This window comes from Urocampus carinirostris, chromosome 3 (assembly GCF_059441175.1).
Source record: "Urocampus carinirostris isolate Australia breed hairy pipefish chromosome 3, RoL_Ucar_1.0, whole genome shotgun sequence".
NCBI lineage: Eukaryota > Metazoa > Chordata > Actinopteri > Syngnathiformes > Syngnathidae > Urocampus > Urocampus carinirostris.
The window spans coordinates 8,396,480-8,451,277 of NC_142351.1; the positions used below are offsets into that span (position 1 = coordinate 8,396,480).

A 54,798-nucleotide genomic window follows, 5' to 3' on the forward strand; every position below is an offset into this window, starting at 1 on the left:
TCAAACCTTCCGACCCAAACCCCTATCCCTAACTATAAATCTAACCCTAACTTATAAGCCTAACTTAAACACCAGGCCTACCCTAATTCTTATGTCAAATGATAAATCTAACCCTATTTCCAATTTTCCAAGCCTAACCCCTCTAACCCTAACCCTGTAACGATAACCCTCAACTATAAACCCAGCCCTAATGATTACTCTAAACCCTTTCCAGCCCTAACCTAACCCTAACAATAAACCCAACCCTTACAATAAATAACCCTAAGTTTCTTTCCTGAACTTCTGACCCTAATGACAAACCTAATGCTAGCCCGTGACTATAACTCAAACTTTCCGATCCTAACCATAACAATAAATCAAATCCCAAGTCTCTAGGGTAGGCTTATATGTTGGGGTTAAACACTAAGCATAGCCCAACCCTTACCCCAAATGATAAACTTAACCCTATAATCTAACTCCAATTTTCCAAGCCTAACCCCTCTAACCCTGTAACGATAAACCTCAACTACAAACCCAACCCTAATGATTACTCTAAACCCTTTCCAGCCCTAACCTAACCCTCACAATAAACCCAACCCTTACAATAAATAACCCTAAGTGTCTTTCCTGAACCTCTAACCCTAATGACAAACATAATGCTAGACCGTGACTATAACTCAAACTTTCCGATCCTAACCCTAACGATAAATCTAATCCCAAGTCTCTAACCCTAACATATAAGCTTACCCTAAACACTAAACCTACCCTAACCCTTACCCCAAACCTAACCCTATAATCTAACCCTAACTCCACTTCCCAAGCCTATCCCTCTAACCTCTAATCCTGTAACAATAACCCCCAACTATAACCCTAACCCTCATGACAAACCTAATCCTACATCCTAACAAAAACTAAACCCTTGGCTTTGTTTTCAGCCTACTCCGTCTATCTTTGTGCAAATATGTTGGTGTTTTCTTTTGTTAATTCATGGTTGGTGTCGTTTTTATGTGCCGTGTCTCCAGGGTTGGGTAGGGTTACTTGAACTGGATTACTTTCAATGACTTTTGGATTACTCCGATACCAAATATGCTCATAAAAGACAAAATAAACTCAATATGAATCAAATGACTACATTTTGTGCAGGTTTGGGGAGTAACGGAATACATGGAACGGCAAAAATGATGTTGGCAGGCTGTTTGGATTTATTTTCATTTTGTTTCTGTCGCATTTGATGTTTGTTAGATCAAAGCCAGGAGAGAAAGCTTACCACGTGTCGTGAGTCCTCATTTGATTCATATTTACCGTAAATTCCGGACTATAAGCCGCTACTTTTTTCCCAAATGTGCTCCAAGAAAGACTGCAACCTCTAAGTTTAAGCATACATTGTCTGTTACGTAAAGGTACGTTCCGATAATGAGGAAGGCGCCCTTGATGGCTATAGTTATGAAGAGCAAGTTGAGGACGATCTACCGTGAATTTCACAATCACGGGATGCTTTCTTTTAACAGGCACGTTTGACGCATTGCGAGCGTGTTCCTACTAGCGTGTTGGTACCTTTCAAAGGATCGGTTTGGGATGAAAGTTATATTATTATTATTAAAGCTTGGAAAACTCTCTCGGTGTCCCGTCTTTTTTCATAAATATGTGTAACCATGTATAATATGTATTTGCAACTGTATATTTTTGTCATGTATTCATTTTAAAGATTTATTCTGTTATGTGTTCTACGAGCGAATCAAAAAGAAGGGGCGGAGCAAACGCGGGCTGATGGGAAGTGGGGTAAAGCCGAGTTACCGGTAGATCTGTCTGTTGTCGCAGCGGACAATAGTGGATATATATTTTTCCCACCCTTAACTTTGGAAATATATATTTTGTTTCCTTGGATTACTTTCGACGGGACCCGGACTTTACAAGTCTGCATCATACGTTAATTACGGGTATCATTTGCCATTCATGATGCCGATTGTGATTCTAAGATTGTCTACTATGTATTTAGTTAAAATCGTGGAACTTACAGCCTGGTCTGGGTTAAACTTGTGATTGAGTTTTAGTGCGCGCGCATGCGGCTTGTACAGAGGTGCGGCTTTTGTAAGTACAAAAGTGGCAAATCGCTTAAAAAAGTGGTGGGTGCGGCTTATAAGTAGGTGCGCTCTGTAGTCTGGATTTTACAGTAGTTTCTTTTGTCTTTTCTTTGCATATTTGGTAATGGAGTAATCCAAAAGTCATTGAAAGTAATCAAGTTCAAGTAACCCTACCCAACCCTGTGTGTCTCAATTAAAGAGACACTAATAAAAAAAGTTTTTAACCCCACCTGAAACCCTTAAACCCTAACATATACATATAAACCTAGCCCTAAACCGTAACTCGCAGTTTCCAACTCAAAAAATGACTCCAACATACACGGTAACTTGTACAACACTGGCTAACAACACGATTACAAGTTTGGTCTTTGATACTAACGGTGGGTTTTACAACAGACTGTCCAGGTTCTTCTCGGCCTTGTCGCCGCCAGGCGGGGTCTCGGGGGGACTGTAGAGGTTGTGGTAGTCGCGCAGGATGGTGACCACGTCGTGGTGGCCGAAGTGGACCGCCTCGTCCATCGGGGTGTTGCCCCACCTGAGACGCGTGGAAAAGGGACAAGGAGAAGCCTAAAATATACAAGTTCTGACAGTACAGTGGAACCTCGGTTTTCGAACGACTCACAGTTCGAACAAATCGGAGTTCGAACGCCGGTACGACAGCTATGGCTAATTGTAGTGCGAGATTTGAATTTTGAAATTGGGTTTCTGCTCCTGGTAACTAAACTGTAAAGTAGGCTTAAACGTATTTGCTAGGGGTGGATGTTTCACATCACATTTTTTTTTAACTCCTTTTAACAGGGATGTGATTGAGGTGAGAAGAAAAAGTCTGAAACCTAGCCGGGGGTTTGGGGGCCCAGGGCAGAGCAATGCCCCCCCCCGAAGCTCCTGGGTTTTAAGCAATTTACTTGTCCAAAACCATGCTTAAATTAATAATTTAACATCTTTAGAAGATTTAAATAACAAAATAATTTGCCCACATATCTGATTTTTTTTGTAAATACTGCAAGGTCAGTTCAAAGGCAGTTCAGACCCTGCAGCTTGTGCAACGATGTGGCCAATTTATGCAATTTTTCTAACGGCCACCAGGGTGCGCCAGAGCAATAAAGGAAAGAGTGAGACAGTCGGATTTGTTTGCTACGCAAGTGAAAAAGTCGGAATTCCGACTATAGTCGGAAAAATCACATCCCTGTTTTAATTTTCTCAGGTGCAATTGCACCTCCACTACACTAGGGGGCGTCCGAGATGAAACAAGTGTGTAGCAAATGGGCCGAGTTACAAAATTTCGTCGAACTCCGCCGCCCCGATGAAGCTGCGGCCACCAGAGTCATCAATGACTTTAACGATACATGAACCACTTCCGAAAAGTGCTAAAAAGAAGGCAGAAGCAAGTGTCATTGGATAGAGATTTTAAGAACATCCTGTAGCCGAGTCATCCGTAGCAAAGAGATTTGAAGGTGTGAGCAGCCCCTCAGACAGAAGAGCTCCCCGAAGTTTTTATGGAAGGGGACTCTCCTTCCAAACAATCATTTTTCTTCCTCCTCCATCCCTCTCCACCGTCCACCTGTCCCTTCTGCTGACCACCACAAAGGTAAAAAATCCTATTCATAATCCTTTTTTTTACCCTTTTTTTGTATTTTTACACGTTCATGTTAGCGTAATCTTTTGTACGGAAGATTACGATAGCGTGAACGTACGATTAGCCTGGGTTAGCTTTATGTTTACAGGTAAACATTCAGGGTGTTGGAACGGATTAAAACGATTTACATTATTTGTAACGGGAAAATTGATTTCGGTGTTCGAACAAATCGCTTTTCGAACAGGGTTCTGGAACGGATTTTGGTCGAGAACCCAGGTTCCACTGTATAACCTTTCGAGGGAATTCCACTCTCGTCAACAACACCAAATTGGGACAAAGTGGTTGTTCAAAACTTCAGGGCAGTTTTATACCACATCCTTTCCAAATGATTTCCGTGAAGTTGAGCTATTTCTCCACAATATTCCCACCTTTGATGATTTTTAATCATCAGCCTTTAGTTTGTGACATCAACAAGTCTTTCTCAAGTGTCGCCAAGAATGCTTTCAAACAGCCTGATTCACTGGTCAAATATTTATTCTAAATATTTCTTTAACAAGACATACGATGAGGTTGTCAGCTTGACTTTATGTGGGGTCTAAGAAGCAGACCACTGACGTGTGGGAGAGCTTTAAATTGGCTAACGGTACAAAAAATATCAGGCAAAGACTTGTTAAGTTTTTTTAACCAGCTGCAACAGGGAGAGTAGCGGGAGGACAAGCAACTGGCTCCTTCACACTCACTCTCTCTGGGTCACCCCCCATCTGCCTCTGTGTCTTTTTGAAACCACAAGACAGGAAAAGTACTGCTATGTTTAAACAAAGACAAAAGACCACCCCCTTGGAAAACACAGACACCTTTAAACAAAGACAAAAAGACTAAGAGACGGCCAAAAGGAACATCAACTGAATAGAAATACACACCTTGAGCAAATACGTTTAAGCCTACTTTACACTTTAGTTACCAGTAGGAGCAGAAACCCAATTTCAAAGTTCGAATCTCGCAAACAACACCAAATTTGGACAAGCTGCTTGTCTGAAAGTTTCAGTGACGTAAGCTTCCTCAAGACAGTTATACAATAAGAAGCGTCATGCAAAGTCGACTTGTGTTCTCTGCAATATACCCCCCTTTTTACCATTTTAAAGGTCTTTCAGGCCTCCTTTTCATTTGTGTCATCAAAACGTCTTTCCTAAGTGTCCCCGTCCAATCGCCCGAGTTTCCACACATGATTTCAAATCATCCGTTTCACGAGTTCAATATTGAGAATATTTTATCTTAAATATTGCTAAAAAGAGACTCAGAAGGATATTGCTAGGTTTACTGCAATTACTAGGAAAGGAATACAAGTTTCATCACGAGGAAATTCTCACTCATGAATGAGTTTAATGCTACCCTGGCTAGTGTCCTGGATTCAGTAGCGCCCCTACGGCTTAAATCACGACCTAAAAGACAAACGCCTTGGTTTACTGATGAAACTAGATCGCTTAAACAAGACTGCAGGAAATCTGAAAGAAAATGGCGCGCTACCAAGCTTGAGGTTTTCCGTCAAACCTGGTGTGACAACTTGTCAAAGTATAAAGCAGCCCTTGCCTCCGCAAAAGCAGCCTATTTTTCGAAGGTGATTGCGGCACAAAAGAATAACCCCAAAATCATTTTCTACACTCTAGCATCGCTAACGAGGCAACAGATTATCCCAGATAGTTCTACCCATTCAGCCCATGACTTTATGGTCTTCTTTAATAAGAAGATTCAACACATACGGGAAGAAATTTCTAAAGACAGTGTTAATACATCACATATTAAAGGGCTGAAATCTCTAGCTTTACTTGACTTGTCTTATCGACACCAAATTTGCTAAATGCGATTGTCCGGCATCTCCAGTTACGCTTCCTCGAGACAACACGACATCCTGTAATATGTGCAGAGTTGACTTTGTTTTTCCACAATAGTCCCCCTTTGACGATTCCAAGGTCTCAAAGTCTTTCTCAAACGGCCCTGTCCAATCCCCTGAGTTTTCATGGATGCTTTCAAACCACCTGTATCACGTGTCTAATATTGTCCAATAATTGATCTTGATTGGGGGTTAGGATTCAATTTGAACTCGTATGACGGGAACCTTTTTACCAATATAGAATTCGAACGGTGTAATACGCATGTTGTGTGTGTGTGAGGGTTTTTAGGACGAGAACGGTGAATCCTATCAGATTTTTATGAGAATTTTGTTTTAAGGATTACCTGTCTTTAGGAACCGGGTTGACCTTACAGGCCTCCAGCAAAAACCGGACCACTTCAGCATGGCCTGAAAGACAAAAACACATAAGTCATCATCACAATGCAATCGGCTAACCAAACCCTAATCAACTTATGACCCAAACCCTAAATTCTCTGGCGACACACACAGTAGTCCTAACCATAACCCACCCAAACTCTAAATGCTAACCCCCCCTAACCCTACGAACAAAAGACCCTTTAAATTGACACAAACCCTGCCCGAAACCCCAAACCCTAACCTACCCAAAACCTTAATCCTTACCTCGAGACTAAACCCCAAGCCTCAATCCTTACCCTCACCCACCCAATCCCTTAATCTTTTCTCTTACTCTAACACTACTCGCCCAAATCAACTTTTCAAAGAAGTACTCTGAAACCGTGAACCAGGGGTTGACAACCCCTAAGGTTGAAATAGAACAAAAAGCCTTAGATAAGCCTTATAGGGAAGGCGACACATACTGTATACGTCAATATTCATTGAAAAACGTTAAGAACGTTTGTGCCTCCTACAGAAACCATATATTTTTCCGTTATCAAACATATTTCAAAAGGTGCCAGGGAGCCACTAGGGAGCGCCAAAAAGCTGCATGTGGCTGAGAATAACAAAGAAACCCCAATGTATTTCTAAACTGTACAACCTTAACCTATTTGGAAGCACTATTTTAAAACCCTAATTTGTAACCCTCCTCTGACTTTTGACTGAGACCCCCAACCCCAGATTTATTGGATTCCATATTGTCACAAACCCTTACCCGCCCTAAACCCCAACCATAAACCGTTACTCACACATAACTCTTAACACTAACCAACCTAAACCTTTAGCCTAACCTCTTCCTCTATAACACTAAACATCATTTTTAAATGAGAATGACATTGAAACCTTAATCAAACGTTAAAACCCCAATTGACTTCTAAACGTGAAAACCCTAACCCTATTTGAAACCCTCAATCGACTTTTGACCGAGGCCCCTGGCCTTGGATTCATTGGATTCCACATCATCTCTCTCCCTAACCCACCCATCCAAACCCTTAAACTCAAAGTATGAGACTAACACCTTACCCTAAACACTAACCCACCCAAACCCTTACCATAACCTCTTACCCTATAACACTCACCCTAATCCCTAACCCTATTTGGGAGCACTACATCAAACCCTAAATTCGTAACCCGAAATCAACTTTTGACTAAGACCCCAACTCTAGACTCAAACCCTAAGCCACCCTAAACCCTTAACCTAACCTCTAACCCAAAACCCTACGCTGAACCTCTTACCCTAAACCTATTCAAACCTTACTCTAACACTAACTCCCTAAATCAACCTTTTTAAAAAACCACTCAAAACCCTTTAAAAAAAAACGCGAACAACATTAAAAACCCTAATTACACTTTAAAACCCCAATGCACTATTAAAAACCCTAACCCTATTTTGAAGCACTACTCTAGATTTAGAGTTGACCCTAGCCCCTAAACCTAACCACTAACCTTAGTTGTAAACCGAAATCAACTTTTGACCCAGACCCCAACTCTAGACTCACAAACCCTAAGCCAGTCTAAACCCTTAACCTAACCTCTAACCCAAAACCCTAAGCTTAACCCCACAACCTATTCAAACACTAACTCCCTAAATCAACCTTTTTACAAAACCCCTTTTGTTTTTGAAAACCGCAACATTAAAAACCCTAATCACACTTTGACACCCCAATGTACTTTTAAAAACCCTCACCCTATTTTGAAGCACTACTCTAGATTTAGGGTTGACCCCAAGCCCTAAACCTAACCACAAACCTTAGTTGTAAACCGAAATCAACTTTTGACCAAGACCCTAACTCTAGACTTTCAAACCCAAAGCCAGCCTAAACCCTTACCCTAGCCTCTAACCCACAACCCTAAGCTTAACCCCATAACCTATTCAAACCTTACTCTAACACTAACTCCCTAAATCAACCTTTTTACAAAACCAACCAAAACCCCTTTTGTTTTTGAAAACTGCCACAACATTAAAAACCCTAATCACACCTTGAAACCCCAATGTACTTTTAAAAACCCTCACCCTATTTTGAAGCACTACTCTAGATTTAGGGTTGACCCCAAGCCCTAAACCTAACCACAAACCTTAGTTGTAAACCGAAATCAACTTTTGACCAAGACCCTAACTCTAGACTCTCAAACCCAAAGCCAGCCTAAACCCTTACCCTAACCTCTAACCCAAAACCCTAAGCTTAACCCCATAACCTATTCAAACCTTACTCTAACACTAACTCCCTAAATCAACCTTTTTACAAAACCAACCAAAACCCCTTTAGTTTTTGAAAACCGCCACAACATTAAAAACCCTAATCACACCTTGAAACCCCAATGTACTTTTAAAAACTCTCACCCTATTTTGAAGCACTACTCTAGATTTAGAGTTGACCCTAGCCCCTAAACCTAACCACTAACCTTAGTTGTAAACCGAAATCAACTTTTGACCCAGACCCCAACTCTAGACTCTCAAACCCAAAGCCAGCCTAAACCCTTACCCTAACCTCTAGCCCAAAACCCTAAGGTTAACCTCTTACCCTAAACATATTCAAACCTTACTCTAACACTAACTCCCTAAATCAACCTTTTTACAAAACCACCCAAAACCCGAACAACATTAAAAACCCTAATCATACTTTGAAACCCCAATGTACTTTTAAAAACCTTTACCCTATTTTGAATCACTACTCTAGATTTAGAGTTGACCCTAAGCCCTAAACCTAACCACTAACCTAAGTTGTAAACCGAATTAGACTTTTGACCAAGACCCTAATCCTAGCTTCTTGGGGTTCCACATAACTATCCCTAACTCACCCTAAACCCTAACTAAAGACTATAACTTACCCCAAAAACCCTAACTGTAAACCCTAACCCTTCCACCTTACCTTCAGCTGCAGCTACATGAAGGGCCGTCCTGGAGTCGTAGTCCCTCTGCTCCATGTCCATGGAGGACAACGCAAACCTGCAGAAACCCCAATAAAACAGGCCCAACATGGAGCATCTTGATTATCCTCAAGACTTTTGAAAGATCTGAAGTACAATCCAGAAAACTGCTCTGGAAAATTTGGATTATAAAGGCCTTACCTCCTCAGTGCAGACACGTCTCCGGTATAGGCCGCAAACAACAAATTGATGACAGATTTCACCTGAATTGGACGAACAAAAACAGAAATGTTATGACCACCAATCAGATGCAGGGTTCTTACACCAATTTCAAGCACTTTTTAAGGACTTTCAAATGCACCAATTTCTCTGGTACCATTAAAAGTAGAAATCCGGTGAGAATCTCGTTCAGTGTTGTGAAAAAGTCTTGGCCCCCTCCCCAATTTCTGTTTTTTTTTTGCATATTTGTCACTCCCAAAGGTTTCAGATCACCAAACCAAATTTACTATCACTCAGAGACAACCCAAGGAAATAGAATTAACTATTCAAAACTGCATTTTCTATTTATTAAGGCACCCTAAAAAAAATCAAAACCTATTTGGCTCTATTGGAAAAAGAAGCTAATAGCAAGTTGGGCCACCTTTTGGCAGCGATAATTCGTCTTAACATTGCTGTAGACTAATTTTGACCCACTCTTCTTTGCAAAATTGGTTCAAATCTGCCATATTGAAGGGTTTCCTAGCATGAACTGCCCCTTTAAGGTCACACCACAGCATCTCAATTGGATTAAAATTTAAACATGATCAAAGAACGTTTGAGTTTGAAGGCACCAACTGATGGCCAGACAGTCTCTTTAGGGGTCTTCTGTGAACACCAGAATTCCTCAAGCAAGATGTCCTGGTCCTGAGGCAGCAAAGCAGCCCCAGTTCAGGTCAATGTTCATGACTCCACTATAAGGTCGGTGGTTCGCGCCCCGGCCGAGTCATTCCTAAGACTTAAAAAGTGGTCGGCAGCGCCCTCTGTTGGCTGCGGCTGCATCGGCTCGCTACAACGGGTCAGGTGCAATCGACATTTCGTTCTGTGTGCATTGTTACACAGAATGACAATACAAGGAAATTATTATTATTATTATTATTATTATAAGAAAGACACTGGCCCCAAATGACATCCATGGATGAGTTCCCGGGTGAAAACAACTGGTGTCCTTCCACTTTGCCAAAAAGCATCTTGATTATCCTCAAATGTTTGAATAACGATTCTGTGAACTAATGAGTCAACAAATGGAACTCTATGGAAGGTGTCCGACCTGGTGTAAAATGGCACAGCATATGATGCCAACAGTACACCCTGGCGGTGGCAGTGTCATGGTCTGGGGCCGCTTTGCTGCCTCAGAACCAGGACAGCATGCATTTTCTATTACCACTTCTGTGTGACATTAAAATTGGTTGAATGATCTGAAACCTTTGTAGGTGATAAATACGCAAAAACACAGAAATCAGGCAAATACTTTTTCACGACACTTTCGGACGGTACTGTGAGTTTTATGTAAAATGAGGGTAAAAATATGTAGCTTCCATTTTCAGGTACAGGAAGTTCTTCCCATGACAATTTACCACTGGATAACGCTACCTTCATTTTTTGGCATGGCCCATAACTGCTATGCAATCCTTGCACTAATACACATTTTGTAGGGCACTGTTTAGGTGTAGCATGCACCAGTCCCGTAGGGGGCGATGACACTTCATAGAACAATCCATTACAAACTAATGCCAGCTGCCGTTAAGGGAAGAAGAAATGCAATTGCAAAGTGAATCCACTCGGGAGCAATGTCAATGTCATTTTCAGGGTTCGGAAGCCTTTTTCATGGCACTTTTTAAGCACTTTGTAGGGCAACTTTCCAATTTCTCCAGTATGTGGCGATGACACTTCACATGACAACTGATACAAACTAATGCCAGATGCTGTAAGTCACGAGAGAAGAAATCCAGCAAAGCAATGTCTGTCTGTGTCATTTTTAAGCGGCCTTGATTTATTTTTCTTCATTTCATGCGTAGTCTATCGAGTAAGAGTGCCAAGAAGCATGGCAACAATTTCAAGCACTCCACCTAATATTCAAGGACTTTTCAGACATTGAAAACACAACAATAAAATTCAAGGATTTTAAGCACCCATACGAAACCTGCAAAGTTGTTGAGAAACATGGCGACAATTTCAAGCTCATCACCCAAAATTTAGGCACTTTTCATTCCTTGAAATCACAACTTTAAAATTCAAGCCTTTTACAGGATCCGTACATACTCATTTTTACATTTTCAAGCAGACTTGTTGAGAAACATGGCAACAATTTCAAGCACGTCACCCAAAATTCACATACTTTTTCAACCCTTGAAATCCCAACATTAAAATTCAAGCCTTTTCAAGAATTTTAAGCAACAGAACAAAACCTATGTGTTTAAGCAGACTTATTGAGAAACATGGCAACAATTTCAAGCACTCTGCTTAAAATTAAGAACTTTTTAGACCTTAAAACCCAACAATAAAACACATTTTCAAAGGTTTCAAGCACCCGTATCACCCCTGCCTTTTTAAGCAGACTTGTTGAGATACATGGCAACAATTTCAAGCACTTCACCTAAAATTCAAGCACTTTTTAACCCTCAAACTAACGTTAAAACTCTAGCCTTTTCAAGGATTTCAAGCATTTGTACATACTCTGCATTATTAAGCAGATTTGTAAAGAAACATGGCAACAATTTCAAGCACTCCGCCTTAAATTCCAGAACTTTTTAGACCTTGAAAACACAACAATAAAACTCAAGCATTTTCAAGTGTTTAAAGCACTTGTATGAACCCTCCCTTTTTAACGAGACTCGTTGAGAAATATGGCAACAATTTCAAGCACCCCACCTAAAATTCAAGCACTTTTCAACCCTTGAAAACATACAATAAAAAAAATCAAGCCATTTCAAAAATTTCAAGCATCCGTACATACTTTGCATTTTAAGCAGACCGGTTGAGAAACATGGCAACAATTTCAAGCACTCTGCCTTAAATTCAAGCACTTTTTAGACCTTGAAAACACAACAATAAAACTCAAGCATTTTCAAGTGTTTAAAGCACTTGTATGAACCCTCCCTTTTTAACGAGACTTGTTGAGAAATATGGCAACGATTTCAAGCACTCCACCTAAAATTCAAGCACTTTTCAACCCTTGAAAACATACGTTAAAAAAAAAATCAAGCCTTTTCAAGAAATTTAAGCAACAGAACAAAACCTACGTGTTTGAGCAGACTTGTTGAGAAACATGGCAACAATTTCAAGCACTCTGCTTAAAATCCAAGAACTTTTTAGACCTTAAAACCCAACAATAAAACGCATTTTCAAAGGTTTCAAGCACCCGTATCACCCCTGCCTTTTTAAGCAGATTTGTTGAGAAACATGGCAACAATTTCAAGCACTCCGCCTAAAATTCCAGAACTTTTTAGACCTTGAACTACAATAAAATTCAAGCATTTTCAAGGGTTTAGAGCACCTGTACAAACCTTCCTTTTTAACTAGACTTGTTGAGAAATATGGCAACAATTTCAAGCACTCCACATAAATTCAAGCACTTTTCAACCCTTGAAAACATACGATAAAAAAAATCAAGCCATTTCAAGAATTTCAAGCATCCGTACATACTTTGCATTTTAAGCAGACCGGTTGAGAAACATGGCAACAATTTCAAGCACTCCGCCTTAAATTCAAGCACTTTTTAGACCTTGAAAACACAACAATAAAACTCAAGCATTTTCAAGTGTTTAAAGCACTTGTATGAACCCTCCCTTTTTAACGAGACTTGTTGAGAAATATGGCAACGATTTCAAGCACTCCACCTAAAATTCAAGCACTTTTCAACCCTTGATAACATACGATAAAAAAAAAAAAATCAAGCCTTTTCAAGGAATTCAAGCACTCGTACTCACTCTCTGATCTCCTCCCTCCCTGCGAGGATCCAGTTTCCTGGCAAAGTGTCGCAGATTATCGTAGTTGTGAAAGTTGAAGAGGGACACCAAGTCCTAGAACGAAAAACCGGTCCACGTTCGGGATCCTTCACCAATAAAACATAAACCGAGTTTGGGGATTTACCGTGCAGAACTGGATCCCTCGCACGCTGTTGCCCAGTTTGTCCAGAGGGGGCGACCAACACATGACGCCCATCACGTTGGGCACCACCAGCAAGATGCCGCCCGCCACCCCGGATTTGGCCGGCAGCCCCACCTGCAGGACACCCGAGGAATGACAGTCAGCGCTTTCCGGGCACGGGATTTAAATAACAAACTAATGCCAGATGCTGTTAATCACGAGGGAAATAATGCAATGGCAAAAACAAGCCACCAGGGAGCGGCGCCGGCCTCCTTTTGAACTCTCAATGCCGTAACTTATAAATACATTTTCAGAAGAATTATCCCCGAAAGCCAAAACGTAAAAATACGTGTTCCCTTAGTATTTTTTTTGCTTTTCAGAATAAAAGACGAATAATATATTACGTTGGTCCCTGTTTTGTGTAGTATTTTTTTAGTATATCTGTAGTAGTATTTCTGTAGTGTTCCTGTCATAGTATTTCTGTGTTTTTTGAATATTTTTTGTGGTATTTATGTAGTATTTCAGTAGTACTACTTCTTTAGTGGTTTACCGTAGCTGTATTTCTGTAGTAGTATTTCTGTAGTAGTACTTTTATAGTGTTTCTGTAGTAGTATTTCAGAATTTTAGCATCACGATAAATGTAGTTGTGTAGGTATTCTGTATAATATAACGTATAAATACATTTTCAGAAGAATTATCCCCGAAAGCCAAAACGTAAAAATACGTGTTCCCGTAGTATTTTTTTGCTTTTCAGAATAAAAGACGAATAATATATTACGTAGGTCCCTGTTTTGTGAAGTATTTGTTAGTATATCTGTAGTAGTATTTCTGTAGTGTTCCTGTCATAGTATTTCTGTGTTTTTTGAATTTTTTTTGTGGTATTTATGTAGTATTTCAGGAGTAGTATTTCAGTAGTACTACTTCTTTAGTGGTTTACCGTAGCTGTATTTCTGTATAGTATTTTGTGGTATTTATGTAGCATTGCTGTAGTGTGTCTTTAGTCGTATTTCTATAGTAGTAATTTTATAGTAGTATATGCAAGTAGTATTTCTGTATTATAGTATTACGATAAATGTACTTTTGTAGGTATTCTGTATAGTATTTCTGTAGTAGTATTTCTGTATTATAGCATTACGATAAATGTACTTTTGTAGGTATTTTGTATAGAATTTTTGTAGTAGTATTTCTGTTTTATAGTATTACGATAGATGTACTTTTCTAGGTATTCTGTATAGTATAACATATAAATACATTTCCAGAAGAATTATCCCCGAAAGCCAAAACGGAAAAATATGTGTTTTTTTCTATTGTAAAGGGTTTGTAGAAGTATTTCCGTAGTATTTTTTTTTTAATTCAGAATAAAAGCCAAATAATATATTACGTAATCTTTTTTAGAATATCTGTAGTAGTATTTCTGTATTATTGGAATACCTTTGTGGTATTTATATAGCATTTCGGGACTAGTATTTCAGCAGTTTTTCTGTAGCTGTATTTCTGCAGTAGTATTTCTGTTTAATAGTTTTTTTTTTTTTAATGAAAGTCAAAAAATGTATTAGACCCGTGTTTTTAAGCATTAAATTTGATGTTTATTTTGTAGTATTTTGGGAGTATTTCTGTAATAGAAACACAAAAAGACACAAGGGACATAGCTAGCTCCCCCCTAAGAAAAAAACTAAAAAAACTAGTTTACTTAGGCTCAGATGCAGCCTAGCCTCTCCCCCCAAACCCCCCCACCCCCTCCCACTTTCCACTTTATGTCTTCTGATTGGATAAGTGACCGGGGGCGGAGCCACAGAAGCAAAACAAAAGCTAGCTCCCTCCTAAGAAAAAAACGTATGTTTATTTTTATGAGCAGTGGACTTTTAAAACAGTTGTTTGTTGCAGCCCTAGTTGTAAAGCGGGGTCGCTGTATCCCGGGGTTATTTTTGGATGCAATTTTGTAGTTCTCGGCCAGACCCCCAAAAACTACAAAAAACGGTCGGTACTCACGTGGAAAGCGAACTGTCCGGAGAAGTCGTACATCCCGCAGGAGTGCATGAGGCTGAGCGTGTCGCGGACGGCCTCGGGGCTCAAAACGCGCTCGCCCGTGATTGGACAGAAGCCGCCGTTAGCTAGCGTGGCCGCCATCACGCTAGCGCTCTCGCACGTCACCTCGATGGAGCACAACTGGCGGCGAAACCGGACGGCGGGCGTCGTCGAGTCAAAACGAAAAATGCCGAGCTAGGGTTTTTTTGGGGGGGTTTCTCACCTGGAAGTAGAAGTCCAAGATGGAGGTCATGTCGGTTCCTTCGGGGAAACACTGCAAGGACAGCAAAGAAGAACTCGTGACTGAGGATAAAGAAGTAGAGGTAGCTTTGTCTCTATTGTACTTTGGTGTTTCTATTACACAACTACTCCAAAAATACTACCAAAAAAACATCAAATTTAATACTTAAAAACAGTTGTCTACTACATTTTTTGACTTTTATTTAAAAAAAACAAAAAAACGTACTACAGAAATACTTCAAAACGCTAAACAGAACAACTGCTATTGGCATTTTTATTTATTCAAAGGCCCATTTAAAAAATGTCTAAAACTAGTTTATTCAGACTCAGATACAGCCAAGCCTGTTCCCCCCCATCTCCCGTTTCCACCCTACGTCTTCTGATTGGATAAGCAACCGGGGGCGGAGCCGCCGAAGCAGGAAGAATAAAGTTCGAGGAAGTAAACAGCGGCAGTTCTGATTCCTCCGCTGATAATGTTAAGATTTTAAAAAGAAGGTAGAAAAGTGTGTGTGTGATTAAGAGATGCCCTTTCAAGCAGGGGTGTGAAACAGGCCGCCCGCGGGCCGGATCAGGCCCGTTAAGGGATTGAATCTGGCCCGCGAGACAACGATGAGGGAAGCGCAAGAGAAAAACGAGCTGCAGGTTAAAATATGTATACTCGCCAAAGCCAAATGCTGTGCTTGTATTTCTCTCTCTCTCCCTCCCTTTTTCTCTTCTTCTCTATCTCTCTCTCTTTCACTTCCTCCGTCTCTTTTTCTCTTTCTTCATTCCTCCGTCTTTCTGTCTTTTTACCTTCTTTTGCTCTCTTCATTTTTTTCTTTTCTCTCGCTTTCCCTGTCCTCTCTTTCTCCCCTTCGCTGTTCTCCAATTCTCTTTTCTGTCCTCTCTCTCACTATTTCTCTTTTGATTTCTTGTCTTTGTGGTTGTAAGGTGGCCGCATTATAAGGCACCCGTGCCCTATAGTGCGATGCGCCTTGTGTAGTGTTAAATACAGAAATCGAACCAGCTACAGAGACTGCGCCGTTTAACACGGTGCGCCCTGTGGCCCTGAAAATACAGTAGCCTCGTACGAGTTGCTGCTACGCCTAATTTTGTTTCCTGCACCGTTAGATTTTGCTTTAAGTGAAAGATGAGCCAAAATCCTAATGTATTTACTGTAAAAGGTTCCAGAGAGCTATTAAAATTTTTTGGGGAATTTCTAACATGTATTCTGTGTTTCTTTTTTGCTTTATCCCAAAATTCTTACGCTAATTTCGAAGCTTTTACGGCAAATCAATAGCGGCTCCAAATGTCGGTTACCATCCTCCTCTTAATACTAATAATCGATATCGACCCTGGAAAGCCCGTATCGCTCAACCCGCATGCGGGACGGAGGACTCTTCCCCCCTGACTAACCTTTTTTTCCTTCAGGTAGTAACCGATGGCAAAGTTTCTGTCTCCGGATTCACGTTCTGACTGGAACCTGGGACAACAATAATCACCGTTCGTTTTCATTTCATGGACAAAAGAAAGGTTAAACAGAAAATGGGCTTCAGAACTACCGTATTTTCCGCACTATAAGGCGCACCGGGTTATAGGGCGCACCCTGAAAAAATAGTTTTTGGTCCTATATTTGACATACATAAGACGCACCGGATTATAAGGCGCTACGATGGGAACGTCGAGAAAACAGTCGGATGGTTCAGTCCAACTTATTACCCCCTTAACATTCCCAAAGCTTGCAAAGACGCAAATACGTGTCGAGAACACGTGCGGATGCGGTGTCCGTACGATGTCACTCAAATGCATCGCTCCATCATTCAGAAGGTTAAAGTCTTGGGATTCAAGAAATGCCAACCATTCCTTAGTTTCTATTTTCGTTCGCAACTTTACTGCGCATATGACAATAAACACTTGGAATTGAGTTGAATTTAAAAATAGACACTCCATTCCATCCATTATCTGCACCGCTTATCACAGAAACATCGAGTTCAGTCTGAAACAAGATACAGGGAAAATATATAGCCGGAGTAGCTCACCGAAGTCGTTGTGTTCATAATAATGTGCAGCCGTGGTCCTCTTATATCCGTGAGTTCCAGGAGAATCAAATATTTACAAATACAAAATAGTAAAAAAATGCTTTCTGTATGCCGTCAGCCACGTGCTATACGCATTCATCTTTTTCGGCCAATTTCAGGCTTTGTTTTGCCGTTCAAGCCAATGCCAGCCTGTAAATGATTAAAAAGGATCCGCCCCTTGACCTCCGAATAACTTTAGCCAATAGTGATCGATTCAACTGATGATTGACACATCTTTTTCGGCCAATTGCAGGCTTTGTTTTGCCGCTTCAGCCAATGCCAGCCTGTAAATGATAAAAAGGATCCGCCCCTTGACCTCCGAATAACTTTAGCCAATAGTGATCGATTCAAATGATGATTGACACATCGGTTAGCCAATGAAACGCCGGTAAATAAATCCCAGCATACACCGCGGACTACTTGGCGTTCGGGGGAAAATCGAGTCGGCGGCTGCAAGTTAGTTGGAAGACTTTGCGACTAAATATTGATCCATATATAAGGCGCACTGTATTATAAGGCGCATGGTCAGCTTTTGAAAAAAATAAAGGCTTTTAGCTGCGCCTTATAGTGCGGAAAATACGGTACTTGGATCTATCAAATCTAACAGTCAATTATCTGAAAGCACACAAAATGACAAATAGCTTATTTTGGGGGGATTGTTTTAAAATAGGAAGGGAAAACCCAGACCTTGTTGTGCTGTGGGCTTAATGTTCGGTGTCAGGATGGGAAGAGCGAAGTGGAATGGTTGTTTGGTGAACGATAACGTGTTCACCTCCTACTAGGGGGATATGGCTTCGGTATATAGATCGTTTTACAACAAAAATAGCCATTTTTGGGCGGAACCCTTCCTTGCCAAATAAGGTATGCCTCCATGGATATAGATCCCTATTTGATTTAATCTCCACCCGAATCTGTGATGATGGCGCTGGTATCCATACAAACCAAATTACATTAGTACCTCTACTTACAAATGTCTCTGCATTTTAAGGTTTCAGGTTACAAAGTACCTGGGGAAAATATTGCCTCTAGTTACAAAGGCGTTTCAGGATACAAAGTCACCGCTCCCAGAGTTCTACCTGGCACCCGGTGAAAGGCATTTTAAGGTTTCAGGTTACAAAGTACCTGGGAAAATATTGCCTCTAGTTACAAAGGCGTTTCAGGATACAAAGTCACCGCTCCCAGAGTTCTACCTGGCACCCGGTGAAAGGCATTTTAAGGTTTCAGGTTACAAAGTACCTGGGAAAATATTGCCTCTAGTTACAAAGGCGTTTCAGGATACAAAGTCACCGCTCCCAGAGTTCTACCTGGCACCCGGTGAAAGGCATTTTAAGGTTTCAGGTTACAAAGTACCTGGGGAAAATATTGCCTCTAGTTACAAAGGTGTTTCAGGATACAAAGTCACCGCTCCCAGAGTTCTACCTGGCACCCGGTGAAAGGTAAAAAAAGGGACAAGGGGAGAATGAAGAGGGAAAAAAAAAAGGAAAAAACGAAAACGGGTAAAGGAAAATAAGGAAAGGAGAAAAAAGGAAAAAGTAGAAAGGGTTGAAAAGGAAAAGGAAGAAAGGACAAATTGGAAAAGGAAAAGGGCAAAAAGGGAAAACGGGAAAGGGACAACGGGAAAATGAAGAGGAAAAAAAATGGAAAAAGAAAAACGGAAGAGGGGTAAAGGAAAATGAAGAAAGGAGAAAAAAGTAGAAAGTAGAAAGGGTTAAAAAGAAAAAGGAAGAAAGGACAATTTTGGTAAAAAGAAAAAGGGAAAAAAGGGGGAAAAAGGGGAAAAAAGAAAAAAGGGGAAAAGAGGAAAAGGAAAAGAAAAAAAGGAAAAAAAGAGGAGAGAAAGAAAAGTACAATTTACCACTGAGAAATGCTACATTGATATATTTCATGGTCCCTAAGAAATGTCCTTAACTCATACGTAATACACATTTCATAGGGCCCTATTTAGGAGTAGCATGCACCTGTCCTCTATGGCGCCACCCCTAAGGGGTGATGACGCTTCGTAGGACGATGCCATACAAACTAACGCCAGCTGCCGTTAATCACGAGGGAAGAAGAAATGCACTGGCACAGCGAAGCCACCAGAGAGCAGTGTGGGTGTCATTTTTAAGCAGATTTCTTGAGAAAGAAGGCAACAATTTCAAGCATTTACAAGCACTTCCTTAAAAACACAACATTAAAATTTAAGCATATATTATTTTGCTTTGCTTCTGAAAAGAAAAAAACACTATAGAAATGCTAAAAAAAATACTACTACAGTAATGCTAAAATACAAAAATATGACTACAAAAATACTACTACAGAAATACTACAAAATAACTACTAAATGAAATATCAAATTTTGTGCTTAAAAACAGGGACCGACTATATTATTTTGCTTTGCTTCTGAAGAGAAAAATATACCATAGTAATGCTAAAAAAATACTACTACAGTAATGCTATAATACAAAAACACGACTACAGAAATACTACAAAATAACTACTAAATGAAATATCAAATTTTGTGCTTAAAAACAGGGACCGACTATATTATTTTGCTTTGCTTCTGAAGAGAAAAATATACCATAGTAATGCTAAAAAAATACTACTACAGTAATGCTATAATACAAAAACACGACTACAGAAATACTACAAAATAACTCCAAAGCGAAATACCAAATTTACTGCTTAAAAACAGGGACCAACTATATTATTTTACTTTGCTTCAGAAAAGAAAAAAATACAATAGTAATGCTAAAAAAAAAAATACTACTACAGTAATGCTAAAATACAAAAATATGACTACAGAAATACTAAAACAGAAATACTACAAAATAACCCCAAATTGAAATACCAAATGTACTGCTTAAAAACAGGAACCAAATATATTATTTTGCTTTGCCTTAGAAAAGAAAAAAATACAATAATAATGCTAAAATAAATACTACTACAGTAATGCTAAAATACAAAAATATGACCACAAAAATACTACAACAGAAATACTACAAAATAACTATTAAATAAAATATCAAAACAGGGACCGAATATATTATTTTGCTTTTCTTCTGAAAAAAAAAAATACTATAGAAATGCTAAAACAAATACTCCTACAGTAATCCTATAATACAAAAATACGACTACAGAAATACTACAACAAAAATGCTACAGAAATAAAACAAAAATACTCCAATGGAAAAACTTCATACTCTTCTGCTGAGATACCACAAAAATACAACTACAGCAATATTACAATACAGATATACTACAAACCTTATACTAAGGAAATAAATCAAAATACTACATAAATACTACATAAAACCTACAAAAAAATACTACAAAACGTTTTTTTTTCTTGAATGTCGACCCAACTCACGTAGCGTTGCTGAAACCGACGTACTCGTTCCCCGCCAATTTGTTCATGAAGTTCATCACCTGGACAAGAGATGGCGCTCAAGGTCATGGAAATATTACACCAGGAGAAAAACCAAAGTAGAATGCTGCCATATTGCGACTTGGATGCATGAATTTGAGCTAAGGACGGGATGCTAAAAAGATGGACTCAGGCCCGTGGGATTAGGGGGAAAGGGAAGATATTTTGCTATACCAAAATAGCAAAATATCTTCCTATTTCCCTTACTTAGGGCTGCAACAACAAATCGATAAAATCATACGAAATGGATTATCGTAAGTGTTGGCAACTAATTATATCATGGATTTGTTGCATCCCCACTTAAATCGATACAAATAAGAGCGCACGCAATTCCGTTGAGACGCTGAGAGTTGTAGTAATAATAATTAATAATAATTTCCTTGTATTGTCATTCTGTGTAGCTGGTACCGCTTGAGTCTGGCAGAGGCCGCCAAGACCGTTTTTAAAATAAAGTTATCTTACATTTTTCTATTTTTTTTTTTATTGGCACGGAAGTTTCCACTTTGTAGTGTTTGACTGTTTTCATCATGAAACAAATTTTCAAGGAAACAGAAAATGCTGCAGAAATACACAGGGGGAATCAAAAAATAAGGAGATAAACTAAAAAGAAAAAAAGAAAATAATTATAATGACATGTTTAATTCCACCCAAGGGTTTGGTAAGTAATCTTCAAATGAATGAACCACAAATTTGTAATTTAGGCAAATAAACACTTCCTGTGGTGTGTCTTGGGCAGTGCACTCTCCAGGCCGTTTTTTTTGGGGGTAGGGGTTTGCTCTAGGGCTGTAACTAAGCGTAATTTTCATAATTGATAATTTGGCCGATTATTTTTTCAGTGAATCGAATTTCTTTAAGACATTTTTCATTTCCTCTAATTCATTCAAATATTGATGTTTTCGGATAATAGAAAAAATAGTGCAGAAAACAGAATATTCCAAAATATAAAACATTGAAAAGTATTTGTCAATTAACTTGATAATTATCGAAAATACATACAAACGGTTCCTATTTATCCAAAAGACAATATGACATTTTGGACAAAACAAGAGAGAAAGTTGAAACTTTCATGCAATTCTTTTAGTATAAAAAAAAAAGATGATCTTGGCGCCCTCTGCCGGACCAACGTGGTACTACAACTCTCAGCGTGCCCTCTTATTGCTTTAAAGTACTCAGTGGCTCATTTATCACAGATAAAACGAATCGATGATCTAATGAGTGGCCATCGCTTTTAATCATCGACTTTAATAGATTGTGTCGATGAGTTGGTGCAGCCCACATTAATAGTTTATGGACGCTCACTGCGATACTTGGTGATTTATTTTGTCGTTTTTTTTCGGTATTTTTTTTGTCGGGTATTACGTCATGTCATCTGATTTATGATGTCATTTATTTATTTCAAGATGTATTTTGTCGTGTATTTTGACATTTGTCGTCATTCATTTTCTCTCATTTGAGAAGTATTTTGTCATTTGTTTATTCGGATATTCTTTTGTCGTTTATCTTGCGGAGTATTTGATTCTTGATCTATTTTGTCACCTATTCTGTCAATTATATTCTCACATATTTTGTCATGTGTTTTATCATGTTCTCATGTTTTTATCGTGTATATTGTCGTATATTTCCTCGTGTATGTATTTTGCTTTTTATAATTTTTTATGTATTTTGTCATGTATTTTATCATTAATTTTGACATTTTCTCCTGTATTTTGTCATTTATTTCCTCATGAACGTATTTTGATATTTAGAATTTTTGGTGTATTTTTTACATGTATTTTCTCATTTATTTTATCATGTTCTCCTGTATTTTATCGTGTATTTTGTCATTTATTTCCTCATGTATGTATTTTGGTATTTATCATTTCTTGTGTATTTTCTCATGTATTTTCTTATTTATTTTGAGATTTTCTCCTGTATTTTATCGTGTATTTTGTCATTTATTTTCTGATGTATGTATTTTAATATTTAGAATTTTTGGTGTATTTTTTTCATGTATTTTCTCATTATTTTATCATGTTCTCCTGTAGTTTATCGTGTATTTTGTCTTCTATTTTCTCATGTATGTATTTTAATATTTAACATTTTTGGTATATTTTTTTATGTATTTTATCATGTTCTCCTGTATTTTATCGTGTATTTTGTCAATTATTTTTTCATGTACGTATTTTGATATTTAGAATTTTGGGGGTATTTTTTCTTGTATTTTTGTTTACTTTATTATGTTCTCATGTATTTTATAGAGTATCACTTTTTTTGTGTATTTTGTCATGTATTTTATTTATTTTTGTCATTTATTTTCTCATGTACGCATTTTTGTATTTATCATGTTTGGTGTATTTTGTCATGTATGCTTCAACTTATTTTGTCCTGTTTTCATGTATTATTTGTGTATTTTGTCATATATTTTCTCATGTACGTATTTTGATATCTAGAATTTTTGGTGTATTTTTTCATTTATCTTCTCATTTATTTTCTCATGTTCTCACGTATTTTATCGTGTATTTTGTCATTTATTTTCTCATGTACGTATTTTGCCAAGTAGCATTTTTTTGATGTATTTTTTCATGTATTTCCTCATTTATTTTGTCATGTTCTCATGTCTTTTATCGAGTATTTTGTCTTTTTTTTCCTCAAGTACGTATTTTGCTATTTATCATTTCTTTTGTATTTTGTCATGTATTCTCTAATTTATTTGAAGTTTTTTCGTGTATTTTATTGTGTATTTTGTCATTTTTTTTCTTCATATATGTATTTTGTCATGTATTTTCTCATTTCTTTTGACATTTTCTCCTGTATTGTATCGTGTATTTTGTCATTTATCTTCCTATGTATGTATTTTGTTATCTATCATTTTTGGTGTATTTTGCTATGGATTTTCTCATATTTTTTTGTAAGTTTCTCATGTATTTTTTTGAGTATTTTGTAATTTTTCATGCATGTATTTTTGCTATTTATAATTTTTGTCATGTATTTTATCGAGTATTTTGTCATTTATTTCCTCAAGTACATATTTTGCTATTCATAATTTTTTGTGTATTTTGTCATGTATTTTATCGAGTATTTTGTCATTTATTTCCTCAAGTACGTATTTTGATATTCATCATTTCTTGTGTAATTTTTTATGTATTTTAGCATTTATTTTGTACCATTCTCCTGTATTTTATTGTGTATTTTGTCATTTTCTCATGTACATATTATGACATTTAGATTTTTTGGTGTATTTTGTCATGTATTTTATTATATATTTTGACATTTTCTCCTGTATTTTATCGTGTATTTTGTCAATTATTTTCTCATGTACGTATTTTGATATTTAGATTTTTTGGTTGTATTTTTTCATGTATCTTCTCATTCATTTTCTCATGTTCTCATGTATTTTTTCGAGTATTTTGTCGTTTATTTCCTCAAGTATGATTTTTGGTATTTACCATTTCTTGTGTATTTTGTCATGTGTTCTAGAATTTATTTTGTCATGTTTTCATGTACTTTATTGTGTGTATTGTCATTTATTTTCTCATGTATGTATTTTTGTTATTTATAATTTATGGTGTATTTTGTCAAGTATTTCATCATTTATTTTTTCCTGTTCTTATGTATATTTTGTGTAATTTTTCATTTATTTTCTCATGTATGTATTTTGATATTTATCATTTTTGGTGTATTTTTTCATGTATTTTATTGTTTATTTTGTAACCTTCTTGTGTATTTTTCCAGTATTTTGTCATTAATTCTTCCTCATGTATGTATTTTGCTATCACTTTTTTGTGTATTTTGTCATGTATTTTCTCTTTTATTTTGAAATTTTCTCCTGTATTTTATCATTATTTTCTCATGTACGTATTTTGATATTTAGAATTTTGGGTGTATTCTTTCATGTATCTTCTCATTTATTTTATCATTCATCATTTTTGGTGTATTTTATCATGTATTTTATCGTTTATTTTGTAAGCTTCTTGTGTATTTTTCCAGTATTTTGTCATTAATTCTTCCTCATGTATGCATTTTGCTATCACTTTTTTTGTGTATTTTATCATGTATTTTATCGTTTATTTTGTCCTTTATATCTCTCTGTAATGTTTTGTCAAAATCTCATTTTCCCCGCAGCCCTCTCATTTTGTTTTTCATGCCAAAATTCGCAGAACGAGGTAGCTTCTTCGGGTGGGGGGCCAGATAACACCATGTTTGAGACAGGCAAGTTACACATTGAAATCCAAATCCCATCAAGAGTTTGCACATACTCACATAATCAAACTTCTCGGCATTGCTGGCTCCTTGCTGGAACACAAATACAAAATTTTAATTTGGTGGACGAACCAGCAGGGGGCAGTGTCGAGTTTTGAACTGAAAGTGACCTGCCGTGCACCAGCATCACATCCTGTTTTTTGGGAGATTTTCTCGCAAATAAATCCCCTTTTCAGCGCCGTTATCACCTTAATCCGCTTTAATCCTGGGAAAAAGTCGGAGTTACCTTGATGAGGGAAGTGCAGACGATGGCGCCGGCGTTCACCATCGGATTGTGCGGTTTGTCTGCAAGGGGGGACACGTTGGGTTAAAGGGGAAGTGTGTAATTATAGAGATCGTTTGTAAATGTTGTGACGTATGCGGTGGGCGGGGCTTAGCCTGCGGGTCTCGAATTCGATTGAGTCGGGGGCCGCTGAAGCTAGAATTCGGGTGAAGTTTGCTCGCTGTTAATAACATACCACTATTCTTAAAGGGAAAGTGTTTCATATTTGTCCACTAGATGTCGCTGGTATGTGGAGTGCAACCAAGAATGAGTCCAAGGGAGAGTAAAAACAACTGAAAGTGAGCGGAAATCAGCCATTTTCTTCACGTGTTTACCCAGAAAGACAAAAAGAAGGGACAATTATATTTTAAAAAGGGTTAAAAAAAATGGAAGAATTAAAAAAAAATAAGAGGCAAAAAATGACAGAGGGAATGAAATAAAGGTAGGGGAAAAGACAAGAACGGAAAAAAATAATAAAGAAAAATGAAAAAAAAATGACTGCAAAAATATTTACAGACTCAAAATTCGTCCTAAAAGACCTTTTCATTTCCTTTTTTCTTATTATGTTTTCCACTTGGAGTATTGACTTTCATAAGGTTCGGGTTCGCGCCCCGGCCGAGTCATTCCTAAGACTTAAAAAGTGGTCGGCGGCGCCCTCTCTTGGCTGCGGCTGCATCGGGTCAGATGCAATCGACATTTCGTTCTGTGTACATTGTTACACAGAATGACAATACAAGGAAATAATTATTATTATTATTATTATTATAAGCTGCCCAAAAAAAACAAAAATAAAAAATAAAAAATGCTATTTCTCTCTGTTCTTTTAATTTTATTTTTATTGTTCTCTTCTTCATTTTTATTTTCATTTTTTTCTCGAGTTTTGGTTTTTGTCTTAGTTTTCTTTTTTTGTGTTTTTTTTTTCTCCCAATTTTTTCTTTTTTCATTTTATTTTCCTTTTTTTCTTGAGTTTTGTTTTTTGTTTTATTGTTTTGTGTATTTTTTATTTTCTTTTTTGCCCCATTGATTTATTTTTTCTTTTTTACTTTTTCTTTTTTACTTTTTTTAGTTTTACTTTTGTCTTATTTCTTTTTTTCCTTATTTTTGTCTTTTTTTTATACTTCATTATTTTAACTTTTCTTTTCCCCTTTTTCCTTGAGTAATACTTTTTGTCTTATTACTTTTTTTCCTCCTTTTTTAATTTGATTTTATTATTTTTTATTTTTTACCTTTGTCTTATTTCTATTTTCCTCATTTTTTTTACTTTATTATTTCAACTTTTCTTTTCCCCTTTTCTTGAGTATTACTTTATGTCTTATTTCATTTTTTTTTTTTCATTTTTCTCTTTTCTTTTATTTCTTTCTTTTATTTCTCTTCTTTTCAAAAGTCATAAGGTGCTTTTGGTCAATTCGCATCTCGTCGGATTTTGTCTTCTTCGTTGCGCTTCTAGCATTTTTTAGTGGCGCGTCAAAACACAGCGAGTGGGAAAACACTGTCCCTTTAACTTTCATACCAAGGCAGGGGCGTCGAACTATCATCTTGGGAGCCGCAATCGGTAGGGAGTTTTAGAACCCGGAGCTACTGCCGTGTCCATTCCCTTTTTATATGCGGACTCAGTCGAAAGAAGCTCGCTATTTACGTCACTCCGGCCCCCTTGCCGGACCTCGTGCATAATTCAGTTTTGCCGGTGCGTCCTCACCGTCCTCGTTCAAGAAGAGCTTATTGAAGCGCAGTCCGCTGGGTTCCTTCCCGATGAATCGGTGCACGTACTCGGTGCCGTGGTCGTGCACGGCGATGGCGTACTTCAGCGGCTTCACGCACGACTGCAGGCAGAAGGGAACCTTGGTGTCGCCTACCGTGTGCCTGAAACGCAAAATACAATCCGATTCCTTTTTATTCTTCTTCGTGTCGCTCAGAGTGCACGACAACTGTCACTGACACTGTGGACCAGTGTTCCCTCTAAGCTGCGCGCGTGCGCTGCACATTCTCAGCGCACAAGAAAATCTAGCCGGCGCACAAAAATCAGGGCTCAAAATTACTAATTAAGAAGTGACTTAAGTCAAAGTTTCAGTGCATGAAGGTAAAAATACACGGGTTCCCCTGGCGTTGTGTCCTAAATGCGGTATTTTGAAGTCGAGTCGAAGGAGAACGAAGTTGAGTAAAGTTAGTAGAGTTTGTCGGGGAACCGGCTTCTTCAGCTCGGCTCACTAAAAGGAACTGGCTCTTTCGGGTCCTAAACGGCTCTTTGGGTTGTTTTTACTTCTTTCATCCCAACATGACCAAATATTATGTAAAACTATGCACAAAATGACTTAAAAGAAGAGGGTAATAGAACAAAAAAGAAAAAAATACCAAAATGAAAAAGGAGTGAAAAGCTGAGAAAAAAAAGAAACAAAAGGAAGAGGAAAAAAAAAGGAAAAATTTAGAAAAAAGCCAGAAAAAAAGAAAACTAGGGAAAAAAGTAAATAGAGAACAGCAAGAAAAAAGTAACTGCTCGGAAAAAATAAACACAATGAGATTTTTTTTTAAAGGAATTTAAAAAAAGTAGAAAAAAACACGGAAAAATGAAGAAAAAGTTTGTGTTGCCTTCAAATAATTTCCAATGATATCAGGTGAATCGGCAGCACGGCGGCGCAGTGGTTAGTGCGTGTGCGGCACAGTTCTGAGGTCGTGGGAACCTCCTGCGTGGGTTCAAATCCAGCTCCTGGTCTTACTGTGCGGAGTTTGTATGTTCTCCCCGTGCTTGCGTGGGTTTCCTCCGGGCACTCCGGTTTCCTCCCACATTCCAAAGACATGCATTTCAGGTGAATTGGCCGGTCCAAATTGTCCCTAGGTGTGACTGAGCGAGCGAGTTGTCTGTCCCCGTGTGCCCTGCGATTGGCTGGCAACCAGTTCAGGGTGTCCCCTGCCCACTGCTGGGATGGGCTCCAGCACCCCCGCGACCCTACTGAGGATAAGCGGTGCAGCTGATGAGATGAAATGATGAGATGAGATCAAGTGAATCTTGTTGCCAACATTGTAATTCCACTCAAAAATGTGATTAAATACAGTTCTGTATCTTGCAACCGACAAAATAAGCCCCAAAAATGATAATATTATGCGACAAAATATATCAGGAAATAAAAAGAAATGGATATCTTGTGAAAGAATTGTAAGAACAAACGACGTTTGTAGGCAATCGTACATGAGTCAATTCATTCAAAAGAGAAAAATAATTAACTCAGCAAAATGTCACTTGATGTCAAGTTTTGGACATGTTTGATAATGAATTATCTTGCCACACTTGGGATTGCCGTTGCTCACTGTTGTTTCAAGCGTTGCTCATCGACTTTGTGTGAACGCTCAGACCCCTGGAAAATTAGAGGGAACATTGCTGTGGACCACAATATCTTACTAGGTCGGTTGGAAAAATGGATTGGTCTCTCAGGAAACGTTCTCTTATGGTTCAGATTCTACCTCTCAGATAGGACGCACTGTGTTAAATATGGTGAAATGACATCTGAGGCCTTTAGTGTTACCTGTGGTGTTCCGCAGGGTTTAGTGCTTGGCCCCCTTCTTTTCAGCATTTACAAGCTTCCATTAGGTCACAGGTGTCAAACAGGCGGCCCGCGGGCCAGATCAGGCCCGCCAAGGGATTGAATCCGGCCCACCAGACAACACTCAGAGAAGCGCAAGAGAAAAACAAGCTGCAGGTTGAAATAGGTCAACTTGATGTTGCCAAAGAAAGGTGCCTTGAACAAAGACACTGTACTTGTATTTCTTTCTCTCTCTCTTTCTCTCTCTCTCTCTCTCCCTCTTTCTCTCTCTCTCTCTCTCTCCCTCTTTCCCCCCCATTTCTCCCACTCTCTGACAATGTACTTGTATTTCTTTCTCTCTCTCTGTCTGTCTCTCTTTTGCTCTCTCTCTCTCTCTCCCTCTCTCTTTTTCTCTCTCTCTCTCTCCCTCTTTCCCCCCCATTTCTCCCACTCTCTGACACTGTACTTGTATTTCTTTCTTTCTCTCTCTCTCTCTCTCTCTTTGTCTGTCTCTCTTTCGCTCTCTCTCTCTCTCTCTCTTTCTTGCACACCTTTTCTCCCACTCTCTGTCTCTTTACTCTCTGTGTCTCTCGTTTTCTCTTCCTTTGTTGCTCTTTTCTCTCTATTCTCTTTCTCTCTCTTCCTACCCTTCGCGCTTTCATTTCTCTTTTCTCTCCTTCTGTCTTTCTATTTCTCTTTGGATTTCTTTCTTCCTCTCCCTTTCCTTCCCCCTCTCTCGCGACTTCTCTTTTTATCTCTTTTTTTTCTCACGCTCTCTCCCTCTCTCTCTTTTCTTTGTCCCGCCCTCTCTCTTCTTTTCCCTCCCTCTTTCTCTTATTTCTTGATCTCTCTTTTTCTCTCTCTTTAATCTACTAGTCCGGCCCCCGACAGAATGTTTGTTCTATCGTGTGGCCCCCGAGTTCAAATGAGTTTGACACCCCAGCATTAGGTGTTATTATTCGCAAGTCTAAAATTAGTTTCCATTGCTACGCAGATGACACTCAACTATATCTTCGGATGGAGGAATCTGCCACATTAAACTGTGGAAATTTGGAGGCCTGCCTCACTGAGATCAAAGAATGGATGTCATTCAACTTCTTGCGCCGAAAGACCGAAATGTTAGTTATTGGTCCATCTAAATGCCGTGACTTGTTCTCAAAAACGGCTCTGAACATTGACAAATGTCATATCACCCAGAATGACTCAGTTGAAAATTTAGGTGTCATATTTGACCGCGATCTGTCCTTTCAAACATACGTGAAGAATGTGACTAGAACAGCTTTTTTCTATCTTCGCAACATTGCTAAAATTCGCCTTAAGCCCTCTCAGTCGGATGCGTTTGTTACCTCCCGTCTCGATGACCGTAATGCACTACTCTCCGGTCTCCCGAAGTCCAAAATCAAGAGCCTTCAGCTGGTACAAAATGGTGCAGCGAGGGTTTTAACCAAGACAAGAAAGTTTGATCACATGACCGTGATTTTAGCTAACCTGCATTGGCTCCCTGTTAGCTTAAGATGTGATTTTAAGGTTCTGTTGGTAGTATACCAAATCATGCATGGACTTGCTCCCTCATATCTTTAGGATTGAATTTCCCCCTATGTTCCAGTCCGGAGCCTTCGCTCTGAAAACGCTGGTCTACTAGTGATCCCAAGAGCCAAGAAGAAATCCGCAGGTTAAAAGAGCATTCTCCACTCAGGCTCCATTGTTGTGGAATGCTCTTCCCTCTGAGATCCGATCTGCAACCTCAGTGGAAATGTTTCAATCTAAGCTTAAAACGCACTTCTACTCCATAGCATATGAAGAACCTCTATTTTATGTTGACAATATAAGGGGATGGTGTCATAATAGTCCGTAGTTTGCAATAATTTGTGGTCTGTGCAGCCCTTTGAGACTCTTTGTGATTAAGGGCGTCACAAATAAACATGACTTGACTTAAACATTTGATGATAATGACAGCCTATTTAAAAAATTGAAGAGCCGTGTGACATCATTGTCTCTCATTTCCCGAAAGATTCCGATTAGCTTTTGGCCCTTAAGGGCTTCCGTACCTTTGCCCGTCGACAGTGCAGAGGGCGACGGCCCACAAGTCCGGGCTGAAGCGAGCCAGCTGGGGAATGTAGTCCGCCACCTGCCAGGACAAAAAAAAAACTTCTAGTTACATAGATACCAAACATGTTGTTATTTTTATATACATATCAAGGTTCATACACCTTATTCATGGCCAAATTCTACAGCTAGCTAAATAAAAAAACACTGAACGGCTGGAAACGTTTGTGATGCCCTTCTAGAGGAAGCCCCACAAATGCACCTTTAAAGGACTTTCAAAGCCCATTTTCCGATTTTTCCAGAACCGTTAAAAGGATAAATCCAGCGTAAACCATGCATTTAGATTTACAAATGATATTTTTGTGCATTAATCAAGGCATATGTTTATTTTTATCTTGAGTAAAATGCATGTACTGTATATTTGTGGATCTAAACAATACGTATGTAAATATTTTTAGGACAAATCTCTCCTCATATAGGTGTTGGTTAAAATGACGGTAATATGTAAGTACATTTTCAGTTGCAGGAAGTTCTTCCCATGACAATTTACTGTCACGGTTGCCATGGTGCCCAATGGCAAACCCTGTCCTGTCAATCCCCTTTTGTCGGTCCGTCTGCGAATCTCCGTGTGTTCAGGGCAAGTCTTTTTCGACCCTGACCCCCGCCTGTCCCGTTTTGCTCCCGTATGTCTCCGGCTACAACGCGTTTTGATCCCGATAACGTCTGCTTTCCCGTTCTGGCTTATGACTTCCTTCCGACCGGACCACATTTTTGCTCTCCTGTCCCGGCTACCGACCTGTTTTTCCGTCCCCAACACCGCCATTGCTCGCCACGGAAGATCCACTTCCGTGTTCGGATCACGAGCCGAGTACGAGAGCGACCCGCTTCCCGCGTCCAGCTAAGTTCGGAGCCGGGGGCGCACCCCTCCCTCGTTCCTTCAATAAAACTTGTGGCAAACGTTACGCGAGTGGGTCCTGTCTCCGTTCTGGTTTGACATTTACACTACCTTTAATGGCCATTATGAAATGTCTATAATTAATACGTAATTTTGCACAAATACACATTTTATAATGCCCTGTTTAGATGTAGCATGCACTTGTCCTCTTGGGCCAGGCAAACAACACAAATGCAACACAAACTAATGCCAGCTGCCGTTAATCACAAAAGGAATAGCTGCAATGGCTACGAGCAGTCTCTGCGATATTTTTGAGCAGACTTGGCAACAATTTCAAGTATTTACAAGCACTTCGCATATAATTCAATCAATTTTCAACAAAACAATCAAATTCAAGCATTATCAAGGATTTCAAGCACCTGTGCAAACCCTGATGTGAGGATTTGTACACATTTCCATGGCCATTCAACCACTATTTAAGCTTCAATTTCTCCAGTACCATTAATCTCCATTACCATTATCTCCCCAACTATGTGTTAGGTAAAAACAACAATAATATGTAGCTTATATTTTCAGTTACAGGAAGTTTTTCCCATTACAATTTAGCGCTGGATATGCGACCTCAATATTTTGCAAGGCCAATAATAAATGTCCATAATTGATACGTAATCCTTTCACTAATACACATTTCATAGGTGTAGCATGCGCCTGTCCCACAGGGGGCGATGACGCTTTATAGAACAGTGCTGTACAAACTAATGCCAGCTGCCGTTAATCAAGAGGGAATAGCTGCAATGGCTACGAGCAGTCTCGGAAAAAGACGGTGTTGGCGACGACCAAGAGGTTGCAGGTTCCATTCTCTGTGTCGAAGCGTCCTGACTCTTTTAATGTGAGTGTGTGTGTGTGTGTGTGTGTGAATGGGTAAGTGTGAATTACATTGTAAACCATTTTATGAGGTCTTTAGTGACTTTATAATCCATGTTCAAGCAGATGTTGAGAATTATTGCAACAATCCCAAGCATATACAAGCACTTCACCCACATTTTAAGCACTTTCCAATCTTTGAAAGCACAACATTCAAATGCAATCATTTTAAGGATTTCAAGCACCCGTGCCAACCCCGATATCTATATTTCTACATTTCCTCGCACCTGTCCGCCAGACATGTTCTTTGCCTTGTCGTAAAGCTCTGTCATGTGACGGCAAAACGGCTGGAAGTCGGGGATGACGAATTTCTTGCGGAAGGCTTGAGTCAGCAGCACGATGTTGCTCTGCACGCATCTGAATGTACAAAAACGAAAAATATTGAACATTTTCAGTTTTACAACGCGCATCAAATCGGAGGAAAATTCCCATTTTTGCCCTGAAGGGGGCAGTCCTTATCATGCAAATGAGATGTTTGGGACCTCACCCATCTCTTCCTGTAAAGCGGGTGTCCATAACTGCAAAATAGTCTACTTGCTGAAGACAAATCATCATTGCAGCCTGTCAAGCTGCTTCTTTAGGGCGCCATTAGCTCAAGAGGTCGCAGGTTCGATTCCCAGCTCCTATATTTCGAAGTGTCCTTGGGCGAGACACTGAATCCCTAATGCCCCCAATAAGCAGGTAGGCGCCTTGCATGGCTGACTACCTATTGGTGTGCGAGTGTGTGTGTGTGAATGGGTAAGTGTGAAGCACATTGTAAAACGCTCGACGTCATTAAGATAGGTCGGAAAACTCTGATGCGAGCAAGCCATTCACAAGTGGGAAACAGTTTTGTCCACCACTCTCAGCCTAGAGGTGAGTAAGATCTAAAGATTGGGCCTTAAATGTCATTCATTACCGGGTCTGGTCGGGCCTGACTTTGAATTATTATTATCCATCTCTTTTGTCTGTTTATATGGTCTTGTTTAACTTGGATTTCGTTACAAGGGCATACTTTACGAGTTCGCAAACAACTTCTAAATGCCGTGACTTGATCTCAAAATCGGCCCTGAACATTGACAAATGTAATATCACCCAGAGTGACTCAGTCAAAAATGTAGGTGTCATATTTGACCCCGATCTGTCCCTTCAAACACACGTGAAGAATATGACTAGAACAGCTTTTTTCTATCTTCGCAACATTGCTAAAATTCGCCCCATGCTGTCTCCGTCGGATGCGGGGGATTATAATTCACGCCTTTATTACTTCCCGTCTCGATGACTGTAATGCCTTACTCTCCGGTCTCCCGAAGTCCAAAATCAAGAGCCTTCAGTTGGTAAAAAATGCTGCAGCAAGGCTTTTAACTAAGACAAGAAAGTTTGATCACATGACCCCGATTTTAGCTAACCTGCATTGGCTCCCTGTTAGCTTAAGATGTGATTTGAAGGTTCTGTTAGTATTTTACAAAATCATACATGGACTTGCTCCTTCATGTCTTTCAGATTTAATTCCAGTCCAGAGCATTCGCTCTGAAAATGCTCGTCTACTAGTGATCCCAAGAGCCAAGAGCGCTGTGGAATGCTCTTTCCCATGAGATTCGATCTGCAACCTCAGTGGAAATGTTTCAATCTAAGCTTAAAGATAGATAGATAGATAGATAGATACTTTATTCATCCCCGTAGGGAAATTCACACTTCCAGCAGTCTACCCCGTTGTTTATTAACAGATTAACATGATGCCCTAGGGGTGCTTGTAGCGGAGTGGATGACGTCACACGCCAGTCCAAAAGTTCGACATCCCTGCGGCAGATGGAAATCTTTTCTTTGTGAAAATCCAGGGATACACCACCTCGTGTTAGCAAGTCCGCCTCCTCTCCGATTCCCCCCGGCTTTCGTGTCTCTGTATAGCGGCGCTGAAGCCGGATAGCTCCGGGTAGCTCCGGGTGGCTACACGTTAGCGTCCGGAATGCTAAACGTGAGCCACGTTTCCGCAAAACACAGCAACTGCGCTCACTGTGCGCTTCAATGTTTTCCACCAGCACTCGATGATCTTATTTGGTCGTGAGTTCACATTTACCATGATTACGGATGGTACCGAAGACTTATAACGCCGCTAGCCGCTTCGCTCGCTCCGGCTCTTCTTCCACGATAGGCCCCTTCATCACGCCGGCACGAGAATTCTTCAGGGCAAGGAAATTGATTCCTTGAATAAACGCATTTTCGTGCGCTAAAACCCATGTCCAAAGGATAGAAGTAATCCATAGTGTACTTGTCAAAACGGGAAGAAAAAACACCGAAGATAGGAGCAGACAATAAAACAATAGGGCAGCTGCTGGAAAAGGCAGCCACTCGTGGCAGCGCCGCTTTGATCAAACACACTTCTACTCTATAGCATATGAATAACCGATATCTTATGTTGATAATATGTGTATTATTTGCCCTCATGTAGGTTTTAGATGAGGGGATGGTGTCATAATAGTCTGTAGTTTGCAATAGTCTTTGATCTCTGCAGCCCTTTGAGACTCTTTATGATTAAGGGCGTTACACTGTCTTTGTACTACGGACAGACTGAAGAGATCTTTTCTTCCTCATGCCATGAGGCTCTTTAACTCTACCCGGCAGAGTAAAAGCCCACATTAAACCACACCACCTGCATTGCATATTACCGAATTTTATTGCGATATGTATTCTGTGTAGCACTATTTAGATATTCTATATAACACGCTACAGTGGGCATTTGCACGTCACACTGGGTATTTGTATATTGTATTCTTTTTGCTTTATTATTGTATTGTTCTCAGCTCAGGGATGCTGCTGGAAATGTGAATTTCCCTTCGGGGATGAATAAAGTATCTATCTATCTTTCAAATCAACATGACTTGACTAGATTCAGAGTGGAGCAGAAGGCCTAGGTGTGAACGACACAGCTTGATACTAAATTTCGGTCAGCTGAAAAGACTGTCCTTGCCAAACCACTTGGCAATATGCCTCAAACATGTTGCAACGACCGTGTTAATAACGGGCAAACGGCCAAAGGGCAAGGACATTTGTTTTTGAGGTTGAGTTTGGAGGAAGGAGAAGTGGGTGGCTTACTTTAAAAGCAAAAAACAAAAACGAATATTTTTGTTGTGAGCAGAATTAACACTCCAAAGCATTCCTTTGTCAAATTTGTGCACAGCTCTCCCACTCCACTGTCAAAAAAACCCAACAAATTCTTTCTGGGCTCCCATTTTTGTTCCTGCCATGATAAAGCAAAACAAACGTTTTGGCCCGGCCGGTATTTACGTCTGGGCTGCAGAATCTCTCTGGCTTCGCTCACGGTAATCCCGGTAGCGTGGGAGCCCTGAGGGGAAAAAAAACAAGCCGGCGTGAGGCCGAGCGCTAAAAATAAAACCCGGAAGACGACAGCCTGCGGCTCAGCGGCCCCGCGGCCTCCATTCCAGAAGACCCGGTTGTCCTTCATTTTTTCATATTTTGTTCTCTTCTGATAGGTTAGTCGTTTTGGTTGTAATATTTCTCAGAATTCACTGTGTGAATATAACTTGTTTTTATATTCCAAAATCTAAAAACAATCTTTCTCACACACACACACACACACACACACACACACACACACACGAAGTAACGTTTCAATAATCAGTCTAATTGCATCTCTTGTGCGTTTATCAATCTTATATTCTTTTATTTTGAAGTCGTGTTCATGTGTTTAATGTTTTCACTGACGTGAAATAAACCACGCATCCCTGGGGGCGGTCTCTTTCCCTTCTTCAACATCATGGAGGACGTGAGTGAAATCTGCTCTTGGTATAACGATTAGATTTTAACAATATATATGTATTTTATTTGTGTAAATATGGCCACGAAATAGTCTTAATAATGATTGACTTTAACATCTTCAAAATTAAGTTTCGGTGATAATTAATGGAAATTTCCGACGACGAGCCGCTACTTTTGCTACATTTTAAACACTGAGGCTTTAAAACTCCAGTGTGTGACGTTTCACCAAGAGATGGCACAGCATTGTCTAATGCGTTCAAAAACCAGTGCCACAGAGCAAAGCGTAGCAGCAAGTGGCGACAACATTACGTAGTGATTTTATTATAGAAAATAAATACAAACATCCTTTGCAGACTGCTCATCCCGGAAGGGGAATAATCTCATGTGCGGTCCCTTCTCATGGTTTCTTTATTTTTCTCATGTTGAGGTTTTTGAGTTTTTTCTTGCCCTCATGTAGGTTTTAGATCAGGGGATGGTTTCATAATAGTCTGTGGTTCGCAATAATCTGTGGTCTGTGCAGCCCTTGGGGACGCCTTGTGATTAAGGGCATCACAACTAGACATGACTTGACTTGAGGTTTTTGAGTTTTTCCTTGCCCTCGTGTACATTATTTTCCGCAGTATAAGGCGCACCTAAAAATCTGTTTTTTTTTTAAAACTGACTATGCGCCTTATAATCCGGTGCGCCTTATATATGGATCAATATTGAGCCACGACAGTTCTCGCAACTTACGGTAAGCAGCCACCGACTCCATTTTTCACGTAGAAGAAGTGCGCTGTGCATACTGGGAAATATTAAACAACGATTCTCTTTTATTTGTGCGTTTGTATAAAGAAATGGCTCCTATTAAGAGACACGCAGAGTTTAAACTCAAGGCGATCTGTCACGCAGTAGAACACGGAAATAGAGCAGCAGCAAGAGAGTTTAACATTCATCAATCGATGGTGCGGAAGTGGAGGAAGCATGAAGATGAGCTGTTTACGTTTTACATTTTACAGTTATTATGTTATTGCTTTATTGTTATTATTTTGCACTTGTTATTGTTTTTGCACATTACGAGTGTCACTATATTGCGATTGCGCTAACGTTTAATTTACCATAACAGTATCAGACGTTTTTTTGCGTGTTGACTAAATGGAGGAAAAGTAAAATGTTATTCCTTGCTGTTGTTCAAAGATGTTAAAGATGTGTCACGAAAATGCTTTACCTCAGAGAAAATAATAAAACAGCTGTTTATTCATTTTGGGAGTGAATGGAGTTGTGGAAAGCTTGTTTGTTATCTATTAATAAAGTTTGACTGACCTATCTGACTGTTTTGTTGACATTCCCTTTAGCGCTGCACCATCTAATGGTTGCATAACGTAACTAAAGCCTTTACTGTAGCACCTTATAATGCGGTGCGCCTTATGTATGGAAAAAGTTTTAAAATAGATCATTGATTGAAGGTGCGCCTTATAACACGGTGCGCCTTATAGTGCGGGAAATACGGTAGGTTTTAGATCAGGGGATGGTGTCATAATAGTCTGTGGTTTGCAATAATCTGTGGTCTGTGCAGCCCTTTGGGACTCCTTGTGATTAAGGGCGTCACAAATTAACATGACTTGAAGTTTTTGAGTTTTTCCTTGCCCTCATGTAGGTTCTAGATCAGGGGATGGTGTCATAATGGTGTTGTTTGCAATAATCTGTGGTCTGTGCAGCTTTTTGAGACTCTTTGAGATTAAGGGCGTCACAAATAAACATGACTTGACTTGACCTATGATTTTGATAAAAATGAACATTAATATGAGAGTTCAGTTTTTTCGCGGTGTATTCAAATCAATGTGTTTTTTTTACTGAATTAAAGTTTTTTTACCATTGGGAGTCACTAAATATACCCTTTAAATACGGTGCAGCTTATTCTTATTCTTTCTTCATGCGGCACTAAGGAAAACGGCTAGCTAAATAGAAAAAAACATTGAACGGCTGGAAACGTTTGAGATGCCCTTCTAGAGGATGCCCCCAAAAAATTAGATACAAAAAAAGAAAAATGAAAGTCAAAAAATTAACCCAAAATACACATGAAAAACCCATAACCAAATACACATTAAAATGCATTCTAAACCGACCAATGAAGAACTAACTTAACAAAACACCCAAAAATAACAGCAAAAGGCCAAAAGCGACCAAAAACATGACCAAACAAAAAAAACGACTTAAAAACAATCACAAAAAACAAAAAGAACCAAAAGAAATGACAAAAGAAAACCTCAATATTAAAAGAATTAAAAACAAAAAACCACCAATTAAACGTTATCAATGGCAAGAAAGGCAATCAATATAATCTAATTATGACATACTCAAAAAAGATCAACTTTTTCAGTCACAAATCCAGCAAGGTCCTCCATTTATACATATCAAAAACGCTTGACTTCTCTTTCGGTATCATTGGAGTTATTGGTTAGGTCACCAAAGTTTCCTTTAATCTTGCAATTTGGTCCATTACTGCGGCAACCACAAATGACAACAACACAAAAAGTCAAGTCTGTGCTGCAATCTGGCACTATTCTCCATAGCATGGTTGCCCTTGCGGTGTTGTCTATAAATATTAGGGCTTACATTTTATACCACATTTTCCTCCCTTTTTTGGAGTTTTCTTTCAGCGCAGTGGTAAATATGTGCTTGTCTTTGTGATAGCCATTTTGAATGGTCAAATTATGTGAAAACACGTGACGTAAACAACTCAGAGCGGAACTGAAAACAACACATCTGAAGCTGTGCGTTGGCTCTGAAATGTCGAAAACTGACATGAATTTGTTGATTTATTATTCTGTTTGAGACTTCGGCTTAAAATCTGTTGGAGACTTATACAAAGACATGATCGAGTTTGGTTCTTAAAACCGAGCGTGCGGCTGATAAACAGGAGTGCTATATCGTCCGGAATTTACAGGAAGTTAAAAAAAAAAAAATCTACTTTTTGAAGAGGTGTCGATCCAAGGTTCCGTCTGAGGTGGTCTTCATGGTCACCTTCAGCATTTCCATACATTCTTTGAGACGGGGGTCACCGGTGCGAAGCCCGGTGGCTTTGAGGGCCTGTAAAAACAGAACGGAGGGAATCTTAAAACATAATAATAAGTGAGTAACTTGATTGAACCTAAAGTTTGAAAATGTCTGTTCTGTTTGCAAATTAAAAGTCAAAAAACAGGATGTGATCACAAAATATGTACCGTATTTTCCGCACTATAGGGCGCACCGGGTTATAGGGCGCACCCCCAAAAAATAGTTTTTGGTCCTATATCTTCCATGGATAAGGCGCACCGGATTATAAGGCGCTACAATGGGAACGTCGACAAAACAGTCAGATGGTTCAGTCCAACTTATTACCCCGTTAACATTCCCAAAGCTTGCAAAGACGCAAATACGTGTCGTAGACACGTGCGGATGCGATGTCCGTACGATGTCACTCAAATGCATCGTTCCATCATTCGGAAGGTTAAAGTCTTGGGATTCAAGAAATGCCAACCATTCCTTAGTTTCTATTTTCTTTTTCGCTCGCAACTTTACTGTGCATATGACAATAAACACTTGGAATTGAGTTGAATTCACTCAACTCATCACAGCAACATCGAGATCGTTCTAAAACAAGATACCGGGAAAATATAAAGCCGCATAGCTCACCTAAGTTCTCCCGTTCAATAATGATTCGCAACCATGGTCTTCTTACAACCGTGAGTGAAGTAAATCCAGGAGAGTAAAATATCGACAGATACAGACTGATGAAACATGTTTCTTTATGGCGTTGTTTAGCAAGCTTGCTATTCAGTCATCTTTTTCGGCCAATTGCAGGGTTTGTTTCGGCCCTCTAGCCTATCCGAGGCTCCGAATAAGTTCAGCCAATAGCGAGCGATTTAACGGATGATTGACACATCTTTTTCGGCCAATTGTAGGGTTTGTTTTGGCCCTCTAGCCAATACGAGGCTCCGAATAACTTCAGCCAATAGCGATCGATTCAAATGATGATTGACACATTGGTTAGCCAATGAAACGCCGGTATATAAATCCTAGCATACACCGCGGACTACTCCACGTTCAGGAAAATCGAGTCGGCGGCTGTTGCGTAAATTGTGAGACCTTGCGATTTAATACTGAGCCATATATAAGGCGCACTGTATTATAAGGCGCATGGACAGCTTTTGAAAAAAATTAAGACTTTTAGGTGCGCCTTATAGTGCGGAAAATACGGTATTTGTCTTTTACATAAGGAGACATCCAAGCAATTGCATGCTGAAAAATCTATGGGTCCCAACAGAGATCTATGGGTCCCCAAAATTTAGTGTTATCGAGGTTGAAATTGTAAATCGGCGACAAATATTTAATATAAATCTATATATTCATTCAGTTTTAATCATCACAGTTTATTGGTAATACAAATCAGTTATCACTTCAAGATTGTTCAGTTCACAACAAGATTGTACATTATACCAAATAATATTGCTGAAATATTTGTCTATATATTCATGCACTTTTAATCATCACAGTAAATTGGTAATACAAAGCAGTTATCACTTCAGATTTTTCAGTTCATATATTCTTCCTGGTTTGCTGTCCCGCCATAGTTGTAATGCCTTCTCAAGGTCCAATCCAGTATCATCCTCCTCATAGCGTCACCAGGAATATAATTGAGTCCATTTTGGCTGAAAAGTCCTTTTCTTGCCAGGAGTATTCTTTCGTCGAATCGTTCGCTTCAACACACGTGTTTTCCTTGCCTTCGCGATCTTCCGAAGAATTTCTCCGCCGTTTTTTCGTGCCGGAATAATTGCCGTTGTCATCACTTTCTGCATTACGTTTCGACTTATTACTGACACTGAAGAAATGACCAATTTTGTGTTGATTTTCACCTAATACTAACCGTTTTTTCGGAGGCATACTTCTCTTTCACTCGACAACAACCACCACGACAATGACTTCATCTCGGAGCAACGAGATCTCGTTTGCCGAGATCGGCGTGCAGACGAAATCTCGAACCGCGAGACCAAAACAACAATGGCGGATCTACCTGACGAAAAGTTGAGTGCGGTAAATCTTTGTTAAAAAAAGTATCGGGTAGTAATGAAAATTTTGTGTCCAAAAAGTTGCGTCCCGGGGACGCACGTTGATTTAAGACGATGCGTCCCCAGCAAAAATTATGCGTCTAGGACGCAGGGACGCGGGCAAACCAGAACACTGTATAAAAGCAGAACATTTACCGTTTACCTCTCTTTTCCGTATTGCTCTTTTTCCCTTACATTCTTTATTTCACTTTTTATCTTCCCCCTTCTCTCTCTCTCTCTCTCTTCCCTTGTCCCTTTCTTTTTAGCTTCCTCTCTAATTATTTTCATCTTCCTCTCTCTCTTTCTCTATGTGGGCACTTAGAGCTCTCTTTTTTTCTCTTTCACTCTCTCTTACTCTCTCTTTCCTTGTCCCCTTATTTTTTCTTTCTTTCTCTTTCTTTTAGCTCTCTTCCTCTCCCTCTTTCCAGCTTTCTCTTACGCTCATTCTTTCTCCCTTTTTTAGCTTTCGCTCTCTCTCTTATCTTCCTCTTTTTCTCCAACTCTTTTTTTTCTCCCCTTATCTTTCTCTCTTGTTCTTCTTTATATCCCTTTATTTCATTTTCTTTTTCTATCTTTCTCTCTTTCCATTGTCTATCTCTCTATTTTCTCTATTCCTTCAACTTGCAATAATCAACCTGGCAATAACTATAGTAACAATTAGCTCAGGAGGTAGAGCGCTCATCTTGGGATGACTCCCTATTGGTGTGTGAGTGTGTGTGTGAATGGGTAAGTGTGAAGCACATTGTAAAGCGCTTTGGGAGCTCTTCATTGACTTGAAAAGCGCTATAGAAATGCAGACCATTTACATGTAGATCTAAACTTGGTCCTCCACTTTGTACCAGACAATGAATGATGCCATCTAAAATCTTAAATATGAACGCTGTCTTAAACATTTTGCATAACAACCTCAATTTTCGGATGACTATTTAATTTGAAGTGATTCAGAATATAAAATAAAAAGATAATCTCCCTTTTGATTTTCACATTTAGATTAGGCCTGTTGTTAGTCTAGTGCACTGGCATGCATTCCACTCCATTTAGCTCCTCTGGATTATGCGGGATTATATTCCCCGCCTGGTCTTTAGCAGGCAAAACTCATGTTTGGAAATTCCGGCTGGATGCCAACGGTTCCGACAGATGTTTCAGACTCACCGTGGTAAATTTGTGCGCGGGAATCTTCTCCTGGCCTTCGGCTATGGTGTAGAAGAGCAAGTCCTCCAAACTGGGCAGAATTCCCGCTTTCCTTCTCCTGCAAATTGCAAAAGTGGCTGAGATGTTCGTAGAACCAATGAAAAGCTAAAAGCTAGAATGTTATTGCCAGGCTACCAGCCAGGGAGTGTCACAAATCCTTACAGTTTTGGAATCTGTATGTTGTGAAGGACCGAAAATAGTCCATTTTTAGGAATGGGAAATGTTAAGACTGTAATGATTGTGGTGGACCTGGCTGGTACCCGCAGCAGCAAAAACAGTTAGTTGGGAAAAGGTCTAAATCTAGTGTAAGCTAGAACTCTTGTTGGTGATAGGAATGAGTGGAGAAGTGTTGTAAAAGGATAGTGGGATGTTTGGAGGCGTTCTAAGGGATGGGCAGGGCACCCGTATGATGCGGCAGGGGTAAACCAGCGAAAGCCGTTGGGCCCTGCTGTTAAACAAAAGAGTGTGTTGCGTCACCCTGACCCGAGTGACAAGGCCACTTTCTCGTGTCCCGTTTCATCTGGAGGGACGAAAGCGTGACCAACTTAGGTGCCTAACTTGTTTGGGTGTTTGGGCATTTGGGTCGCCCATGGGCCAAAAAAATTTGCGGGTGTTTTTTGCCTTGCTGTCACCCCTATTGAGGGATGTGACCTAGATAGCTAGATAGCTGTCTAGATAGCTGTCTAGATAGATCACTAGATGCCTAGATTCTATAGATGTCTAGATTCTATAGATGTCTAGATAGATAAATGTCTAGATAGATAGATGTCTAGATAGATGGATGTCTAGATTCTATAAATGCCTAGAAAGATGTCTAGATATATGTCTAGATGCCTAGATAGATGTCTAGATGTCTAGATAGATAGATGTCTAGGTAGATAGACGTCTAGATAGATAGATAGGTAGATGGATGTCTAGATTCTATAAATGTCTAGAAAGATGTCTAGATAGATGTGTAGATAGAATCCTAGATTCTATAAATTTCTAGATAGATGTCTGGATATAATACTAGATGCCTAGATAGATGTCTAGATGGATAGATGTCTAGATAGATAGATAGATAGATAGATGTCTAGAAAGATAGATGTCTAGAAAGATGTCTAGATAGATAGATAGGTAGGTAGATGGATGTCTAGATTCTATAAATGTCTAGTTTTCTAGATTCTATAGATGTCTAGATAGATGACTAGATATCTAGATAGATGTCTAGATAGATGTCTAGATCGATAGATAGATGTCTAGATAGATGTCTAGATAGATGTCTAGATAGATAGATGTCTAGATAGATAGATGTCTAGATAGATGTCTAGATAGATGTCTAGATAGATGTCTAGATAGATGTCTAGATAGATGTCTAGATAGATGTCTAGATAGATAGATAGATAGATAGATAGATAGATAGATAGATAGATAGATAGATAGATAGATAGATAGATAGATAGATAGATAGATAGATAGATAGATAGATAGATAGATAGATAGATAGATAGATAGATAGATAGATAGATAGATAGATAGATAGATAGATAGATAGATAGATAGATAGATAGATAGATAGATAGATAGATAGATAGATAGATAGATAGATAGGTGGGAACACTCGTCTAGGATTTAAATTCACGTCTGATTTGGGAACAATCTGGATGGAAATATTTTCCGACGGGTGATAATGAAAAACTACAGAGGAGGAGAGGATGGGGAGCGTGAATAAGGCGGAGGAGATGCAAAGGGCCGAGCAGCTTCTAACACGACGTTTAAGAAGCACAAGGGCGGGGCAAAGAGGGGGAGGCGGGACTACCACTCCTAGAGGCGGGACGACTCCTAACGATGGAAAAGGCAGCAAAAGTCAAATGAAAGTGGAAAGATACTTACAAAGCAAAGCAAGCAGATCGACATGAGGAAGAAAAAAATAAGTCATGAGTTGGTGACAATGGCTAAGACAACAGGAACATTTCACACAGTTTGCGTTTTAACACCGCTAACACGTAACACAAATGATTTTCATATTGCTAACAGTCTAAAAATGCATTCAAACCACCAACAGGAACATTTGACGTGATGTACTGTTGACGTGGCGAAGAATGGGCGCCACCGGGCTGTACGTGCCCAAGACACACCACAGGAATTGCCCTTACCACCATAGCGGTTAAAGGATAACTGTCATGTTCCTGTTATGTTCTGTGTTTTCGGATTGAATTTCTCTCTATGTTCCTGCTTGGAGCCTTTCCTTAGAAAACGATGGTCTACTAGTGATCCCAAGAGCCAAGAAGAAATCAGCAGGTTCAAGAGCGTTCTCCGTTAGGGCCCCAGTGCTGTGGAATGCTCTGCCTTCTGAGACTCCATCTCCAGGTTTTCTTATTAACTCATGCTGAGGTTTTTGACTCACTATCCAATACTGATTCAATTTCCGTCAATAAATCATGTAACAACTTTCATGTTTTGTTCATTTAGATCCTATCCATGATGTGGCAAGAATGGGTCGACAAGCCTGATTTGGGATTGATTTTGAAGGATTTTAATTCTAAAGATCTTGGTAAACTTCCTTGATATGTTTTAGTACACTATCCAATCGATCGAATAACGATTCCTTTTCCGTTAATAAATCCTTTTTTTTCTTTCTTTCGTGTTTTGTTTATTTAGATATAGTTATGGGTTTCACTATCCAATAATGATTCTTTTTCTGCGGATACATCTTTTTTTTTTTTTTTTATCTTTTTTTGTGTTGACATTATGGGAGCAACGTTTCCGGGCTTGCTGGAACCGGACACATAATTCCAGATGGTCTTTTTTTTTCAATTAGCGCTCTTTTTTTGTTGAAGTAGGATCGTGCGGAACATCTGGAGCGAAATACAAAATTTAGTTTTGGTGTCGGTGGAGCTGGATAATGACAAACGGACCTCGGGTGAGGGCAGAAAGTGAGAAATCAATCTGGCATCTGCTACTGGTTGGACACTATGCCAGCTAGCTGGATTTACAATGTCAAATGCCTTTAAAGGGACAGTGTCTTCATTGTAAAATGAAAAAATAATAATAATTGAATTCATTTTAAGCAATAATATTGAATTAAATTAAAAGAACTAGCATACAAACATGCATTTTTTATTTTTTTTTTTAATTAGAAGACATTTTAAATAATATGTGCCTTACTTTAAGGAAACTGAGATATTTGTCCGGCATCTTGTTTCTACGAATAATAAAGGTTGACCGATATTTAGAAATTTGACGGATACCGGTATTCGCTTTTTCTTATCCAACACGACAATTGTTTAAGCTCAGATACAGCAGAGCCTTTCTCTCCCTCTCTCTTGCCCTGTTTCTGCTTCAGATTGGGTAAGAGACCGGGGGCGGAGCAACTGAAGCAGGAAGAATAACGTTAGAGCAGAGTGAACAGCGGCAGCTGTGCCAACTCCTGTGAGTCGAGACCGCTGATAAGGTTAAGATTTTAAAAACTCCGTGCGCGTGAAAAAGTGTAGAGAACTTGTTTTTTGGAGGCACGTTCAGTTGGAGACTGATATATTAGCTCTTATCATAACATGAGTTGGTCAATCAAGCCTGTATTTTTGTGATTGAGAGAGAACATAAAAAATGCGCTAAAGTAGGCGTCTGAGTGATTAGCTCTTAACATAACATGAGTTTGTCAATCTGGCTCTAAAACAAATTTCGACGCGCTTTTTGTTTTAAATTAATTAAAGTCATGTTATTTCATTTGTATTGACATTTTTATTTATGTATGGAAAAAGTTTTAGCAAGAATTTTAAATTTTTACTTAGTTGCTGCTAAGTACAATAATACTGTAAAAGACTACAGAAATACAACAAACATACCACAAAAATACAGCTAGAGTAATGCTCCAAAGATAGAGTGGAACCTCGCTAGTTCGCGGTTCCACTTTTGTGGGTTCAGAGTTTCGCGGGTCTAAAAAAATATACCTTACCTTCTCAATAAAAGCATGTATTGACTTGACGCCATTGAGCGCGAGCTTATGTCAACTGAGGACACGGTGTGGACACTCTTATTGTGAAGGGGAGGGGGAGGCCCTGACACAATGCTTAGTCATGGTGAGTTACCGCTTCGCTCACCCCCCCTCCTTTAACTCCTCCCACCTCACCCCCTTCTTATGTGGCGCTCAGTTTATCATGGAGGAACTCGGCGACGCGACGTAAGTATATTCTCTTCCGTCACATTTCATCTCAAGTTTGACTTTATTACCAAAAGCGAGCGGTTGTTTGTACTACCGAAACACGGCTAATTGTGTGTGGTTTCGCGTATTTGTCGTAAAAGCCGTTCGATGCCGCTAGCTAAAGTATGTTGTTAATGTCAGAAAGTAGCTCTTTCACTTTCATTAAAATGAACCATTTTTTTAACTGTTGTTTCCCAAAACGCTTCACAAACACTCATCAAATATCACATTTTCAATGTTTTTAGTTTCAATACGTAACCGGTAGTGTTAACAAGCGAAATAAACTGCGATGGCTGCATGTGGTTGAGAGCGGTTAATACAATCATACTGAATGGTTCGTAGTGGTTTCGCCGCAGTCTTATTCTGTGTACATACAACATATTTTACAGTTTTTTTTGTTATAACATGAATATCACTCTCTCTACCCGTATTCTATATGGTGTACTGTATACAGGGGGGGTATACTGTATACCTGTATACGTTTTTTAAGCATTTTTGAAGGGGCGCCGCTACTTCGCGTTTTTTCAGTTTTTGCGGGTGGTCTTGGTCCCCATTAACCGAGGGATTACTGCAATTTGAAAAAGCTGTGCTAGAAAGACAGTGGAGTATTTCCAATGTAGCGTTATTCATATCTTTGTTTGGTTTACCGTATTTTCCACACTATAAGGCGCACCTAAAAGCCTTTATTTTTTTCAAAAGCTGACCATGCGCCTTATAATACAGTGCGCCTTATATATGGATCAATATTAAGTCGCAAAGTCTCGCAACTAAGGCAAGCGGCCGCCGACTCGATTTTCCCCCGAAGGCGAAGTCGTCCGCGGTGTATGCTGGGATTTATATACCGGCGATTCATTTCCTAACCTATGTGTCAATCATCATTTGAATCGATCACTATTGGCTTAAGTTATTCGGAGGTCAAGGGGCGGATCCTTTTTATCATTTACAGGCTGGCATTGGCTTAAACGGCGAAACAAAGCCTGCAATTGGCCGAAAAAGATGAATGTGATTCACACGAGGCTGACGGCATAGAGAAAGCATTTTTTTCTATTCTGTATTTGTAAATATTTCATTCTCCTGGATTTACTACCCACACGGATATAAGAGGACATTGGCTGCACATTATTATGAACACAACGACTTCAGTGAGCTACTCTGGGTTTTATATTGTCCCTGTATCTTGTTTCAGACTGAACTCGATGTTTCTGTGATAAACGGTGCAGATAATGGATGGAATGGAGTGTCTATTTTTAAATTAAACTTGATTCCAAGTGTTTATTGTCATATGCACAGTAAAGTTGCGAGCGAAAAAGAAAATAGAAACTAAGGAATGGTTGGAATTTCTTGAATCCCAAGACTTTAACCTTCCGAATGATGGAACGATGCATTTGAGTGACATCGTACGGACACCGCATCCGCACGTGTTCTCGACACGTATTTGCGTCTTTGCAAGCTTTGGGAATGTTAAGGGGGTAATCAGTTGGACTGAACTATCTGACTGTTTTGTCGACGTTCCCATTGTAGCGCCTTATAATCCGGTGCGTCTTATGTATGTCAAATATAGGACCAAAAACTATTTTTTCGGGGTGCGCCCTATAACCCGGTGCGCCTTATGGTGCGGAAAATACGGTAATTTAATTTACTGGTTTACATCCTGTTTAAGCCTATCTTGACCTTCATTTCGTGGAAAAATGAGTTTTAGGAATGCTATAATTTGGGGGGGAATCTTAGGTTGAATTTGAGGGGGAGGGGGGGGGGGGCGTGAGCCCCCCCAAAAACAGGCTAGTTACGCCCATGTAAAATGAGTTGGAGAGCCCCGTTTGACAGCAAACAGATATCGACTCGAAATATCGGTTATCGACCTATCCGTATCACGTGAAATCACGTTTTTGTTTTTTGTTTTCTTCCTTCGAGTGTCGTCACGGGGCTAGCATCATGCGACTCACTTTTCGGCGTTAGATTCTTTGGCGGCCTCGTCGTTTCCGTCCGCCTTGGAACAAAAACCTCTCGCGGCGACGTGCTGGTTCTCGGACGCGGCGGCCGGTGCTCGGCCCCGGTACCCGGCTTCTGTCGGAGCGTGGCCGCCTGCCAAATGTCGCTTGAGCTGCCTCTGAAAAATGGTCCTCAGCAATGGCGTCGGTCGTAAATGGAACATTTTAAATGCGGAACGTTAAAAATAATATTAAGCTAAGTGCGTGGGAAGGAATGAGAGGCAGTATTTGAGTATGTGAGTAACGGGTACCGGGTAAATAGACTAGTTCTTGGTCCAACCTCTTTGAAAATACACCGATTTTCATTGGTTACTACGTAGTCTTTTTCCCAATCTAATTGGCCAAAACAGCCGTCACTCATTGAACGAGTTCTTGGACCAACCTCTGATTTTGATTGGTTTTGGCAAAACTCTTTTTCTCGATCCTATTGGTTAAATCAGACGCCCGTCACTCAAACCGGCACCCGCCAAGTGGATAATTTATAATAAACCCAACCTAATTACAAATCATAGATTCTGATTGGTTCTTGGAAATGTTTACTCCATCCAATTGGTTGAATTATCCGTCAATTATGTGACTGCTTCCTGTTTCCTTAACATACGTAAAGGGGGATAAAAATACATTTTTACCTCTGCATTTGCGATGCTGATAATAACACAAAATTAGGATCTCTTTTTTTGTGGTTACAACGTGAAGTATTTTTCTTTCTTTTGCTCCACATTTGACCCTAAAACGGCTAAGGATTATTCTCCCTTCGGTTCTTGTGTAACAGCACCATCTTGTGGGGAAATACTGTAAGGCAACTCCTTTAAAGTGGCGGGCCGGCTCGAACGTCAATCATTATGTTCGGGTTGGGCTGGCCCTCTTTCTTGCCGTCTTTAAAAGATAGATAAATATATATATCCACCTGTTATTGTCCTTGTTTCGCTCTCTGCCTCTCTCTTTCTTAAAATGCCACGCTAGATTGTTAAGGACGCACTGCTGCTGCGGTTTATGACCCGGTTTTCAAGCCGTCCAAATGACGGACGGCCTCAAAATATTCCCCTCATTTTTTCTAAAAAAATCAGTCGGAATTTTTTTAGTATTACTCTAGTTCTATTTTTTTAGTATTTTTGTAGAATTTCTGCTGTCACCATTTTGTAGTATTTAGATATTTCTTTGCATTACTTTAGTTATATTTTCAAAGTATTCTAGACTATTTCTGCAATAGCATTTTTGTAGTTTTTCCATTGTAAAATTTATGTAGTATAACTGCAGTTGTATTTTTGGAGTATTTCCATTATGCAATCAAATAGATCTGTGTTATTTTTTAGTAGTATTACTCTAGTTTTATTTTGTGTTATGTTTTTAGTTTTTCTATAGTAGCACTGAACTTTTATTTTTTTAGTAATTAGTAGTATTTCTACTATAATATTTATATCTTGTTTTTTCCATAGTATTATTTTTGCAGTATATCTGTAGTCACAATTTTGTAGTATTTCTATATTTCTTTGCATTACTTTAGTTATAATTTTTTAGAGTATTTCTGCAAGAGCATTTTTGTAGTTTTTCCATAGGAGAATTTTTGTAGTATATCTGTCGTGTTACTCAAGTTTTATGTGAGTAGTATTTTTGGTATTATTTCTGCAGTTGTGTTTTTGATGTATTCCCATGATAGAATCAAATATATCTAGAGTATTTTTTCGTAGCTGTATTTTTGTGGTATTTTTGTAGTTTTTCTATACTATTACTGAACTTTTGTCTTTTAGTAATTCGTAGTATTTCTACAGTAGTATTTATATCTTGTTTTTTTTCTCAATAGTATAATGTTTGCAGTACATCTGTAGATTTTCTTTTTAGTATTACTGTAGTTCTATTTTTTAGTATTTTTGTAGAATTTCTGCAGTCTCAATTTTGTAGTATTTCTTTACATTACTTTAGTTATATTTTTATAGTTCTTTTAGAGTATTTCTGCAAGAGTATTTTTGTAGTTTTTCCATAGGAGAATTTGTGTATTATGTCTGTAGTCTTACTCAAGTTTTATGTTCGTAGTAATTTTGGTAGTATTTCTGCAGTTGTGTTTTTGTTGTATTTCCATGATAGAATCAAATATATCTGCAGTATTTTTTGGTAGTATTACCCCAGCTGCATTTTTTTAGTATTTTGTAGTATTCCTACAGTACTTATATATTGTTTTTTTCCGTAGAATAATTTTTGTAGTATATCTGTAGAATGTTTATAGTATTACTGTTAATTTTTCTAGAATGTCTGCAGTCGCAATTTTGTAGTATTTTTTAATTTCTTTGCAATACTTAAGTTATATTTTTTATAGTTCTTTTAGAGTATTTCTGCAAGAGCATTTTTGTAATTTTTCGATAGGAGAATTTGTGTAGTATATCTGTAGTGTTACTCAAGTTTTATGTTAGTAGTATTTTTGGTAGTATTTCTGCAGTATTATTTTTGGAGTATTTCCATAATGGAATCAAATTTATCCGCAGTTTTTTTGGTAGTATTACTCTAGCTGTATTTTTGTGGTATTTTTGTAGTATTTTTATAATATTACAAAATGTTTATTTTTTTAGTATCTTGTAGTATTTCTGCTGTAGTATTTATGTCTTGTTTTTTCCATAGTAGAATTTTCGTAATACATCTATAGTGTTATTCAGGTTTTATATTAGTAGTACTTTTGGTAGTATTTCTGCAGTTGTGTTTCTGTTGTATTTCCATAATAGAATAAAATATACCTGCAGTATTTTTGGGTAGTATTACTCTAGCTGTATTTTTGTGGTATTTTTGTAGTATTTTTATAATACTATAAAACTTTCATTTTTGTAGTATTTTGTAGTATTTCTACTGTAGTACTTATATCTTTATTTCCATAGTAGAATTTCTGCAGTATATATGTAGTATTTTTTTAAGTATCACTGAAGGATTTTTGTACAATTCCTTTCGTAATCCCTCTGGAGAAGTATGTTTGTGGTATTTCTGTTGTAATACTTATCTTGTAGTATTTTTGTATTATAATATCTCTGTAGTGTTTTTGTAGTATTTACGTGGAAGTATTTTAGAAGTATTTCCATACAAGTATCTTTGTAGTAGTTCTTTAGTCATTTTTAACATGACTGTACTTGTATTTTTGTAGTATTTCTGTAATAGTATTTTTGTATTATAGTATTATTTCTATAGTATTTTTCCATTATTATCAGGGTTGTAGTTTGCAGATTCTCAGTGCTCAGCACCCCCAAAAGCACTGAACCTAAAATCGCCCCTGGATGAGATTATATATGTGTAGTACTCGATAGCAAGTACTTTGTTTTTAGTTTTACCTCATAAGGGTAAGGGCTGAGGCCATTGGAGAGAGTACAGCACCAATACATTTTTGAAAATACAAAAATTAATATGTGCGGAGTTTGTATGTTCTCCCCGTGCTTGCGTGGGTTTCCTCCGGGCACTCCGGTTTCCTCCCACATTCCAAAAACATGCATTTCAAGTGAATTGGTCGGTCCAAATTGTCCCTAGGTGTAAATGAGCGAGTAGGTTGTCTGTCCCCGTGTGCCCTGCGATTGGCTGGCAACCAGTCCAGGGTGTCCCTTGCCCACTGCCCGATGATTGCTGGGATGGGCTCCAGCACCCCCGCGACCCTACTGAGGATAAGCGGTGCAGCTGATGAGATGAGATGAGATTATTTCTGTAATATTTTTGTATTATTATCAGGGTTGTAGTTTGCAGATTCTCAGTGCTCAGCACCCCCAAAGCACTGAACCTAAAATCATGAGAATGTATAGTACTAGATAGCAACTACTTTGTTTTTAGTTTTACCTTATAAGAGTAAGGGCTGAGGCCATTGGAGAGAGTACAGCACTAATACATTTTGAAAATACAAAAAGTAAATATGTGCGGAGTTTGTATGTTCTCCCCGTGCTTGCGTGGGTTTCCTCCGGGCACTCCGGTTTCCTCCCACATTCCAAAAACATGCATTTCAAGTGAATTGGTCGGTCCAAATTGTCCCTAGGTGTCAATGAGCGAGTGGGTTGTCTGTCCCCGTGTGCCCTGCGATTGGCTGGCAACCAGTCCAGGGTGTCCCCTGCCCACTGCCCGATGATTACTGGGATGGGCTCCAGCCCACCCGCGACCCTACTGAGGATAAGCGGTGTAGCTAATGAGATGAAATTAGATGAAAAAGTAAATAAACCCTTGTGCAAAGCTTTGAAAGTGAGGGCTTGCATGCATTCCTCCCACGCGGCTTAGCGGCTGTCTACCACCCACCATCAGGTCCCGTGGAGACGCCCACGCGTTGCCACGGCAACCGCATCCTCCCATATCACGCTTGCCATGAGTTAGAGGAGGGGGTTACGAGGTGGGGTCCAAAACACGGCCGTCACCCAACAGCATGGGCGTTCGTGAGCCGAGCATTCTCCACAGAAAGTCCGCGGGCGGGCGTGTTTGTGTGCACGCGTGAAAAAGGAAAAAAAATCATGGGAAGTATGTGCAACACAACTTGCGTCAGAGTGAGTCACCGACACGTTCACGATGTGACGTCAATGCGAAGGAGATCGGACCGCAACGGGGTGGGATGGGTGGCGAGGAGAGGTCTTAGGACTTGGACTTGGACTTGGACCCGGGCGTGGTTAGCGAAAAAACCCGAGTGGGAGTGTCGAGTCACAGTGCAGCCCTTTGAGACTTTTTGTGATGAAGGGCTTGTAGAGCACAGGTGTCAAACAGGCGGCCCGCCGGCCAAATCGGGCCCGCTAAGGGATTGAATCCGGCCCGCGAGACAACACTCAGAGAAGCGCAAGAGAAAAACGAGTCAAAGCCAGGTGCCTCTGACCAAGACACTGTACTTGTATTTCTCTCTCTCTCTCTCTCTCTCTCTCTCTCTCTCTCTCTCTCTCTCTCTCTCTCTCTCTCTCTCTCTCTCTCTCTCTCTCTCTCTCTCTCTCTCTCTCTCTCTCTCTCTCTCTCTCTCTCTCTCTCTCTCTCTCTCTTTCTTTCTTTTCCACCCCTTTTCTCCCACTCTGTCTCTGTCTCTTTCACTCTCTGTGTCTCTCTTTTTCTCTTCCATTGTTGCTCTTTGTCTCTTTCTCTCTCTGTGTCTTTTAACCTCTTTTGCTCCAACTTCCTTTTTTCCTTTTCTCTCTTTTCTTTTTCTCTCTTCAAACCCTTCGCGCTTTCTTTTCTCTTCTCCCTCCTGCTGTCTTTCTATTTCTCTTTGGCTTTCTTTCTTCCTCTCCCTTTCTTTTCCCCCTCTCTCACAAGTTTTCATCTTTTGTTTCTCACGCTCTCTCCCTTTCTCTCTTTTTCTTTCTTTATCCCGCCCTCTCCCCATTTCCCTCCCTCTTTCTCTTATTTCTTTATCTCTCTTTTTCTTTTTCTTTAATCTACTGGTACGGCCCCCGACAGAATGTTTGTTCTATCGTGTGGCCCCCGACTTCAAATGAGTTTGACACCTCTGTTGTTGAGCATTCAACGTACAATGTCAAAACATGTGAATTAAAGCAGGGGTGTCAAACTCATTTGAACTCGGGGGCCACACGATAGAGCAAACATTCTGTCGGGGGCCGGACTAATAGATTAAAGAAAGAAAAAGAGATAAAGAAATAAGAGAAAGAGGGAGGGAAAAGGAGAGAGGGCTGGACAAAGAAAGAAAAAGAGAGAGAGGGAGAGAGCGTGAGAAACAAAAGATAAAAAGTCGTGAGAGAGGGGGGAAAGAAATGGATAGGAAGAAAGAAATCCAAAGAGAAATAGAAAGACAGAACGAGAGAAAAGAGAAAAGAAAGCGTGAAGGGTAGGAAGAGAGAAAGAGAAAAGAGAGAAAAGGAAAAAAGGAAGTTAGAGCAAAAGGGGTTAAAAGACACAGAGAGAGAAAGAGACAAAGAGTAACAAAGGAAGAGAAAAAAAGAGAGATACAGAGAGTGAAAGAGACAGAGACAGAGTGGGAGAAAAGGGGTGGAAAAGAAAGAGAGAGAGAGAGAAGTAAATACAAGTACAGTGTCTTTGTTCGAGGCACCTGGCTTTGGCAACATCAAGTTGACGTATTTCAACCTGCAGATTGTTTTTCTCTTGCGCTTCTCTGAATGTTGTCTCGCCGGCCGGATTCA

At 39.3% G+C, this 54,798-nt stretch overlaps 1 protein-coding gene across 1 annotated transcript; it reads right to left on the bottom strand.

Moving 5' to 3' along the window:
- Positions 1–1,099: 1,099 nt before the first annotated feature.
- On the bottom strand, positions 1,100–48,989 carry glsa (glutaminase a). Its single transcript, XM_088330555.1, has 18 exons — positions 48,677–48,989; positions 42,515–42,611; positions 39,247–39,365; positions 32,768–32,897; positions 30,724–30,803; positions 26,860–27,023; positions 25,128–25,186; positions 24,902–24,934; positions 20,606–20,664; positions 16,595–16,661; positions 15,183–15,233; positions 14,924–15,100; positions 12,938–13,069; positions 12,775–12,867; positions 9,011–9,072; positions 8,812–8,888; positions 5,869–5,932; positions 1,100–2,595 (listed from the first exon to the last, which is right to left on the bottom strand). Exons 1-18 carry the CDS (start codon positions 48,883–48,885, stop codon positions 2,448–2,450), a joined length of 1,821 nt encoding a protein of 606 aa, XP_088186681.1. The 5' UTR covers positions 48,886–48,989; the 3' UTR covers positions 1,100–2,447.
- Between the last annotated feature and the right edge of the window lie 5,809 nt (positions 48,990–54,798).

What these genes read in the sequence shown, in the direction of transcription:
- glsa (XM_088330555.1), bottom strand. Translation starts at nt 48,885, where the DNA reads ATGTTCCATTTACGACCGACGCCATTGCTGAGGACCATTTTTCAGAGG. An exon ending in GATCGACACCTCTTCAAAAA is followed by an intron (nt 32,898 to 39,246) that starts GTAGATTTTTTT and finishes TTGTACATTCAG; the next exon opens with ATGCGTGCAGAGCAACATCG. An exon ending in CCGGACAGTTCGCTTTCCAC is followed by an intron (nt 13,070 to 14,923) that starts GTGAGTACCGAC and finishes GGTGTCCTGCAG; the next exon opens with GTGGGGCTGCCGGCCAAATC.